Raw genomic sequence first — 72,089 nt, forward strand, 5'->3', positions numbered from 1 at the left:
ACTCTTGCTGCCTGTTCTCTCCACCGAAAGCCATACTCTCTGAAACTTTCATTGTGTTTCTTCTCAAACTTTGTCAAAGATAGTCGATCTGGGATGATTTCCAGATTGTATTGGAAATGGTATACGAATGCTTGTGTCAGGTCATCCCAGGTGTACCATCTCCCATGGTCCTGGCGTGTATACCACTCCAAAGCTGATCCGCTTAAACTTTGACTGAAATAAGCCATCAATAATTCGTCATTTCCCCCAGCTCCTCGCATTTTGCTGCAGAAACCCCTTAAGTGGGCTACTGGGTCGCCGTGCCCGTTGTATAGGTCAAATTTAGGCATCTTGAAACCAACTGGTAATTGTACATTTGGGAATAAGCACAAATCCTTGTATGCTACACTGACTTGCCCGCCTAATCCTCGCATGTCTCTGAACGATTGTTCTAGACTTTTGACCTTCCTGAACATCTCTTCTTGTTCAGCATTTTTGGCTGGCTTGTCAATTTCGGTTGGGAGATCAAAACGAGGAGCAGTTGAATGGATTTCGGAGGCTTTGAGGGTGGGCTCCGGGGGTAATATTGGTTGTCCTGGGCCTGGAATGTAGGCTCACTAGGAGATTTGTGGAATGTAGCCGGGGGAGGTGCTACGAAAACAGGAGTCACAGGTGGAGGAAAGTATGGAACTGGTTTCGGAGGTGGAGACTGCGGTGTCTGAGAGGTGGTGCCTCGGTAGTGCTGGTAAATGGGGAAATTTGGGGATAATTCAGTGGTAATATTATCCTGAGTTTGGGTCATTGATGGAGCAGGGTTAGTTGGGTAAGACGGGGGTAACTGTCCTGTAGACCAGGCTTGGTACATCTCAGCCATTTGCTGCTTGAGTTTAAACATCTCTTCTTTCATTTTCCCGACATCCATCTCCTCTAGCTCCATACCTGTGTCAACATCTGGGATAGACATACTTTCGGGTATTGGTCCTTTTGATCTCGTGTGATAATGATAATATGCCAGTATACTCTTTAGAGAAACTAACTGCTTGAATTCTGGAAATGAACAAACTTGTTAGTCTTGAGAGTTTAACACATATATAATTACACGTTGAGATGCAATGCTCCTAGACAAATATCCCCTTTCTATTATGCATTTGCTCGACTGCTTGTGTCGTCCCAGCTTTCTTAAAATTTTTATTGTTACTCACTTTTACTTTATTTGTTATATTCCTTATTGTGGTGGTCGAATCGTATCATGTCCCCGTATGAATCAGACCTTGCGTAGTTCGGACATGAGGCAAACACTTTTATTCATTATACAAAGATGAACATACATTACATTTGAAAACTTTGTAAGAAAATGGCTTGAAACACACACACTTAAATCAAAATAAAAGATACAAATCTTAACATCTCACAACGTGCCCCACTTTCCACTTGTGTTGTAAATTAATAGATTATTTGCTCAATGTGGGGCTTGACCTGGATGACCTCCCAGCGTACGGTACATCCTTTCCAACTCCATTGCTAGATGACGGGCAAAAATGGGTGCATGCTCTGTAAACCTTTCATAATCCATTCCTTGGCAGTTTACGTAACTTTGAGAGGTGTAGACCGCCAGGTCGTGGATTTGTGCCCTGAAAATCTTGGAGACGTTGGTCTTGGTCCTGCAATTGCTGCTGGCGAGTGGTGGCTATATCTCTGACACGGTTTTCACGATCTAGAGCTGACTCTAATAGAGCTCGGAGTCTGGCCTGCTCTAATCTTGCATGCGCTCTTTCCCTGTCGATGTCTGCTTGTTGATGTTCTCTGTTGCATCTTCTTGCCTCTTCTAGTTGTGCACGAAGCTGATCTTCTGATCGTATCCTGGTCTTTTTCCTTCTTGAATTGTGCCATGTCTTCTTCGGATTGCCTTACTTGGCGTTCCTTATTAGATCTGGCCTCTTCGTTTAATTGTTGGATCCTTTCTTTTGCTTTGCTCAACGCCCTTTCGTTTTCCGCAAGAATGGAATCATAATCTTGCATTCTTTCAAAAAGATTGGCGATGGTTTTTTGATCCTTCCAGCTCCTCTTTGGTGTCTCAGAAACTCTTTTCATTTTTTGGAATCGAGCATGAAGATTTTCATTCTCACAAGCTAGACTCTTCTTCTCGCCTTCGGCTTCTTGTGCTTGCAAATCTTTCTCCAAACTGAGGCTTCTCAGATTTTCTTTTAGGGCATGGATAGTTGCTTTGTACCCTTTTTCCTTTTCTCCCCAGATCAACCGCTCTTGGATTTTATCATTGAAGTTTTGAACATGGGGTCTTTTTGTTGGCCTTCTTAGCTCAGGCTCTGGTACATCATCCACGCGAGACCGTTTTTCAAACCACCTTGCATATCCAGGATTTATCTCACCCTTTGTAGTGTCTGGGACTTGAGTATCACTTTTCAAGTATCGACATCCATTCCACATCTGCTTGAAGTAGAGCCTCGGGAATAGTGGCTTCTGGGTGTAATTCGATTACTTGCATACTCAAATCTTCATCATCAGGAACTACTTGATATCTCCCTAGTTGTCTTAGGACTCTTAGTGGCGCATACGGCTGGATGCTTCTCAATCCCAATAGTAGCAGATAACTATTTGAGGTTGACATGTGTATCACTTCCCTCATCGGGAGCCATCCCAAAGTCCATTCAATCTGATTTGCCGTTAAAGCCTTTAGATGAGATACCCATGCTTCTATCCCTTCTGGAGCCTGATAATTTTTTATTCTTTCCTCATAACTCTCGATGCAATTATCATTGTTTGACCCATACTGTATGATCTTGGGCTGTTGTTGGAGATGTTCAATCACCCACATTTGCAACAAAATTTTGCATCCTTCGAAGACTTTTGCTCCTGATTTACATAAAGTCAAAGCCCGATAAATGTCTGAGAGAATGATGGGGACAAGGGTGTGATTTTCTTTGGTGGTGAGGATTTGCACAACTTTCGCGGTGCGAATATCAATTGTTCGCTCTTTGTTTGGGAAGATCATGATTCCTAGAAAAGCCACCATGAAGGCAAAGCGACGGTGAATCTGCCAAGTGTCTTTGTTTTGCTTGTTAGTAAGGCCTTTCTCATGAATTTCGAACCCATCTGACTTTCCGAACCTTGAATACAAAAAGTTGAAGGAACAACATCCATTGATGACATTGCTTTTCCTGATTTGACTGCTGATGTTCAGAAGACCGAAGAATCGATGTACCGAAGGAGCCTTTGTGAATATCAGGCTTTGATTTCTTAGACTTCCGTCAAAACCAGCATATCCAGCTATCTCCTCTAATGTAGGAGTAAGCTCGAAGTCAGAGAAACGAAAGACATTGTGAACAGGGTCCCAAAAAGTTACTAACGCCGCAATCAGATCATCACGGGGTTTAACTTTCATAATATCCGTGAGATTTCCCAAATGCTTGACGACCCATTTTTGACCATCTTCGCCTAAATCATACCACCACATTTGAAGCTGAAATAGAAACTCTTCTGTATTCGTGGATGGGGGGTTTTGCGTGGTGCTCATTTTGTATCTGAAATTTAATTTAATAAAGTCAAGACTCATTTTGAAAATATACACTAAAAATCATTTTCAAAAATTTTTATTTATTAAATACCTTTATTTCAAGATTTAAAACTATTTTTTGGAAAATTTTAAAACAACCCATTTTATTCTTCGGTTCTCACCATGATTTCATTTAAGCTGGTCAACAAGCATGTTCGAGGCAAATGAATGCACAAGTAGCAAGTAGGATGCATCAGGATGGTCTTTTTGTTTCGGGTTCACCTGTCCTAGACAGACCCAACCCTTGTGTTGAGTCTCCAAGGCCAAATGTACATGATGCAAATAGACGTTCCTACTAGGGATCCGGTACATGGCTGAGTTATTCTAGGTGAAAAACCTGAGGTTGATTGTTCTAAACCTGGCTTACCCAAACGGACAGTTTGAGCCGAAGCGGGGGCAACGTACCGGGAGCACGAAAGTCTACCCGGCCTAGTTACTTGTCCCAACTTCGTCTTATTTGGTATGACTTTAACAGAAAGGTGGGCCACGCGCACGTGTGCACCATAAATTTAGAAGACTCAGAAAGAAGGGGGTTTCGTAGCAGTTGTATATATTCATAATTCAAATAATATTAAAGCGGTAAAAGTGTCATTTAGCACATTGGGCATATATCATGTAAAAAAAATCAGATAATAAATAAAGCCAACTATAACAATTATTTTAAGCTCGAATTCTTTAAACCCTGAACCAGAGATTCTGGGTTTTTTATCCCCAGCAGAGTCGCCAGAGCTGTCGCACCTCCTTTTTACCGCGCCCACGGGGCGCGTGGGGAGTTTTCTCCAATTGAAGGACAGTCGAAACGGGATTTATTTAATTATTTCAGAGTCGCCACTGGGAATTTTAAGGCGTCCCAAGTCACCGGTTTTAATCCCTGAATCGAGGAGAATATGACTCTGTTTATTATTCTGCGAACCAGAAATCCTGAGTAAGGAATTCTGTTAATCCGGAAGAAGGTGTTAGGCATTTCCGAATTCCGTGGTTCTAGCACGGTCGCTCAACTATTTTTATTATTGGCTTAATTATCTTGATTTTTACTAAATACGTTTTTATTGCATGATTTTACTACCGCTTTTACTTATTGTTTACAATTATATAAACGAATTACGCGTACGTATATTCGTATTATATACCTTTCATAATTACGGGGATCATGTCACGCATACGTGTACACAATATAATTGATCATATTATATCCTTTATTACAAATTCATATGTTCGTGATTTAAAATAGAATTAAGAACGTCACCACCCTTATATTTAAACAGTGAACTGCACATCCCGGGTTATATGAAATTATTTTTTACATCCTCGAAGAAATCCCTTTTATTAAATATTCGCTCGATATTGCGCGTACGCATAATTCGAATTGCTTTTATCAATATAATCAGGTTACGCGAACGTATCCCTAATTACGCCAAATATTCTTAATGGTATTATGGGTTTTCCACGAATTGTTTATTATATCTACATATTTTATATGAAATTCCTGAGAAATTCACATTTAAGGGATGCCTTTAAATTCTTTTAAAAGAATTCACAATTTATTAAATGTTGCCCGTCGATTATAATTTCCGAGTATAAATTATATTCATCCCAACTATTCAAATTCAAAGAAAAGAATAAAAATATGATTTTTAGCAAATACAACATATATATATGCCAAAGAATGAATTGTATATGAAACTAACAAAAATGATTTATGAAGGGAAGAAGTATTTTTGAACAATTTTTCATTATTTATTTAGTGCAAATTCTATTTCTAATTACCATTGATATAAAGTGTTGCAATTTGTGCTTGTACATCTCATCTTATTCTCATATACTTGCTTTTAATCTAATAGGCCTAATTATTTTGTTAATTCTGCTTATGGTTGAACGTAAGGTATATATATAATCTAACCGATTTGATTCTCAATTTATGTGAATCATTGCTAAACACTAACATTCGCATTGTAAAATTCCCAGGCCATTTATTATTAAGAGAGAGAACAAATCTACATAATTGACTTAATAAGATGATATTGCATACAACATTATTCGTCATATTTTGACGTTTGCAAACATAGCGGAATATACTAATGCCACTTTCGACTATTGATGTTAACCATAATCACTATTACGCCATATATGGATAAAATGCAACCAATCATCATCTAGCCTTAATCCACAACCAAATAATCGAAATACACTAACCACGCATTTTCTTGATATTCCCAGAATACTTTATACCTCCTAACAATGTCGTAAAACTTAATTAATAGCCAACTTCATGCCATATTCCCTATCTTGACAATTCAATCATAACTATACTTTAATGAAATTCTGGAATAGATAATATTATTACAACACTTATATGAATTTCAAAAGAGAATGATCAGCTGATAATTAACATGTCAAGCATACTACTATATTAAACAACATGAAACAAAACTGAAATTTATAATAACAAACTTAGATAAATGGAAAAATAGAATTGCAATTCAAGCTTCATTGATTTGTCATGCTGAATCTCTTTCCAACATAGAATTTAAAAGATAAGTACCTGGAAATGAAGGTAGAAGAAGTAAATTTCAGCAGTTGCAGCAATAACAAAATACTGGCAGAATATCAGTACTTCCACAGATTTGAGCAATAATAAGACCCGAGGAACCCAGATGCACAGTAACAGTATTTTTAAAGAAACTTCAGATTTTAACTGAACAATGGAATCAAATAAATCCGAACAGATTCAACGAAAGAACAATATTTCAGATTTCAGTTTCTTTTCTGTTTCAAATTCCTATTTCTGATTTTTTCGGTTTCTGCTGTTGTATCTGTGTCAGATTGTGTGTGTGTGTGTGAATGTTCTCTTTTGGTTTCTTTTCTGTTTCTTCTTCCTCTTCAGATTTTCATTTCTGATTTTCTGCTTGATTCTCTTTCTTTTTATCTCACTCTAGGTGTATTTTTTCTTAAAATCTCTCTCAAAATCTGATCTAAATCTCCTTAAATCTCTCTGAAAACTGATCTCTAAAATCTCTGTCTGAAAACTGATTTCTCTCTCCAAATTCCCTCTTAAAATCTGATCTAAATCTCCTTAAATCTCTCTGAAAACTGATCTCTAAAATCTCTGTCTGAAAACTGATTTCTCTCTCCAAATTCCCTCTTAAAATCTGATCCCTTTTCAAATTTTCAGTCCCTGTACTTATACAGGTCTGTCCTATTTCCTTTTAGTGCTTCTTGGACCCCCTTCTTCTTTTAAGATCAGAAAGTTCCATTAAAAACTGCTTTTGAATACTTTAATGATCTTATCCTGATTTTAAGCAGCCCCATTATCCCTTGTTCCCCATTATTATCTTAAACTATAGCCACTAACATTTCATTATAATACACTAGCACTAACACACTGTTTTTACTGTTTCATTCCCAGAAATGCCCCTGACCTACTGTTTTTTACTGTCTTTATACGAAAAAATCAGAACAGATTCTACAATCTGTTCTCACAGCTATAACCAATCCTATGATTTGAGACAATATATCACATTTATTCACAAGAATTGAATTTAAACAGAGGATTCTCAATTGAATACTGAACCTGAATAAAACACACTAACATTACACAGAACATGCAGGATTATTTCAACTGAAATTCAAAACTGAACTAAAAAGCAAACAAATACAGGAGCATTGTCAATATACTGACAATGCCCTGGAACCAACTGGTTTAAAATTCAACATACACGCAACATTCTTTTGACAGACTTATTGAAATATAATCGAGGATGATTTAATCTGATGAGTATTAATCAAACTGATTATCTTCAACAATTGTCAACAAACAGTCTATAGAAACAGATTATTTCAATCAGTATTATCACAAACGGGAATTCATAATGTAACTAATCGACGAATTTAATCGAGTCGATTACACACATTGTGAACAAACATAACCAACAGAAACAATTCATTTATTTGATCAGACATACGGGTATGAGACAAAAATGACAGAATTAATCAAACAAAAATATGAAAAATTAACAGGTTACTAAAACAAACAAAAATACACGTAGAATACACAAAAGAAATAGAAAAATACCTCTGAATCCTTCAAATTTATTCAGACTAGAATTCCACTTGACTTTTTTTTGAAATCAAACAGACCTTAGTCGAAGTATTTTCAACTGAAAATACTTTGACTAAGGTCGATTAAACCTCAATCCTTCATTTGTATTGAAAAAGATTCCAAGATTGGAAATTTAGGGTTTCAGATCTTGGATTTTAAATCCGAACATTTCCGGGTAGATTCGAAGGGAAACAAAGACGACACAAGGGTGAGGGAAGCCTAGAGGTGATTTGGTGTTAACTAGGGGCTGTTTGGTTTAGATCTGAGTTTGGCTCGAATCTTCAAATGAAGATTCGAGAACCTTCAGGGAGATTCGAGCCAAGCGGATAACATATTCGGATAGAGGGTGTTCAGGGGGTTCTGGGGTGTTAAGGTGGTGACCGGCGGCGTTGATGCCGCCGGGTTTCAGGCGGTGGGGAATAAGGGCGGCTAGGGTTAGGGGTTTGGTTTCGGAAGGGATGATGAACAGTAGAGAGGAGGGGGGTGTTCAGTTAGGGGCTGGGGTAGGGGTTTGGGCCTTATATAGGGGTGGGGTGGATTGATCTCATCCGTTGGATCAATTAAGATGCACGGTTGAGATCAATCCACTTAACCAAACGTTGTCGTTTGGTTGAAATTCGGGGTCAGGCTGGATCGGGTCAAAAGGTCGGGTAAAGGGTTACGGGTAAGGGGGTGAGATCTCCGCCGTTGGATTGATTCAATCCAACGGTCTTTGATGAAGCGTGACCAAACGCTGTCGTTTTGGCTCGTGTAAATTGGACCGGACCTGGGCTGTTTGGATTGGGCTGTGGGGGGGGGGTAACTTGATTTGGGCCTGGATTCAAATTGGTTTGATTATATATATATATATATATATATATATATATATATATATATATATATATATATTTTTATTCCATTTTCTAATTCAAATTCCTAATTTTAATTATAAAATAATTTTAACCTCACAAAAATATTAATTACTTTATAACAATTATTTAACACATAGATAAAACATTAATCACGCAGTGAAATATTAAAACTAGAACAGACACATATTTTTGTGATTTTATTTTTTGAATCAATTATTAAATGCATAATTAAATCCTAGATATGCATGCAACATATATTTTTATTTTTATTTTGTTTAATTATAACAAAGCAAACATTTACGGACAACACCAATAATAAACGCAACACAATTTCTAAAATTGCACACTAAAAGAAATTAATTTTATTTTTGATTTATTTTGGAGTAGTTTTCGTGAGGCAAAACTCACGTGCTCACACGCCACAAAATCTTTAAATACGATTACTAATAAATATCAGTAATGACTAATGACAATTAAATAGCTTGGAAAGTCTAGGGGATTTTCATTATCTTTTTTTCTTCAATATAATGTGTTGGAACAACTTTTCTCACCAATGTTGCTTGGTTAAAAATTTTAAACCTCCAAAACAACAATTTAGTTGAAATTCCAAAAGTGTGGCTTACTTTTTCAACTAATTTTTGTGATCTGCGTTAAATTACTAAGGCTTACAGTATTTAAGTAGCATATAGACGACCTCTTAACAAAGATAATGGAAGAGTTACAACTTCGGTGGAATTCCAATACCAAACTCAATTATTGCACAAATTAAAATGAAAGTGAATAACATCATGCGGCAAGTTGATAAGCTGTCTACAAAGATAAAATATTATAGTTAACAAACTTACAAAATCAATGTTCATATGCTTATAAATAAAACTAAAATTTATTCTATCTCAATTAAATTCACAAAAGAATATTTTGTATACTCACTTATTATAATTGCGCGAAGAGCGAATAAATTTTACTAGTTTTTGAAATATTTTTGGATAAACCCAAAACTACGAAAACTTTATGCACGTGCTATCCACGTGAGGTAACAGAAATACTACGAGTAGTATATATTAAGATCGATTTTGCTTATGGTGCTTGCATGAAACCACGTCCGGTTATCATAATTAAAATGATAAATTTATGAGAAAATATATATTAGATATTAATTTATCTTGATTAAGAGATTAAATTCAAAATTGCATGTCATATATTGATTTTTTTTATTTAGAAAAAAAAATTAGGGGTAGGCAAAGGGAAAATGGTGGAGTACATTACAAGACGGGGAATCAAATCCTCACTAATAAGGTGAAAAATTCAGGTAACTAACCAACCGAGCTACTAATATTTTCATGTTATTGATTGGTCTAGGATAAGTACCATATGTGTAAAGGTTAAAATTAACACTACTAACATGTAATTCTGAGGATGTTTTTTCATATCGAAAAAATAATCTTAATTTCAAAAGAAAAAATATGCGCCACGTTAAATAGGTATAATTAACTTTGCAATTATGGTGCGCTTCTTTTCCCGGATACAAATCTATATCTATTTATCTATTTATCTATCTATCCATATTTATTTATATTTACTAGTATCTATAAACGTGCGTTACATGTTAATAATGACATATGATGGTTTAAATATTTATTTATATAAAGGAACAATAAAATTTAATTAATGAGAGAAATTTTATATATAATACTACAACAATCATCTAAATACCGAAAAATATTATTACATTAGCATAATACGTGAATTCAAAAGGAAAGGACATCATCGGAACTTACATAAATGATCAATTTTAGTCATGTTAAGTAGATAATTACGTATTGTAGTTTAAAGGTATCTAATGTGATGGCATCTTACCGAACACTTCTTTATAGACGATATTTTTTTTGTATATGTTTCCTTATAATACTTTGGTTATTTCTGTCATAATCAGAACTCATGTTGTCGATATTGATATCTCTGTTGAAAGTGCAACATATAGTTATTCGCATAAGAAAATATATTATGGTAAATATAGTCCAATATTTAGGATGTTTGCCCTTGTGCTTTATTTATTATAACTACAAAATATAAACATACTGAAAATTATTTTTACACAAATTTAGAAGGATATTCTTTAGTTTCGGAAGACGAAAGTTAAATTCGGGGATAAACACATACTTAGGAGCACATTGATTAGTATCATAAGTTTTGCATGTATGACGTTATTGTCAAAACTTCTATATACCATATGTGTACTATTACATAAGCTATTCAGCGGATCTAAGTTTGCAGTAGCATGACTGACATATTTTTCTTCAAAATCAACCTATATGCAATGAAAGATCAATTTTAATTTAGCCTATATATATATATGGTCACAGTAACATACTTAAGAAATAATGAACTTGACAACAAACATGTACGTTAGAAGACCATTTGGTATTAAAGTATTTAAATATTCTTCTTGGTAATAACTGTTGGTATCATCTTCTGGTGAGTCAAAACTAAAAAGTATTTTATTTTTACCATAAAACTTAGCAATCAACATTTTATTTAGTTGATCAACAAATTCATTCCTACTATCTAAGATAGCTCTTTAATTTCAATCATGTAATTCTCCTAAATTGCTTTTTAATCTAATAATGAAAATATTCTCCTTATTAAATGCACTACTATTACCATTGGGGTTGGTAACCAAGTGTTCTCGAAGAACCAAATCATCTTTTATTGGATGTTCTTCTTCGTTTCCGACACGAAGCAAGAAGTCACTAAATGTTAAATCTGTTCTTACTTTTATATTTCTTATCATTTGAATATTTTTCATTTGAGGTCATAATATAATTAAGGCAAGCTAGCTTTTACGGTTTCTGATTTCGTCAATTTTTCGTACTTGACAGAAATCACCTCCCTAAAATCTTTTTTTAACTTGAAAAATAATTTTACTCATATGAAGATTTTAAAAAATAATCTAATTGGATTCTCTTGCTAAATAATTAATTAAATTTTTTGATTATTTGGTTTAACATAAAGTATAATTTATTTTCTATTGATTTACATTCTTAATAATAGTTCATCTCATATTTGAATATTTAACCGTAATTATAATTTTATCCACCATAAATTTATTTTTAAAGAGTAAAAAGATCAATTTGACATTCCACTTTTAGATCTTTATTTTTGCAAATCATTAGTAGTATTGACTCTTACCAATCTTTTTTTTCTCTCACACATTTATATTCTTAAAAATTTTCTTAGTTGTTCTTTAATAATTGGATATATTTTTCTACATTACACGAAAAATTAATAATAAAAAATATTATTTGAGTAGAAAGCAGTTCAGATATAATATAATAATATATTATTGCAGGAATTTTTTTTCTCAATTTCAACGCTCTATACAATCCTTTTAGTATTTCTTTTATTTTTCTTGGTATTGAATATTATAGAGTGGTAATGTATTACCACCACTATGGAGGATTCTTATGAAAATTTATTTTTGTTAAACCTTCCTTCATATTTTTAATAAGAATCCAATAGATAAGATTGTATTAATTTTAAAATCTTAAATATTGAAAAAATTAACATAGAAGTTATTGTAGTTCAAAAAAATAAGTTATTACAACTATGTCATTTCCGTGTGAGTTCTTCTGTTTAATATTTTAGGGTTATTTTGTTCTATTCAATATTATATTTGTGCTTTTATAATAATATAAGCTCTCCTGTTTCTAAATGAATTTAGACAATATAATACGTTTTCAAATTAAATTAGCAATAGAATTTTTAAGAAGTATATCGTAAAAGTAATAGGATTACATGTCTAAAAATATATCCATATCCCGAAAGTAATTATACTAATAGAAAATCTAACATGTTCCTAAATTTATTAGGTTTACATGCTAACATGTAGTATTATATATCTATGCCCGAACATAATTACACTAATGGGATTTCTAAAGGTAATCATGTAGGATTCCTAATGTGTAGTATTATGTCCTAATACTAATAGGATTACAAGGCTAATGTCTAGAATTCTGGTTATGTCCTTTTATTATGAATTATTATACTTTAGATGATTGTTGTATATATATATATATATATATATATATATATATATATATATATATATATAAATTTATCTCATTAATTAAATTTTATTGTTCATTCATATAAATAAATATTTAAACTATCACGTGTCATTATAAAAGTTGGAATTCCAAAAGTTAAAAGTTAAATTATTGAAATAGCATAAATTATTGAAATAACCTTATAAATAATTGCAATGTACCTTATTTAATTATATTAAAATAAAAGAAAGTGACTTTTGGACATTTACGAAACGTCCTGTTAAGGGGATTCTTGGACTTTTCATAATAGTGTGCTGACATTGCATAGTGTAAATTTGATTCTTTTATATATGAATTTTAGTAGCAACATACATTGATTTTTTTAAATAAAAAGAATAAAACCTAATTCATAAAGGTAATCATGAAGGATTCCGAACGTATAGTATTATGTCCTAACACTAATAGGATTACAAAGCTAATGTCTAGAATTCCGATTATATCCTTTTATTGTAAGTTATTATGCTTAATATTAAAAGGATATTTTTGTAATACAACATTTTATTCATGCTTTTATAATAATATAGATATATACTATAGTAAAAGCACGAAGTCCCTTAACGCAATATCATTTATCTTTTTTATCTTATAAAAAAATGGATAAAGCGTAACTTAAATTAACTTTCTAATATTTAGCATTTCAAATCCAACAACAACCACAAGGACAATTACGAAGTTAGGCAATATAACAAATCCTTTAAAGCTCCAAATGTACACGAAGTTAGAAAGTCACAAAACCTGAGGCCACAAAACCTTGCCATCATTGATACGACTACGAAAGTGTACTTGTTTAATAATAATAATAATAATAATAATAATAATAATAATAATAATAATTATTATTATTATTATTATTATTATTATTATTATTGATGATGATGATTTGTTTAGGAGCATACCCCAAAATACTAGACACGAAATAACAATACATGAAGCAATCTGATTGCTCACTCAAAATATAGTTGATGTGAAGTAATTTAACAATTATATTATCTAAAAAAATACATTCACATTTTTGAATTAATTTAAAACATAAAATAAAACTAAATAGATCCACTTCACTTATCACAATGAATTATATTTGTTCGATACACTGTTGTCAATATAAATATTGAATAGTGAAAAAAAAATTCAATTGACAACAATAAAACATATTTAAAAAAAGGACTTGTGTTAGATTGACACTACAAATCTAATCCAAATAAAACAGATACAAAAAAGTATAGATGAGAGAATAAATTAAGTGGAAAATAAAATTACAATTTATTTAGATTTATTTAATCCATAATGGATTCAATCAAGTTAAGTGAGATAAGCAAACTTGATTTCTTTTTTAGTTTTATTAGAGTTCCAATGAAAAACGGAAAATCACCCAATTGAAGGAAATGCCCGAATTTTATATTTCGAGGATCAATAAAATAAAAGGTTTTGTCGTTATAGAACACGGAATTCAATGGAAGCAATGAAAAAAAAAATACAAATAGAAAAGGAAAGGGAGAAAAGAATATTCAAAGCAAACGTGATCGTACAAAGAACAATCATATTATATTTTTACTGCATGCAAATTTAAACAAAAAAAAAATATTATTCGAAGTTAGGATATGTTATGAACCAAATATATGAATAAAATATATAACTACATGATTGATTGCGCCAACACGAGATAAAAATTGATATACCTAAAATACGTTATGAAGTTGAAAGAAATCAGAATGATCTCAATTTCAATCGACAAAAAAATATTATTTATAATGACAAAAGAAATAAGCTTACTCTAACCGAACTAAAAAAAATTAAAAAGAAAAAAGAAAAAAAGAAATTCATTTACAGGATTGTTTTAACTTCTTATAGAGGTTCACACGACGATCATTATCCTTATTTATCTAAGATCGCAAGTTATCAGATTCTTTGGCTTCGAGGCTGAATCGAGACAGTGAAAACAGAAATGTAATACAATTTTTTTTTCTTATTTATACAGGGTACATGCGGAGCGCGCATACACTAAAGCTAGTAAACCTAAATATATTAGTATGAAGCTTCAAAGTATAAACATACAAAGCCAAAGCACTCATCGTTTTTTCAAAACATGAATTGTTTTCTTTATTCTTAACTTATAATTCAAATATATTTTCGAATAATTGTTATGTAATTCTTATCCTCCTCTCTCTCAAGGACATTGAAATTACTCAAGCCCTCTCCTCCTTTAAACTTTTCAAATTGTCCAGGCCCTGATGGCTTATACCCCTATTTTTTTAAAGATTACTCGTTGAAAGTGGGTTCTAATGTTACTATTTTTTGTCACAAAGTCTTTGAAGATAACACCATCCCTCCTGAAATAAATCAAACTTATTTGTGCCTTATACTCAAAATAAAAAAAATTGTTGTTCGATTGCTCAATTTCGACTGATCAGCCTTTGCAACACTACTATATGTTAATTACAAAAATTTTAGTCAATCAGCTAAAGCCTCTATTACATAAAATTATAGGATCTGTTCAGTCCAGTTTTCAACAAGGAAAGCGTGCCTCGGACAACACAATCATCTCCGAGAAATTTTCACCCATTTTTGCAAATACGGGGTAAACAAAGCCACATGCTCCTAAAACTAGATCTAGAAAAAACCTTTGACAGATTAGAGTGGTCCTTCATTCGTCGTACACTCCACTTTTTTAATATCCCACCCTCAATAATTACTCTAATCATATCCTGCATCACGACCACCTCAACTTCAATACTAATTAATGGCATAAAGACAATTTTTTCCCAACCGTCTCAAGGTATTCGCCAAGGCGATCCCCTCTCCCCTTACATTATTATTATATGTATGAAAATGCTCCCGTGTAGCATCTCCATGTCGGTAGACTGTCTTATCTGAAAGCCTATTAAAATTTCACGAAGTGGACCTGTACTCTCGTATCTTTTCTTTGTTGGCATTCTCCTGTCTAAAGCGACTAACAAAAATTGTCATGCCATAATTGACACGCTTACTCACTTTAACACACTCTCAAGATTGAAAATAAATTTTCAAGTCATAGGTTTTCTTCTTAAAGAATAGTACAGACGGTGATAAGACCTATGTTCGTTAAGCAACCACAAAAATCTGACTTTTAATTTTTCATATACAATTTCAAAGCTCGCCTTGCATGCCGGAGGACTAAGTTTATATCCAAGCAGGGAGAACAACTCAAATGAAATTCATGCTTAGTAGACTTCCTAATCACGTAATGCAATACATTTTTATTCATAAATCCATATTAAATAAAATAGAGCAATATCAACGAAACTTTCTTTGGGGCAACCTTCGCAAAAAAAAAAAAACTCCATCTAATCTAATGGAAAAAAAATAACCCCCCCCCCTCCCCAAACGTTGGAGGATTATGCATACAAATAATGTCTCTTAAAAATGATGTTTTACTTGCTTGTCTCTCCTGGCAGCTATTCCATACACCATCCGCACTTCGGACAACAATAATACTTTACAAATACCTTTGTATACATTCGTCTGCTGCAACTTTCTTCCACACCTGGAAGAACATTCTCCAAGGCTGGTCGCACTGCTAATTAGGCTTACAATGGCGCATAGGCAAGGGTCAACATATTAAATTATGGACCGATGCTTGGGTTGGAGCTACAACCACCATGCGCTCAACCATATCTGCACCCTTGCCAGAAGAAGACCTCAACCTCCCAATTTCATCATACCGTACTTACTCAGGTTGAAATTGGCAAAAATTTCCTTTTGAAATACCTTAATGTATCAAGGCCCTTAAGCAAAATCCCCACTTCCCTATATACACAAGGAATATTGATAGTGCATTCTGGGTTTTGACCAACAATGGTTTGTTCACGGTATAATCCATGTACACTTCTCTCCTTAATCACGCGCCATCAACTAATGCATATCAACCTTAATACAAATGGATTTGGAAGCTCCACATAACCACAAAAATTAGGTCCTTCCTTTGACTCTTACAGATAACCGTCTACCTTCTCGCCACTATCTCCACCACATAGATTTACTATCGGAGGCAATTTGTTTATATTGTCAAGACCCTAATGAAACACTCAATCACATATTCCTGACTTGTTCTAGCGTTTAAACCTATTAGAAAACTCTAGGTTTACTATCTATCCCTAATAGGTTGAATCGATTTCCCACTCCATCTTAATGGCTTCATTTACTTTTCAAGAGAAGAAAAAAGCATATGCCCCACTACCTCCACTTACACAAATTCTTTTCGTTCGGTTTATGGAATATTTGGGTTACACGGAATATAATACAAACTCTTTTAAACACAGAAAAATAATGTCTCTATACAACATATAATCAATCAAGCAATATAATTTACTTATTGTGCGACAAAGTCTCTTGCTAAAACTCCTACAATATAAATTGCTATCAAATAGATTCCTCCAAAACCAAATTATTATAAATTAAATATTGATAGAGCAGTCTTTTGTCAAAGTGAGAATTCTGGCATCGTAGGGTTCATTCGTGATGCTCACAAAAATTGGATTACGGGGTTTGCTGGTAATATAACATCAAAAAATAGCATGGATGTAGAATTACATGCGCTTTTTCATGAATTATAATTAGCAATTAATTTTAACTTAGTTCCCTTTTGTACTGATCCTTTGGATCAACACTCCACAATAGATGTTAGTAACAATTTTACTAGTAGCAACACCATCCTCTCTGTATGAATGCATCTTTATAATTAATACAATAATTTTTTCCTACCAAAAAAAAAAAGAAGAGAATTTATTGGAGTGCTCTTGTGTTGAGTCATGTTTGAAGCTTTTGGAAAAGATTTGGAGCTAAATTGAAGAGCAAAAATTGAGAATGAAAAGAATTGTATATTTAAAAGCGATAGAACCAAATAGGGATGGAATTGATGTAATGTATAATGTAGATGTAGAACTACCTTAGATGCTCCCTATATGTAACTCTTTTACTGTTTAATGCAATATTTGTTTTTCATAACAAGAAGAAGATATATTTCATATAAAATATTTATGAGAAAATTTGGAAAAAATAAGCAAAGGGACAAACAACATGAGAATGTCTTAAAACTGATGAGTATGATCAAACAATTAGAAAATTAAATTGTCCAAGATAAATGCTAGGACATAATAATTTAAAGAAATGTTGAAATTTAAAATAAAAGCTTCTGGTGAATTTATTGAAAAAACTTATGGTTAAATTTTGTGAAAGCTAATTTTTTTCATTATTTGAAAATACAAAGTGACGCAAAACGGAAAAACCTAAATAATTTTTTTAATTTGATATTGGTGAAATTGATATGGCGTTAATACTTAAGATATTGATGAATTAATAAGAAACGTATAAGAGCATTTCAACTTTTCAAGTGAGATAATGACGTCCCCAGTACCTGGGCTAGAGAGGCTGTTTCCAAATAGAAACCCGACATCCTTCTCTCCAATATCCCACTTAGTCCCCAGTACTTGGGCTAGAGAGGCTGTTTCCAAATAGAAACCCGACATCCTTCCCTCCAAGAACTTCCCACCTTGCTCTTGGGAAGACTCGAACTCACAACCTCTTAGTTGAAGTGGAGATTGTTTACCATCAGAGCAACCCCTCTTGTCAAGTTTAAGGAACCATTTTAACAATTTATGTCTAATAAAGTATGCCTATAATTGTTTCATATTTTTTCAGAAAAGAGCATTTGCGGATTTTGGAGGGAACTAGAGCACACTTTAACGCCTCCGTTAGTAAAAGGAAGACATTCCTAGACAGCTGAAAGTACCTTATTACCCTTCTAATCTAGATTAGCCTTCTCATTTAATGTTGTAAAATTACGTTAATACCCCTGTTATGATTTCATCCAGCCTTTGATTTTCCCCGATGAATGTGATATTTTCGTCAGACCAAAATATCATGAAAGGACGAAACTGTCACTTTATGTTGAAATATTGGTGGCATTCATGTAATTCCATGAAACTACAAACCTTATTTCATATAACTCCACAATAAAAATACTGAAGTTTCTAGACTCGCCGAATTTCAAATAAATCATTCGCTCTGTTATTTCTTCTCCCTCCATATAACCAGAGCTTCTCTTTTCTTCTCTCGTTCGGCCTTTCTTCCCTTCGCATTTGCCTTTCGTTCTTCGATTTGTGAACCCTCTTTTCGTTCTTTGCTTTACTTTCCAGCTATTCAATTGATTTTTTTGTTTCAATAATTCTGTATTTTTCCTGCTTATTTATTGTTAAAGAGTATCTGAAACCCTCAACCGACTTCTTGCGCCGCCGCAAACAGCTTATATTTCACCTAATTTATCGGAGTTTAGACCTAATTGGCGGATTCTCGGATCCAAAGTTTACGAGGCCGACTTAAATTTGTGAGTTTTTTCCCCCTCTGTTTCTACAATTTGTACATTATTATTGTATTCATTCGACTTCAGAAACCCTAATTTGGAGTTGGAACCGAAGTGTATGATTGGCTGGTAATCTTTTTGGGGTTTCTGATTTTATTCGAGGAATGTTCTAAATTTTTAGATATTTTAAGTTTGGTTTGAAGGCTGTTGGGTTATTCTTAGCTTTGAAAACCCTAATTTTGTTGCACCTTAGGTATATTTGATGGAAATGTGCTTACTAAGTTTTGTGTCATGTTTTTAATTTGGGTGTTTGCACAGTTATATTGAAAAGCCCTAATTTTTTTCCGGACCATGAATTTTTGCGGTGAAGGTGTTAACCACTTGAAGTCATTCCCCTTTTTATTAGGTTTCTTATGATTTTGAAAAGACATACTTGCTCTTTTATTTATTTTGATAATGATTATGAGTTGAGTTGAGCTAAATGAAAGGAATGAGGATTCATATCGCCTGTCCGAACTTGTTTGGTACTGAGGCATAGTTGTTGTTGTTGTATGGTTTGTTGCCTCTTCGTTGTTACTAACTTGCATGTGATTGTCTTTTCTTGTCTAGATTAGTGAAGGAATTATTGACGCAGCCATGGTTGAAGAGAGAAATGGAAATGGACCACCTTCAAATGGGAGTGTGGCAGGTGGAAATGCTTATACAATTGACTTGAATACTTTCAGTAGCCGACTGAAGGCCCTATATTCACACTGGCGCGAACATAAAGATGACTTTTGGGGTTCTTCTGATGTACTTGCTATAGCTACACCGCCACCTTCGGAGGACTTGAGATACTTGAAGTCCTCAGCTGTCAATATTTGGTTGCTAGGGTACGAGTTCCCTGAGACAATTATGGTTTTTGGAGACAAGGAGATACATTTTTTGTGTAGCCAGAAGAAGGCATCGTTGCTCAATGTTGTGAAATCCGCTGCTAAAGAGGCTGTGAATGTGGAGGTTGTCATGCACGTGAAGGGGAAAGGTGAAGATGGGACTGCTCAAATGGAAAGTGTGCTCCGGGCTATCCGTATGCAGTCAAAGTCAGATGGTCGTGATACCTCAGTCATTGGATATATTGCAAAAGAGGCGCCTGAAGGAAAACTCTTGGAGATGTGGACCGATAAGATGAGAAATTCAAGCCTTCCTCTTAGTGATATCACAAATGGGCTGGCTAACCTCTTTGCCGTGAAGGACCAGAGTGAGATAATAAACGTGAAGAAAGCTGCATATTTGACTGCTTCTGCAATGAAGAACTATGTTGTTCCAAAGCTTGAGAAAATTATTGATGAGGAGAAGAAAGTAACTCATTCCTTATTAATGGATGATACAGAAAAGGCTATTCTGGAACCTGCTAAAATTAAGGTGAAGCTGAAAGCTGAGAATGTTGACATATGTTACCCTCCGATCTTCCAGAGTGGTGGGAATTTCGATCTTAGACCTAGTGCTACAAGCAATGATGACCATTTGTACTATGATTCTGCCAGCGTGATCATATGTGCAGTTGGATCGCGGTACAACAGCTACTGTTCAAATGTTGCCAGATCATTTCTTATTGATTCAACTTTGAAGCAGACCAAGGCTTATGAGGTTCTTCTTAAAGCTCATGAGGCAGCAATTGGTGCATTGAAGGCGGGAAACAAGCTTAGTGCCGTGTATCAAGCAGCTCTTGCAGTAGTTGAGAGCAATGCTCCAGAATTGATTAACAACCTAACAAAATCTGCTGGGACTGGGATTGGTCTCGAGTTCCGGGAGTCGGGGCTGATCCTTAATGCTAAGAATGATAAGGTGCTGAGGGAGGGAATGATTTTCAATGTATCACTAGGTTTCCAGAATTTGCAAACTGAGACCAGCAAAGAAAAGAGTAGGAATTTTTCACTTTTGTTGGCAGATACAGTTATTGTCACAAACGATGGCCGTGAGGTGGTTACTCAGCTGAGCTCCAAAGCCTTGAAGGACGTAGCCTATTCATTCAATGAAGAGGAGGAAGAGGAGGAGGAGGAGGGGGTTAAGGTGAAAACTGAGTCAAATAGGAAGGAGGCATTGTATTCAAAGGCAACACTTAGATCAAACAACCAAGAAGAGCTCCGGAGGCAGCACCAGGCAGAACTTGCCCGTCAGAAGAATGAAGAAACTGCGCGTCGTCTTGCTGGTGGAGGGGCTTTATCTGGGAACAATAGGAGTGCTGCTAGGACCTCAACTGACCTTGTTGCCTATAAGAGCATTAATGACCTACCACCTCCTAGGGAGATGATTATTCAGGTTGACCAGAAGAATGAAGCCATTCTTCTACCTATATATGGTACTATGGTTCCTTTCCATGTGGCTACTGTTAAGACTGTGTCGAGCCAGCAGGATACCAACCGCAACTGCTACATCCGTATCATTTTCAATGTTCCTGGTGCCCCTTTTACACCTGTTGATGCAAATGCTTTGAAGAATCAGGGTGCCATTTACCTGAAGGAAGTTTCTTTTCGTTCTAAGGATCCAAGGCACATAAGTGAAGTAGTTCAGATGATTAAAACTCTAAGACGGAATGTTATGGCCAGGGAGTCTGAGAGAGCCGAAAGGGCAACTTTGGTGACTCAGGAAAAACTTGTACTTGCAGGGAATAAATTCAAGCCAGTTAGGCTCTCCGACTTATGGATTCGCCCCTCTTTTGGTGGTCGTGCAAGAAAGCTTCCAGGTACATTGGAAGCTCATGTCAATGGTTTCCGGTACTCAACCTCAAGACCAGATGAGCGGGTTGACATCATGTTTGGCAACATCAAGCATGCGTTTTTTCAGCCAGCAGAGAAGGAAATGATTACCCTTCTTCACGTCCATCTACATAACCACATAATGGTAGGAAACAAGAAAACCAAGGATGTGCAGTTCTATGTTGAGGTAATGGATGTGGTCCAGACACTTGGAGGTGGAAAGCGGTCTGCGTATGACCCAGATGAGATTGAGGAAGAACAGAGAGAAAGAGATCGAAAGAACAAAATCAACATGGACTTCCAAAATTTTGTGAACCGGGTGAATGATATGTGGAGCCAGCCCCAGTTTAAAGGACTCGACCTGGAGTTTGATCAACCTCTGAGAGAACTTGGGTTCCATGGAGTCCCCTATAAATCGTCAGCATTCATTGTGCCAACCTCAAGCTGTCTGGTTGAGCTGATAGAGACCCCATTTCTTGTGATAACCCTAAGTGAAATTGAGATTGTGAACTTGGAGAGAGTTGGGTTTGGGCAGAAGAATTTTGATATGGCAATTGTCTTCAAGGACTTCAAGCGTGATGTCATGCGCATAGATTCCATCCCGACCTCTGCACTTGATGGCATCAAGGAATGGCTTGACACAACTGACATCAAATATTATGAGAGTAAGATGAATCTGAATTGGCGTGAAGTATTGAAGACCATAACTAGTGACCCTCAAAAATTTATAGATGAAGGTGGCTGGGAATTTTTAAATATAGATGCTTCTGACTCAGAATCTGGATATTCAGAGGAATCAGATCAAGGTTATGAACCTTCAGATGCCGAACCTGAGTCGGATTCAGATGACGATGACTCTGATAGTGAATCTCTTGTAGATTCTGAGGAAGAAGAGGAAGAGGATGATGAGGAAGACTCAGAGGATGAAAAAGGCAAAACATGGGAGGAGTTGGAGAAGGAGGCAAGCAATGCAGATAGGGAGAAGGGGAATGAATCAGATAGTGAGGACGAGAGGAGGAGAAAGAAGAACTTTGGGAAGTCACGAGCTGGTCCAACTTCTGCTGCTCCTAAGCGAACGAAGTTCAGGTAGTTTTGATGGAAGAGCTTTCCAATTTGGAGCCTTAGATTGCTGAAGCGATTTGTTTTAGAACAATTATATAGCATATTTAGAGTAGAATCTATTTAGAATGTTGGTTCGTTTCCCTTTTCTTTATTTGTTTTTGCGCTTCAAGAGGACGGTAGTTTAGTTTTTTCTTGTAAATTTGTAGCCTTAGTGTATCGCAAGTACTTCTAAACTGTTTCTTCGCACTCCACTTTGGGTGCTTGGAGCATGATTTTGTCAACTGGTCCAACATTTCTGATTACGCTTATGTAGCTAGATAGCATGTGTTGTCTGGAGGTATATGGTGGTGTGCGTGAGCAAACATCTCATCTTAATGCCAATGGCAAACTGTTCCTTTGTGGTCAGGAGTTTTTGTTTAGGTTCTAACTTGATTTCACTTCTAACTTGATTTTCCAATTTGTTATACGTCTAAAAGAGAGCGACTGCCAAATTGAGGCGTGATCATGACCAAATAGTTAAGTATGCATCGAATAAACAAGAATATTAAGAGTGTAAAAATATTTTAATTAACAATTAAAAGAATATAAATAAAAATATGACTTTTAAAAAAGAAATAAGCCAAAAAGAAAGAAGACACACGGTTTCGTACACTCAATTTTAGCCTATATTATTTTTTCTTACCCAATTTAGCCTATTTTGTATAAACGTTGAAACTTCTTTACACCTATTAACAATGTATAAAGAACTGTGTTAGAAACTGATATGAGAGTGTCATGTTTATCTTACAAATTTAAATATTATTGGTTGAATTAAATTAAAAAATTTAAATCCATTGTTGTGATTGATAAAAGCTTGAAAAATCATAAATAGCTTTATGATTTGTTGAAGTTTTTGACAAATTGATGATTAAGGTTGGTTGGGATATTACTTGAAAGTTGTGATTAAAATTTTAAAGTTATTATTACGTGAAGATTTCAGCTATTCGACGATATCCGAATTTTTATATATAATATTATGCAATATTATAATAAGTTATGTATAATAAGTATTATATAATGAATGTATAAATACTGTTAAAAGAAAATAATTGAAAACATGCAATGAACTCAATAAAGCATATCATCATTAGCTCCAAAGCGCGACTATTAAGTGTCCCGAGGTAGAAACTGTTTACGTAAATGGTAAGTGAACTTGTTGGATTGGAGAATGAAAAGCCACAAACACTCTCTTTTACCAATAAATTAAGTTGTTATTTATTCTCATCCGTTGCTCAAACTCTCTCTATTCCAAACTGCAGTCTCTTTGCTCAAACTCTTATTTCTATTTGTTGGAGAAACAGGTCTTTTTTTTGGATGATTTGGCCTATTTCATTAGTGTATAAAACATGATTTAATGTTTAAAAATTTGTGCTTGTCAACATACTGTTTGTTTTTGCTTCTTTTTGTTTTTGTTTTTCTACCCTATTAAACCATGCATGAGGTTGCTATAGATTCTGTTTTCCTAATTGATGCTATGCTCGTGTATGCTTATCTTCTTTTTTAAAGTCAAATAACCTGAATGCTAGTATAACTTTATGTCGTACTCTGAATGCATTTCTTTTTTTGCATGGAGGTTCAAGTTTGGTGGTAAGTTGTAATTAGTGTCTTCCTTGCCCATATTCACTTACCACCTAGTATGATATTTTCGTTTTTCTTTTTGGTTGAGTGTTTTGTTTTTGTGGGGTTGAGTTTCTTACCGTGCCGTTTTAGATTAAGCTGAATTTATTTTTAGGTTTGTTGTAGTAAGTAGGCCTATTTTAACATCAGGATTCTCACATCTGAGGTTTGTTTTAGGTTTGTTGTAGTAAGACAAGAGGGGTTGTTCTGATGGTAAGCAACCTCCACTTCCAACCAAGAGGTTGTGAGTTCGAGTCACCCCAAGAGCAAGGTGGGGAGTTCTTGGAGGGAAGGTGCCGAGGGTCTATTTGGAAACAGTCTCTCTACCCCAAGGTAGGGGTAAGGTCTACGTACACACTACCCTCCCCAGACCCCACTAGTGAGATTATACTGGGTTGTTGTTGTTGTTGTTGTTGTGATTCTCACATCTGATTCTTAGCTAGAGTTTTATCTCTTTTGTTGTTGGTCTACATATATTATACTGAATTGGTTCTAGTCTGGAGCTTTGAAAATGCCAAGAAAATGTAAATACTATACATGATGTTTTACGGTGAATGCTGTATTTCTTCAACTGCATGTTTGTTTCTGCTGTTTTATCCTTTGCTCTGAACTTGTCCTTTGTCGTAGGTTATTTGATTCAACAAGAAAAATGGGTGGAAGTTCAGTTAATGATGATTCGGAATTTACAAAAAAATGAAGCTCGGACACTAGTTCTGTTGGGCCGCACCGGTAACGGAAAGAGTGCTACAGGCAATAGCATTCTTGGGGGAAAAGTGTTCACATCAAAGTATAGCTCTTCTGGTGTTACAACTACTTGTGAACTTAATAGTACACAATTTGATGATGGACTGACTATTGGTGTGATCGATACCCCTGGTATAGTCAACTACTTTCCTATATACAAGGTTCTTGATTAGCAATTTTATATGTTTGCAATATCTGGTTCCTGAAGTTGTGCATTGTTCCAGTTTTTTTGGACAAAGTTAGAGTTGTCATTTAGGGAGTAAGTTGTTTTAATTATTCTATTAGCATAGCATTAAGTGGTAAACATTTTACACTATAGGTTTGACCATACTATACATGTAAACATTAATAGAAATTCGGTAAAAAGCGACCACAAAAAGCGACCAAAAAGCGACCAAACATGCCAGGTCGCAATATTGCTGGTCCCTTTATTTTAGGGACCAAAGTTGGTCGCTAATTAGCGACCAATTTTGATCTCTAAGGTAAAATGACTAAATATTCTGATTTTGACTTTAGTGACCAACTTTGGTCGCTATATTAATTTAATAATACAAATTTGACGACCAAAGTTGGTCTCTATATATGAAATACGTTGTTTTTAATTTATCATTAATCATTAGAAAGCGACCAACTTTGGTCTCTAATCCAAATATTATATTTTAAAATCTGGACAATAGAGACCAAAGTTGGTCGCTAAATTCAAGAATTTAATTTTTTTTAAAGATAAGCGACCAACATTGGTCGCTATATTTCCAGAAATTGTATTTTTTTTAATAGAAATATGGGCAGGTAGCGACCAAGGTTGGTCGCTATTGCCCAGAAAATTATTTTTTTTTATAGTGAAATGCGACCAAATAGAGACCAAAGTTGGTCGCTTTTCTTGGTATATTTTTGGCAGAAACTGCCTGTTTTGGCAGCTACACCACCTGCCAGCTTACCAAACATCCTAAACAGGCATTTTATGCCAGCAACAACAACAACAACAATTAAAAGCAACAATCAATAGAACTAACACATTAAGCTAACAAAACTAAGTTAACGCTTATTACAAGCCCATTCGAACTAAAAAGAACTAACACAATAGAACTAAATTTTTTTGTCTAGTTCAAAGTATATAAAGTACTCAAGGAGTGTTCTTTCAGCATCCTCGTCCGAAAGTTGGATTGCCTCGCCCGATTCATTAGGTGGTTGACTGCGTATGAATTCCCCCACGTCAGCTGCATGTGAAGCGAACCTATATGAAAAATTATATATATTGAATTAGTATTTCAAAATTTATATAAAAGTAAATCAAAATACTTGATGAAAAGTAAAAAACTTACATGTATATAGTCGAGGCTCGACCCTCCTTTCTGAATCAGTCTCTTTCTTCTTCTTTATAATACGAGTTTCATTGAATAGCTCATCTTGCTTCATTGGCATCATAAAGCTGTCTGGTGGCTTTGGTGATTATCCTCGTGGTACTATTACTCGGGATGAACTTGGATACAGAGAATAACTTGGATACAGTACCTGACAGGGTGTGTCTTTGATCAATTGTTGATCTCTATAGCTACAATGATAATGAGAAGGCAACGACATGTGTTTCAAAATAGTGATGGTATAGGTAGGATTTAACATTTCCTAAGTAGATAAAAGAGGTTATAGAGGAATTCTCTACTTCACTTTCCAAGAGGAAAAGAAGTTTGATTGATAGTGACAACGTTGATGAAGACGAAATGTTTTCCGTTGGTCATGGCAGTTCCCATAGAATGGGGATCATATGACTCTATGATGACAAAGATTATAGGAAGTTTTGTTCTAAACTTTCTTCCAAGTCTGATCCGTACAAGCTTAATATGATATTGGTGATATTTTTTCGGATTCAGACAATGATTTGACCGACAAAAGTATGGAAATGCTCTTAAAAAGAATTAAAGGTAAAATGTTTTTCTTGGTAGAGAAGGATGCTGAAAAGTTTTTACCTTTAATTCTTTTTAAGAGCATTTCCATACTTTTGTCGGTCAAATCATTGTTTGAATCCGAAGAAATATCACCAATATCACATTAAGCTTGTACGGATCAGACTTGAAAGAAAATTTAGAACAAAACTTCCTATAATCTCTGTCATCATAGAGTCTTATGATCCCTATTCTATGGGAACTGCCATGACCAACGAAATACATTCCGTTTTCATCAACCTTGTCACTCTCAATTAAACATCTTTTCCTCATGGAAAATGAAGTACAGAATTACTCTATAAGCTCTTCTTTTATCTACTTAGAAAATACTAATTCCTACCTACACCATCACTATTTGAAACACATGCCATTGCCTTCTCATCATCATTGTCGCTAATGAGAAGAACACTTTAAGGCACACTTTGCCAGGTATTGTGTCTTAGTTATTCTTGGTGGAAGTTCTATTGCATGTCTAATAACGTCATCAACCTCTTCTAATAATCCTCCAGCAATCTAAAATTCCAAAACATAAACTAAAAGTTCAATTCATATCCTAAACCTTCAATTCATATCCACAAAAGTTCAAGTCATATTCTAAAGGTTCAACTCATATCGTAAAAAGTTCAAGTCATATCGTGAAATTTCAATTTATATCGTACAAGTTCAATTCACAAGAACAAACCTAAAAACTAAAAGTTCATCAATTCTTATCCTACAAGTTTAAACATAAACTAAAAGTTCAATTTATATCCTAAAGGTTTAATTCATATCCACAAAAGTTCAAGTCATATCCTAAAAATTCTATTTATATCCTAAAAATTCAACTCATATCCTAAAAGTTTCAATTTATATCCTACAAGTTCAATTCACAAGAACAAAACCTAAAAACTAAAAGTTATATTCATATCCTACGAGTTTAAACATAAACTAAAAGTTCAAGTCATATCCTAAAGGTTCAATACATATGCTAAAGGTTCAATTTATTTCCTAAAAGTTCAACTCATATCCTAAAAGTTTCAATTCATATCCTAAAAAGTTCAAGTCATACATAAAAGCTTCAATTTATATCCTACAAGTTCAATTCACAAGAACAAAACCTAAAAACTAAAAGTTATATTCATATCTTACGAGTTTAAACATAAACTAAAACTTCAAGTCATATCCTAAAGGTTCAATACATATCCTAAAGGTTCAATTTATTTCCTAAAAGTTCAACTCATATCCTAAAAAGTTAAGTCATACATAAAAGCTTCAATTTATATCGTACAAGTTCAATTCACAAGAACAAAACCTAAAAACTAAAAGTTCATCAATTCTTATCCTACGAGTTTAAACATAAACTAAAAGTTCAATTTATATCCTAACGGTTCAATTCATATCCACAAAAGTTCAAGTCATATCCTAAAATTTCTATTTATATCCTAAAAATTCAACTCATATCCTAAAAGTTTCAATTCATATCCTAAAAATTCAATTCACAAGAACAAAACCTAAAAACTAAAAGTTATATTCATATCCTACGAGTTTAAACATAAACTAAAAGTTCAAGTCATATCCTAAAGGTTCAATACATATGCTAAAGGTTCAATTTATTTCCTAAAAGTTCAACTCATATCCTAAAAGTTTCAATTCATATCCTAAAAAGTTCAAGTCATACATAAAAGCTTCAATTTATATCCTACAAGTTCAATTCACAAGAACAAAACCTAAAAACTAAAAGTTATATTCATATCTTACGAGTTTAAACATAAACTAAAACTTCAAGTCATATCCTAAAGGTTCAATACATATCCTAAAGGTTCAATTTATTTCCTAAAAGTTCAACTCATATCCTAAAAGTTTCAACTCATATCCTAAAAAGTTCAAGTCATACATAAAAGCTTCAATTTATATCCTACAAGTTCAATTCACAAGAACAAAACCTAAAAACTAAAAGTTATATTCATATCTTACGAGTTTAAACATAAACTAAAACTTCAAGTCATATCCTAAAGGTTCAATACATATCCTAAAGGTTCAATTTATTTCCTAAAAGTTCAACTCATATCCTAAAAGTTTCAACTCATATCGTAAAAAGTTCAAGTCATACATAAAAGCTTCAATTTATATCGTACAAGTTCAATTCACAAGAACAAAACCTAAAAACTAAAAGTTCATCAATTCTTATCCTACGAGTTTAAACATAAACTAAAAGTTCAATTTATATCCTAACGGTTCAATTTATATCCACAAAAGTTCAAGTCATATCCTAAAATTTCTATTTATATCCTAAAAATTCAACTCATATCCTAAAAGTTTCAATTCATATCCTAAAAATTCAATTCACAAGAACAAAACCTAAAAACTAAAAGTTATATTCATATCCTACGAGTTTAAACATAAACTAAAAGTTCAAGTCATATCCTAAAGGTTCAATACATATGCTAAAGGTTCAATTTATTTCCTAAAAGTTCAACTCATATCCTAAAAGTTTCAATTCATATCCTAAAAAGTTCAAGTCATACATAAAAGCTTCAATTTATATCCTACAAGTTCAATTCACAAGAACAAAACCTAAAAACTAAAAGTTATATTCATATCTTACGAGTTTAAACATAAACTAAAACTTCAAGTCATATCCTAAAGGTTCAATACATATCCTAAAGGTTCAATTTATTTCCTAAAAGTTCAACTCATATCCTAAAAGTTTCAACTCATATCGTAAAAAGTTCAAGTCATACATAAAAGCTTCAATTTATATCGTACAAGTTCAATTCACAAGAACAAAACCTAAAAACTAAAAGTTCATCAATTCTTATCCTACGAGTTTAAACATAAACTAAAAGTTCAATTTATATCCTAAAGGTTCAATTCATATCCACAAAAGTTCAAGTCATATCCTAAAATTTCTATTTATATCCTAAAAATTCAACTCATATCCTAAAAGTTTCAATTCATATCCTAAAAATTCAATTCACAAGAACAAAACCTAAAAACTAAAAGTTATATTCATATCCTACGAGTTTAAACATAAACTAAAAGTTCAAGTCATATCCTAAAGGTTCAATACATATGCTAAAGGTTCAATTTATTTCCTAAAAGTTCAACTCATATCCTAAAAGTTTCAATTCATATCCTAAAAAGTTCAAGTCATACATAAAATCTTCAATTTATATCCTACAAGTTCAATTCACAAGAACAAAACCTAAAAACTAAAAGTTATATTCATATCTTACGAGTTTAAACATAAACTAAAACTTCAAGTCATATCCTAAAGGTTCAATACATATCCTAAAGGTTCAATTTATTTCCTAAAAGTTCAACTCATATCCTAAAAGTTTCAACTCATATCGTAAAAAGTTCAAGTCATACATAAAAGCTTCAATTTATATCGTACAAGTTCAATTCACAAGAACAAAACCTAAAAACTAAAAGTTCATCAATTCTTATCCTACGAGTTTAAACATAAACTAAAAGTTCAATTTATATCCTAACGGTTCAATTCATATCCACAAAAGTTCAAGTCATATCCTAAAATTTCTATTTATATCCTAAAAATTCAACTCATATCCTAAAAGTTTCAATTCATATCCTAAAAATTCAATTCACAAGAACAAAACCTAAAAACTAAAAGTTATATTCATATCCTACGAGTTTAAACATAAACTAAAAGTTCAAGTCATATCCTAAAGGTTCAATACATATGCTAAAGGTTCAATTTATTTCCTAAAAGTTCAACTCATATCCTAAAAGTTTCAATTCATATCCTAAAAAGTTCAAGTCATACATAAAAGCTTCAATTTATATCCTACAAGTTCAATTCACAAGAACAAAACCTAAAAACTAAAAGTTATATTCATATCTTACGAGTTTAAGCATAAACTAAAATTTCAAGTCATATCCTAAAGGTTCAATACATATCCTAAAGGTTCAATTTATTTCCCAAACGTTCAACTCATATCCTAAAAGTTTCAACTCATATCGTAAAAAGTTCAAGTCATACATAAAAGCTTCAATTTATATCGTACAAGTTCAATTCACAAGAACAAAATCTAAAAACTAAAAGTTCATCAATTCTTATCCTACGAGTTTAAACATAAACTAAAAGTTCAATTTATATCCTAAAGGTTCAATTCATATCCACAAAAGTTCAAGTCATATCCTAAAATTTCTATTTATATCCTAAAAATTCAACTCATATCCTAAAAGTTTCAATTTATATCCTACAAGTTCAATTCACAAGAACAAAACCTAAAAACTAAAAGTTATATTCATATCTTACGAGTTTAAACATAAACTAAAACTTCAAGTCATATCCTAAAGGTTCAATACATATCCTAAAGGTTCAATTTATTTCCTAAAAGTTCAACTCATATCCTAAAAGTTTCAACTCATATCGTAAAAAGTTCAAGTCATACATAAAAGCTTCAATTTATATCGTACAAGTTCAATTCACAAGAACAAAACCTAAAAACTAAAAGTTCATCAATTCTTATCCTACGAGTTTAAACATAAACTAAAAGTTCAATTTATATCCTAAAGGTTCAATTCATATCCACAAAAGTTCAAGTCATATCCTAAAATTTCTATTTATATCCTAAAAATTCAACTCATATCCTAAAAGTTTCAATTCATATCCTAAAAATTCAATTCACAAGAACAAAACCTAAAAACTAAAAGTTATATTCATATCCTACGAGTTTAAACATAAACTAAAAGTTCAAGTCATATCCTAAAGGTTCAATACATATGCTAAAGGTTCAATTTATTTCCTAAAAGTTCAACTCATATCCTAAAAGTTTCAATTCATATCCTAAAAAGTTCAAGTCATACATAAAAGCTTCAATTTATATCCTACAAGTTCAATTCACAAGAACAAAACCTAAAAACTAAAAGTTATATTCATATCTTACGAGTTTAAACATAAACTAAAACTTCAAGTCATATCCTAAAGGTTCAATACATATCCTAAAGGTTCAATTTATTTCCTAAAAGTTCAACTCATATCCTAAAAGTTTCAACTCATATCGTAAAAAGTTCAAGTCATACATAAAAGCTTCAATTTATATCGTACAAGTTCAATTCACAAGAACAAAACCTAAAAACTAAAAGTTCATCAATTCTTATCCTACGAGTTTAAACATAAACTAAAAGTTCAATTTATATCCTAAAGGTTCAATTTAAGCTATATATATATATATATATATATATATATATATATATATATACATAAGCTATATTCGATACAGTATTACCTAATACACTTATACTTAGTGCATAGTATAGCGTAAGTATATATAATATATATATATATATATATATAAGCTATATTCTATACAGTATGACCTAATACACTTATACTCAGTGCATAGTATAGCGTAAGTATATATATTATATACAAGTTATATTCGATATAATACTACCTAATACACTTATACTTAGTGCATAGTATAACGTAAGTATATATAGTATATATATAAGCTATATTCGATACAGTATTACCTAATACACTTATACTTAGTGCATAGTATAGCGTAAGTATATATATAAGCTATATTCGATATAATATTACCTAATACACTTATACTTAGTGCATAGTATAACGTAAGTATATATATTATATATGTAAGCTATATTCGATATAATATTACCTAATAGACTTATATATATATATATATATATATATATATATATATATATATATATATATATATATATATATAGAGAGAGAGAGAGAGAGAGAGAGAGAGAGAGAGAGAGAGAACGCACGATTCATAGTACTATTCATCCCTTGTATTACAAAAGTATTAACGACTTATATTTATATTATTTAGATAGTAAATACAAAAGTGATTTTTAATTTTGACCATTGTTGACCTGAACAGAGACCAACTTTGGTCGCTATTTATTCAAGAATTTAGTTTAGCGACCAAAGTTGGTCGCTATATTTAAATCAGATTTAATTATATTTCATATAATATTTAAATTAATAATATAATTATTAAAATTGTATAACTGGGCCCCATTTAAGCGACCAAAGTTGGTCGGTATCTGCCTACCCTTTAAGTAGCGACCAACGTTGGTCGCCATTTTTATATTATATATATTTATATTTTATAATTTTTTTAAAATAATAATATAATTATTAAAATTTTGTAGGTGGGTCCCACTTTAGCGACCAACATTGGTCACTAATCTCAGTAAATGTTTGACCAAGAAAGTCTGACCAGTCCAGTCAACATTTTGACTAATATAGCAACCAAGTAGCGACCAACCTTGGTCGCTATTTTGTTTCTTTTATTTATTTTATTATTTTCGCTAGTTTAGCGACCAACTTTGGTCGCTTTTTCCCACAGACCAATTTTGGTCGCTAAATTTTGGTCTCTTTTTTCCGGATTTCTAGTAGTGAAACGTAACAAATAAAACCAAACAAAAATAGTTAGCACAGATAGGAGTCTTTCTCCAGTATCCATTATATCCTTCATACTCTTACTAAAGTACACTTAAAACTCAACCAATGTTGAAAGTTTCGTGGACTACTGGCATACCTTGAATCTAGCCTGCAATCATTTTGCACCTTTCTTATCAAATTTCTAGTTAGAGAGAGAGCTAACTGCTGCCAAAATGCAGCAGTTTTTCTTATATATGATAGCACCCCTTTGCCCTCCTCGTTCAAGTAGTTAAAGAGTGAAAAGGCGCAGTGAAAGAAGGGAAAGATATCTTTCCAAGAGATTCTACCTATTAAGGCATTGCAGGGTTTATCTGGGGCTGAGGTTGAAATCTATGATATTACTTATCGCGAAGGTTGTTGGAATTGCAGGGTTGTTTGACTTTTCTGGTGAGCCTGAGGTTATTGGAAAAGAAATTGTTAAGTGCATGGATTTGGCCAAGGATGGGATCCATGCTGTTCTTTTAGTTTTGTCTGTGCGAACGCGGTTTTCAAGAGAAGAACTAGCTGCAGTGCAGAGCTTTCAGGAGTTCTTTGGGAACAAAATTAGTGATTACATGATTGTAGTTTTCACTGGAGGTGATGAGCTTGAAGATAGTGGTGAGACTTTGGACGGTTACTTAGGCCATGACTGCCCTGAGCCTTTAAAGGTAAGATTATGTGCAGACATTGTTTTGTCAAATATATTTGCACCCTAGCCTTCTGAATTATGATTCATTTTTGGCTATTTCCCTTATTTTGGCGAGTTCTTTATCTTTGAAGTTTAATGCCAAGCATTTTCACGCTGTGATTGTGCATATGGTTTCTAAGCCGAGGTTCTACCGGAAACAACCTCTCTGCCTTCTTAAAGGTAGGGGTAACGTATACGTACACGCTACTCTCCCAAACCCTACATGTGTGATTACACTATGTTGTTGATGTTGTTGTTGTTGACTGTGTTTATGATTGAGAAAAGTGTTGTTCTGAAGTATTGTTTGCATTACCTTTACAGGAAACTCTTAAGTTATGTGATAATAGGAAAGTGCTTTTTGACAACAAGACTAAAGATCCAACAAAGAAAGACGACCAATTGAAAGAACTTCTTTCGCTTGTGAATCTGGTTTTGGAGAAGAATGATGGTGTACCATATACAAATGAATTGTTCAAGGAATTACAGGTTTGTATTTAATATAGTTCGATTGGATTATATTCTTAACTATCCTTGTTAGTACTTTACACAAGGAAGGTGACTTTTAACCCATTTACTGAACATGAAATTTCATATATAATCAGGCCATGAAGATTAGTTCCTTGATTGGTGATGCTGAGAACGGGAAAAATGAGTCGACGGAACCAATTCCCAAGTATTATGAGGAGAAATTTACGCGACTAACTGAAGTGGTAAGTATCATTATATTGCTGAAAAACTTTTGCTTTTTTTCTATATGAAAACATCTGTTTGTCCATGGAAAATGAGTATTTGATATTTGTATCTGAATGTGTATCTCTAGCTTGTTTAGAGTAAGTTGATAATAGATTCCATATTTATCAGAAATGGCTTGATTTTCTCATGCTGTTGCAGATTGCTTCTTAGCTTTCATTAATTGCTGATATTATTTCCAACTCTCCCTGCTCCCAATATAGTTTTACTGATAATCTTTTACTTCAGAAATTCTTTAAAAATCTGTTGTTAGGTAAATCCTGATTAGATCCCGATTCACTACTAGAAATCCGGAAAATACCGATCAAAAAAACCGACCAACTTTGTCGGTTATGCCAATTACCGACCAAAATGCAACCAAATATGCTTGGACGGTATTTTGATGATCGTTTTAATATACCGACCAACATTGGTCGGTCAATTAAATTCAAAAAAAAATATTGCAAAAAAAAAAAACGACCAAAGTTGGTCGGTATTTTAATTATGTAATCAAAAGATTCACTATTTGGGAATCGAATAGTGAATCTTTAAAATGACCTGCCGAATTTACCGACCAAAGTTGGTTGATTTTTTTAATATTAATTTTTATTTATTTTAATTGCAAAAACCGACTAAAATTGGCCGATTTCTTGAAAAATAATTTTTGTGAGACTCAAAAATATTTTCCCGCATTTTTGCGCCAAAGGAAACTGACCAAAGTTGGTCGGTTTTTCTTGGTATATTAGAAACATCAAATTCAGCAATATTTTTGTAGCGGAGCGAGTGCAAGAATTAAGGTCTGTGTATTTGCATGTTTGATAGGTTACGACTATTAAAGACTACATCACGATATGCAGTTTTGTTTTTTTGTTTTTCCAGCGGCATTTTGTCTTAAAGACTTTAATACTAAGAAAGATCCTTCTGAAACATAATATTTTACTACCTCAATAAATGCTCGAGACGTTAAGACCGGGTTCCTAAAAGAAGAGGTTACTGGACAAGCGAAAGAGACGCCGAAAGAGCATATGCTTTTATTTGAAACAAAAGCATTGGCATTTTGTCGTTAAGATCATGATACTACAATTTACAAGTTAGAAGTCTTTCGAATTCTGTTACAATTTTTAGAGGCTTTTGGAAAAAACTGTTATGTAGTAAACATTAATTTGAAAGTTAAATATTTGCACTATCTTATTATACATAGAGGATAGCTTCATTTGATGAGTATTTTAATTCTCTTCTTAGTGGATTCCATCATGCCCCACTGTTGTAAGGGTACCATTCTTCTATTTCATAATATGTGATCAAGTCTACTCTTGTGTTTGTAATTCATTGTCCCGTTTAGTTTGGTGACTCAACCCAACTTACATGTTAGACAATGTATAGCCGCTCTCAAAATATTAACCGAAAAAATATTATTTTATTTATATGTATGTATATATTGTATGTTATATACAAAAGTTATATATATTGAATACCTTTTTCGGCTATCGAATGTATATAATTTTTGACGCAATCAAAAATTGATAGTACCCCAAACTGAATTGACTCATCAAACTATTGGGTCGAAATGGTATAACCTAACAGTGGGGGAAGTGCACAGTTAGCCACTAATAATACATATATTTACTTTTAAGTCACTATTTAAAATTTCTTTAGTCACTGCTTTAATAAACTTTAACTGCCCGGACGAAAATACCCTTCTGCTTATGTCCTTAACTTCAGGATAACATGTCCTTAACTTTTGAACTTGTAACTCTATGTTCAGGACTTCAGGACTACATGTCCTTGACTTTTGAACTTAACTTCAGGACTTCAGCACTACACGTCCTTAACTTTTGAACTTGTAACTGTAAGTTCAGGACCAAGTGTCCTTAACTTTTGAGCTTGTTGGTCTAAGTTCAGGACCTATTATCCTTAACTTTTGAGCTTCTTAGTCTAAGTTCAGGATCTATTGTCCTTAACTTTTGGGCTTCTTAGCCTAAGTTCAGGACCTATTGTCCTTAACTTTTGAGCTTGTTAGTCTAAGCTCATGACTTCATGACCTATTGTCCTTAACTTTTGAACTTGTAACTGTAAGTTCAGGACCTATTGTCCTTAACTTTTGAGCTTGTTAGTCTAAGTTAAGGACCAAGTGTCCTTAACTTTTGAACTTGTAATTCTAAGTTCAGGACCAAGGGTCCTTAACATTTGAACTTGAAACTCGAAGTTCAGGACCAAGTGTCCTTAACTTTTGAACTTGTAACTGTAAGTTAGGATCCATAACGTAGCAGAAAACAAAACGTCATTTGTATTTCTTAATTCAGTTTCTGACTGGTGTTATTTCATTGTTTAGTCAGCAACATTGCGTTCACAACCAAAATCTACAGTAGGAACTCCGGCCTATATCGCAAGTCTTATCAAGAAAAGAATATGATGGAAATGTAGGATATAATAACCTTAAAAATACAGCTTCAATTAATGAATTAATCTGTTGACCTAATCTTCAAGATTTATATGGAATGAATGTCACAAGAAATTAGGTTCTTTATGTAGAGAAAAAAAAAATGAAGAACTTGTAGGTTCTTTGTATAGCGGAAGACTGGAATGAAAAATCTACATTAAATGGATGTCACAGGAAATTTAAACGAAGAACTTATAGATCTTCATACAGCGAAAGACTGGAACGAAAACGAAGAACTTATAAGTTTTTCACAGTTCTTCTCCCTAACATGAAAAGAGATAGAAGAAAGGGTGACAAGTCTTTTCATATTAATTTTAATAGACTAGTGGCTACTATTGCTAAGCATTGAAAATAGTGGATAAAAAATAAATACCATTTTAAAAAGTGGCTTCTCCACACAATTTTTATCCTAATAGTTTAGAGAAATGTATTCACTTTCACCTCCTTTTTCTTTTTGAAAAGCAAAATGGGTTCGGTCATTTTGGAGGATTATGAGCCGTAAAAATAGCACGGTATAGCCAGTTTTCGGACAGGTCATTCAAAAATAGCCAGTGTTTACGAAGTCAATAAAAATAGCCATTATTTTGCTGCAACAGAGACTGATCCAGCATAATATACTGGAGTTCGGTGCACCTGTGTATGAACTGCAGCATATTATGCTGGACCGGTATACTTTGCTGACTCCAGTATAATGTACTGGAGACTGGAGCACCGGTGCTCCAAACTCCCGTATATTATACTGGACAATTATACTTGTTGGAACTCCAGTATATTATGCTGGAGTTCTAGTGTACTTATGCTGGAACTCCATCATATTATGCTGGAGTTCTGGCATACTTATCCTGGAACTCCGGTAGAATATGCTGGAGTTCAAGCATACTTATGCTGGAACTCCAGTATAATATACTGGCGTATTTTTTGGGTTTTGAATAGTGTTTTTGCTCAGATTTATCTTTACATGAAAAGTGGCTAAATTTTGATTACTTTTGAAATTGGACTATTTTTGAACGATCAGTTGTAAATCTGGCTATTTTTGAATTTCTCCCTTATGAGCCGTATTTGATCCATTTAGGCCCAATTTATTTTGAATCCAGCGAACTTTGGGCTCGTTCATTTGGCACTTCAGATGACGAAATTGTTTTAGGATTTTTAAAAAAAGGGACCCAGTCAAAGTTTCCTTGATGACTAAAGGAGCACCGTTCATCTACACGCTAAACCAATCCTTCCACAAGTATCAACTGCATGTTCCCCTGGATTTGCACAAAGTTAAAATAGTACTGACTAGCGAGTTTTCGAATTGGTCATTCAAAAATAATCAATATTTGCTAAGTCATTGAAAAATAGTCACTGTTTTACTGTAACAAAGACTGGTCCAGTATAATATACTAGATTTCGGTACACCTGTGTATAAACTTCCGGCATATTATGGTGTTCTAGTATACTTTGCTGGAACTCCAGTATAATATACGAGACTCTGCTGGAACTCCTTTATATTATACTGGAATTTCGGTATATTATGCAGGAGTATTTTTCGGACTTTGAACAGTGTTTTCATTCATATTTATATTTACATGAACAGTGGCTAAATTTCGATAACTTTTGAAAGTGTGGCCATTTTTGAATGACCACTTGTAAATCTGGCTATTTTTGAATTTCTCCCTTGCACAAATGATTTATATATTCTTTTTTCATTTGTCACCTTTTAAGTTTTGACCTTATTAAAAAAAGAACTATAAAAAAATAACTTTTTCGCCGGATTATATATGCAACAAAATCTCAAAATTTCTTATCTGATATTGGGCATAACTTAAAGTGAAATTCAAAAATAGTCAGATTTACACGTCGTAATTGAAAAATAGCCACTATTTAAAAAATAATCGAAATTTAGCGTCTCGTTCGGCTGCTTAAGGTTTCGAGCAGCTTCGTATTATGTGTTATGACTTGTATGTGTGATCGAGTTCGATTTTCGGATTATTCGGGATCAATTTGGAAGAAGAATTCTTGTTTAGAAGCTTAAGCGGTAAGAGTTGATCGGAGTTTGACTTTTGTACAGATGACTCCGAAATGGCGTTTTGATATTTTGAAGTTTTGAAAGGTTGAGAGGTTTGACCGGGAGTTGACTATATTGGGTCGGATTGCGATTTTGAGAGTTGGATTAGCTCCGTTGTGTCATCACGGACTTGCATGCAGAATTCGACGTCATTTCGGGTTGATTTGATATGTTTCGACACGAGTTTTGGAAGTTGGAAGATTTGGAAGTTTATAAGTTTGATTCGAGGTGCAATTCGTAGTATCGACATTGTTTGATGTGATTTGAGGCCTCGAGTAAGTCTGTGTTATATTATGGAACTTGATGGTATGCTTGGACGGGTTCCCAAGGGCCCCGTGTGTGTTTCGGACGAGCTTGAGATCATTTTCATGCTTTGGGCAAGTCTGGTTCTAGTGCTTCGCATCTGCGACATTTTAGAGCGCAAGTGCGGCTCCGCTTCTGCGTGAGTGTAATTGCTTCTACGATGATTAAGGCTTGGCAGGAATCTTTGCTTCTACGGAGTTTTGCACGCAGGTGCGATGGCCGCTTTTGCGGCGCAATGATCGCATATGCGAAGCTGTTCGCTTCTGCGGCTCGTTTGACCCTTCTGTGTTGTTGCAGGTGCGACTGTGTTTTCCACAGATGCGGATCCTGGCCTGGTAAGTTGGGTTCACAGATGCAAACTTTTCCTCGCAAATGCGAGGCTGCATATGCGGCGTCTCTGTTTGCAAATGCGCATAACCTGAGCAGAATCATATATTCGGGGGTTTGAGGGATTTTATTATTTTTAGAGTTGTAGACCTCGGTTTTGGACGATTTTGGAGGGGTTCTTCACGAATTTGATTTTGGGTAAGTATTCTCTATCCAAAATTGATTATATTTTATGATCTCATACTTATTTACATCATTAATTGGTGAATTGAATGGAAGAAAATAGGATTTTTATAAAAAAAAAATCAAAAATGTAAAATGAGGATTTGAAGGGCGATTTGATTTTAGAATTTGATAATCCGGAATTATTTTTTGTGAGTTTTATTTATGTTATGAAATTATTTTGGCTAGATTTGAGCCATTCGGATGTTGTTTCATACGAGAAGGTCATTTTTGAGTGTCGGTCTAGCTTCTTTGAGATAAGTACCTTGCCTAATGTCACGATCCAGATTTTCTGCCCTCGGGAGTCGTGATGGCACATACTAATGAAAGCTAGGCAAGCCAACCATTTGAACAAATTACCCTTTCCCCATTTTAATTCTTTAACAAATGTGAATCAACAGTTTATAAATAACGAAAATTAAATAAGCGGATGAAATAATTAAACCATTAAAATAATTCCAATACGATTTCTTAAACAAAAACTACCCAGAACTGGTGTCAAAATTTCACACACGGTCTAGGAATACTACAAACGAAGTCTGAAAGATAAATAATACACTCTTTCTGAAATACGTAAATGAAACAGGATGAAGGGATAGAGGGAGACGCTAGGGCCTGCGGACGCTTGCAGGACTACCTTAGATATTCGTATGGACTGAAGGCAGCCACCCAAAGCTAAGGTCCAAAAGCTGTTGTGCCGGGATCTGCACACAGTGCAGAGTGTAGTATCAGTACAACCGACCCCATGTGCTAGTAAGTGCCTAGCCTAACCTCGGCGAAGTAGTGACGAGGCTAGAACCAGACTACTAAGTAAACTTGTGCAGTTAAAGTATATACAACGGAAAGTAAATGCATGAATGTACAGTTAATAATGGGAGGGGGAAGCATGTTGTGGGGGAAACATCAATTAAGAATAGAAAGACAACAAGTAAATACGAGGAACACCATATCTCAATTATCATCAAGAACCAGAAATCAAACAAGTGCACGACATCACCCTTCGTGCTTTTACTCTCGTCCTCACCATGAGAATCAATATAAACTGCATGACATCACCCTTCGTGCTTTTACTCTCATCCTCACCATAAAATCAATATAATCGGCACAGAATTGTACATCATGCGACACGACATCACCCTTCGTGTTTTACACCCTTCCTCACAAAATCATACACGACATCACTCTTCGTGCTTTAACACTCTCCTACCAAAGCAATGTACGACATTACCCTTCGTTCTTTAACACTCTTCCTCACCTAAACAACAATCACAAGCAATAGGACAAGGAAATAAATGAAATTACAATAAAATCTCGGCAAGGGAACAATAGTTCAACAATCAAATCCCGGTAAGGGAACAATATCAAAAACATCAACATCCCGACAAGGGAGATAACATTAAAAGCAACAACATCCTGGCAAGGGAGACAATATAATAATTCTCTTCTCTTTTTCACTTTTACTTCACAACTCTCTCCACAACTTGAGCCAATGCTCTATAAGGTTCAATTGCCAATTATACTTCCACAATTCATTATGCAACTTGAGCCAATGCTCTTTAATACTCAAATACCACTATTTCTTCCACAAACTTTACTACAACAACAACAACAACCCAGTATAATCCCACTTAGTGGGGTCTGGGGAGGGTAGTATGTACGCAGACCTTACCCCTACCCTGGGGTAGAGAGACTGTTTCCAAATAGACCTCCGGCATCCTTCCCTCCAAGAACTTTTCACCTTGATCTTGGGGAGACTCGAACTCACAACCTCTTGGTTGGAAGTGGAGGTTGCTTACCATCAGAGCAACCCCTCTTGTCTAAAATAATAGAAATCATCACAAAAGGGCATGAACAATACAAACGGAGTCAAAATAATCATTATGTAAGACTCATGGACATGCTTGACACCAACGTATAGATACTCGTCACCATGCCTATACGGCGTACTCAACAAATAACACATAGAAAATAGGACACGACTCCGGATCCCTCAAGCTAAGATTAGACAAAACACTTACCTCGATGCTACGAACACAATTCAAGTCTCAACTATCGCTTTACCTCTTGATTCCACCACCAATCCACTCGTATCTAGCCATAAGTTACTTAACTATATCACTAAATGCTAAATGAATCAATTCTAATGCATAAAAATAGATATTATAAAGTCAAAACAATAGGTTCGAACTAAAACCCGATTACCCATGTCACACCTCCTTTTTCCTACACCCGAAAAGGTATAAGGGAGTTTTTTTCAATTTAAGTGACAATCGAAACGGGATTATTATTTGAAATTCAGAGTCGCCACTTGGGATAATTTATGGTGTCCCAAGTCACCGGTTTAAAATCCCTTGATTTTAAACCGAGGAAGGTTGACTCTTATTTATGGTCCGTGAACACAGAAGACCGGATAAGAAATTGTGTTAACCCGGGAGAAGGTGTTAGGCATTCCCGGGTTCTGTGGTTTTAGCACGGTCGTTCAACTATTATTATTGGCCTAGTTACCTGATTTATTGCACGTTTTAAACCTATTGGGCATTTTTAACTTTATAACCACTTTTATTTATTTAAGGAATTAATTCAAGGTAATTTAAAACACATCGTAAGCCACGCTACATGAAATGCACCCATGGTTCCCCACACATTCTATTTAACCTTGTTGGAAATTAGAATCGGGTCACCTGAAATGTATAATCGGGTTTCAGTAATTACAAATCACAACTATATCACGGGAACCATACCCGTAGCCACGATAATGATCTAATTAATGCGCCTAAAGCAAACTACGAAATTCAATATATATATATATATATATATATATATATATATATATATATATATATATATATATATATATATACATATATATTATTACTAACACATATATGTACAAATTCATGGCAGTGTCAAATTTCCATATTTTAAGGTATGCCACTCATCATTTTTCGCAAGGATGAATGCTGGTAAGAAGAGAGATACTGATGGAAAGGAATGTTAGCAAAGAAAATGCTCTTCCCAAATATCTGCTCGATAAAATATATGCTTTCCTTTACAAGTACAAAGGTAACGTGACATCCTCTCCCAATATACCAAGAAGATGAACCAACCGCTTTATTATTCAGGAAAATCCAATAACAGAAATGAACAAAATCACCCGCAACAGAACTTCTTAAGTAGCTGTAAATTTCTTCTATATTTATCTAAATACAGAGCCTCCAACAAATTGAAACTCGGCAACTCAAACGGAACCTCCAATCCAGACCTCAGAAACTTGCCGGAACCGTAACAAAACACAACAACAACAACAGTTGCTTGTGTGTGTCGTTGCTGGTTGTTTTTAGTGAAGTAGGGGTGTCCAAGGTTAGAGATGGTTGAAGCATTAGAGGAGAATATGGGGACCTTCTCTGTTGTGTGTTCAACGGCTGAGCTGTTGAAGAGAAGAAAAAGCAACGATGGGTGTTCTGCGGCGCTACTTCAGGTCTACGGCTGTAGATTTTGAGTGAATCCATGAGGAATTTCTGGAGCTGAGTGGAGTAAGGCGGGGTCTAGGTTTTAGGGATTCATTCACGGGGTATGAAGAAGAAGAAGATGTTGGGGGGAGGGAGGGTGGTTGATGAAAACGACGCTGATTCTTTTCTATTTTTGGGATCTTCCGTTTTGGCTGCTTTTTCCCAGATTTTTAGGCCAGCTCTTTTCCCTGTTCTTATCTTTCTTGGTGAGCTCTCCCGTCTATATATTAGTGTGTGTATATATTCATTTCTTTGTAAAGAAAGAGAATCTTCCAAGAAAAATTGTGGGGCCCCTTGGCAAAAAACGTGAGTGAGAATTAAAAAAATGGGATGCATGTGGAGTTTGTTATGGAGAGATAAGGTGATGGGGTCCACATTTCATTTGATTTTCTTTGCACTTTTTTGCTTTTCACGTTCCTCTCTTCTCTTGCCTCTTTTCCTTTTTCTTGTTTGTTTTTTTTTCATTTTTTATCCTTTTATATTTATATTTTTAATTCTAAAAATGAATTTAAATACTAGTTTTATGTAAAATAATAAGGAAAAATTTTAAAAAATTTAAATACTACTCAATATTTACTAAATATGTACAACTTAAAATCATACTAAGCCAAGTAAAAATATTTTTTTAACTTCTCTTTTTATCTTTTATAAAAATATCAATAAGCTAAAATAAAAGGAAATATTTTGTAGTTTTTAAAATTTTTAAGATTGAATAAGGCAAAAAGAAAAAAAAATTAAATAGCGTTTTTAGGCCTAAAACCAACACCTAAGCACTAAAATGTATAGAATTTCGGGGAGGGTCAAAAATTACATGTCTACAACTGCCCCTCTTTGACTAGAAATACGAAGAGTTTTCAGACAAAGAACGACTAGATAAGTTTTTTGACCCGACCCTTATTTAGGGAGACCAAAACTATGAGGAAGGAGAATGTGACCGAGCCCTGGTATCTCAGCTGCCTACATATCCTTGGCTATAAGGAAATCAGGCCACGTGTAGTTCAGACGTGAATGAGGTGATGGAGTATACTGAGGTGGAGAGTGGGTCGAGGTGCCGTTCTATCAAGGTTCTGGTCTGCGGTCTTGTTATTACATCAAAATCAAAAATTAAAAAGACTAACTAAGCCTACCAACTACGAGTTACAAGATTCTCATCTATAAGTTTTCTAAAGCTTGATCTTGAGTCTTGAATGATCCTTCATGCAGACTGTGGATTTGAACCTTGACACTTGCTAGTTGCAGGTGCTAGTTCATTCTTCTTCATCTTTTCGGATCAAAACCGGACCCCACACCATGCTTGTGACTTCAGTCATGCCTTGAGCAGCTCACATCTTTCATCAACTTCTGCATTTAGGTTCACTTCTTGCCTTTCTTTCTTTTTTTATTTATTATGGATTGTGACTAACTTCTATTGATCATCTCGAACTATTGACTCGCATTCTTGCCTCGAGCTTCTTTTGTTGCTGACTTGACTTGCATTCTGAGGTGAATTCCCCTATTCTCCAAGTAGGCGCCTGATTGCCGATACTCAAACTGTCTTCCTTCGAAACTTGGACTGCCTTCTCCTTGTTCTCCAGGTGGGCGCCTGATTGTCAATACTTGCACTGTTTTTCCTTGAACTGTTTTCCCTTTATTTTTTACGTGGGTGCCTGATTACTGAACTTGAACTGCCTTCCTTTGAACAATGCTACTTTTCCTTTGTTCTCCAGGTGGGCGCCTGATTACCAACATTTGAGTTGTCTTCCTTTCCTCTAAAACTTGAATTGTTTTCCAGGTGGGCGCTTGATTGCTGAACTTGAACCGTCTTCCTTTGAACACTGCTGCTTTCCCTTTGTTCTTCAGGTGGGTGCCCCATTTCCAATACTTGCACTGTTTTTCCTCGAAACTTGACTTGTTTTCCCTTTGTTCTCCAGGTGAGCTCCTGATAGATGTCTTCCTTTGAACATTGCTGTTTTCCCTTTATTCTCCAGGTGGGTGCCTGATTACAAACATTTGCACTGCTTCTCCTTGAGACTTGAACTATTTCCCTTTATTCTCCAGTGGGCGCCTGATTACTAATACTTGAATTGCTTTCCCTTTGTTCTCCAGGTGGGTGCCTGCTACTGACTTGAAACTTCAAATGAATTCTGAAATGAGTTCCCTTGTTCTCCAAGTGGGCGCTTGGTACTACAATAAAACAGACAAGACAAAAGAAACTTTTCTGCCCCAGTTTGTACTAGGAAGATTTGTGAGTTGTTAGCAAAACTATAAATCACCTACGATGTTGATGAAGGATGCAATGATGAGAGTAAAATTAATGACTCGACTTGGATGTGCGTCTCTTAAAAGTGATTGAGCTTGCGGAAAACTATAAACTAAGCTTGACTAAAGTAAAGACTGACCCTATTATCCAGGCGTGGTCCCTGATTTCAAGAAAACTAAACATTGATAACTTAAGAAAACTAAAAATTAACCCCTCTTTTTTTCAAATTTAGACTTCCCCTTTTTAAAAAAAAATTATTATACTAGGAGAAAATTCATCGGACTAGGTTTTCTATCTTAGGAGAAAGATTGATCAGACAAAGATTTTGATCCTATGAGATAGTTCACCAGACTAGGTCGTTTTTTCTTTCTTTCTTTTTTGGTATCTTAGGAGAAAGATTCATCAGACTAAGATTTCTATCCTAGGAGAAAGTTCATCAGACTAGGTCCATTTTTTGGTCTCTTAGGAGAAAGATTCATCAGACTAAGATTTCTATCTTAGGAGAAAGTTCATCAGAATAGGTCTTCTATCTTAGGAGAAAGATTCATCAGACTAAGATTTTGATCCTAGGATAAAATTCATTAGACTAAGTCTTTTTTTTTGTTATCTTAGGAGAAAGATTCATCAGACTAAGATTTCTATCCTAGGAGAAAGTTCATCAGACTAGGTTTTCTATCTTAGGAGAAAGATTCATCAGACTAAGATTTTGATGCTAGGAGAAAGTTCATCAGACTATGTATTTTTTTTGTTATCTTAGGAGAAAAATTCATCAGACTAAGATTTTTATTGGGAGAAAAATCCATCAGACTAGGACTTTTTATCCTAGGGGGGAAAATGTGAAGATCAATGGCAAAATTTTATGCACAATAGCAAGACAAATAAAGGCAATGATTTGAGAAACTTCCTTTTGTCGGCTCTTCTCTTCTTTTCTTTTTCTTCTCTTTTTGTTTTTTTCCTTTTTTTCTTTTCTTTTGAACCACTTTTCTTGCACTGCTTTGTTCCTGTTTCATACAAAGAAAAATTTGTCAGTTTTGAAAATGGTGGTCGGTTTGTGGCCTTGAGTCTTCGGCAGCTTGGCTTCTGCTCAATCAGCTTGAGTCGATTTTAAGAGGCTTTTACTCTGTATCAACCCTAATTGTTTCACACCCAATACTATTTGTTTTTGTGGCTCAATTAGCCTTATTCCAATTGGATATCTTTGCTTAGATGACCTTTTCTGATATCTTGAATGACTTCCTGCTTTTTGAGCAATTTGTCTGTCAGAGAGAATCACCAATCATCTTAGCTTGCACCAAGTAGGCTGACAAGAGTATTTTGGGGAAGCCTTTGCATGAATCTTCAAGACATGTTGACAGTAACAACTAAGTGTGCTGGCCAAATTTACTTTGTGCAACTGAAAAGCTGGTAGCAGATTTTAAAATCTTTTCTCGCTTCTTTTGACAAGGACTGACTCATAGTAAAAAACAGAATGATGCAAAGAAACAAGTATTAACAAGAAATGCCCATGTCGGAAGGACAGAAGGAAGAGTTCTTTTTTCTTTTTTTTTTCTTTTCCTTTTTTTTTCCAATAACTAGCCTTAATAATTATGACATGTATTTTGGACTTAACGGTCGATCTACCAAACTAATCCACTCTTCCCTTTTACTATTCTTATGACCTTTTGAAGTTGGGCTTGTTCGTGCCGATCCATTGCATCAGCTTCACGACTCACTTTCAACTAGTGGCGCCCCGAGGGATTTTCACCAAAAGTCTCTCTCATTTGTTTATCTCTGCTTACCATCGCCTTACAGTGCCCGTGAAGGTTTTCACTAGCTAGACTCTCTCATTTTTTCTTTCTCACTTTTTTCTGTTGCTTTCTTGAGCAACTTAACAGTGTTCTATGCTGCATGACAACCGTTGCTTATTGCATGTTTCTCTTGGCATTATTGAAGGCATATCGGGATGTATTTATTTGGAAGGATTTTGGATAGGGTTGGAAAGAAAGGACATCATGAAGGCTCAAATTAGACTAAAAGTAAAGGGATTGTTGACTTACAATTATTGGAATCGACTCTTTCAAAAGTGAAATAAAATCTCTGTCCTAGTTTCAGCTATTGGGGATTGTTTTGGGATTATTTATTTATTTATTTGAATTCTTATTTAGTTGGACCAAACCGTGAGGCTGCCTACGTATCCTTTTTTTTAAGGAATCAGATCGAACGTAGTTCAAACATCTGTCCTAAACTATTTTTCATCTTTCTTTCTGTTTTTTTTTCTTTTTCTCTTTTTTCTTTTTCTTTTTTCTCTCTCTTTTTTTGTTTGCCCCAACGTCTATTTTTGAGGGCATGGACCTTTAACAATTCTTTTCTTCTACTTTTTTTTTCACTTAGAACTTTCTAAAAGCTTCCCCAGTTTGTACTCTTGGGGCATGGAGTTTTATTGTTATTTCATTTTTTTTACTTTTGACTCTAAACTTGATTCCAAAAGACGGTGGTCAAAGAAAATAACACAGGCTCAAAGGGGTGACAGAGGGTATAAAGTGTTTGGGTAGCAGAAAAAGGGCCTCCTAGCCTCAAGAATGCCAATCATGGTATCCTTTTGTGATCACAACATTGGTGAACATATTTATTGGTGTGCTGTGGTCACAAGACACTTTCCATCCCTTAATGTCAAACTTTCCCACAAACTTCAATTGATTAAACATCCTCAAGTCCGATCTTCACAATGATTTGAAGGTGAATTTTACATGACCTTAATTTCAAAGTATTTCAACTCTTTATTCATCCTCAAAAGTGTTTTTTTAGTTATCCAATTCCAGATTAAATCAGTTTCTAAGATCTGGCCCAACTTTTTCCATGCATGTCATGTTTTTAGAACTAGCGGGAAAAGAACTGAGCATGGAATGACATAGAAGGAAAAACTCTATTTTATTGAGTAAACAACAAGACAAACAACCTAAAATCCGAGTTATAGACCTAAAATAACTCGGCAAATGAAAATAGCTACAAAACATGCATACAAGACTCACACTAACGAAATAGAGAGATAGAAGGGTTTGACTCAATAAAACAAATAAAATCTGGATTACAACCCTGAAATAACCTAGATAATAGAAAAAACATCAAAACAAACTACCAAGATTCCTTCTTAGTGATGAGAGAAAGACTTTTCAATTGTTAAGGTTGACATTTAACCACAAATATGCTCATCAGAATCACCATGGTCTTCTCTGATTTCAGTCGGCAAGTTCCCGAGAGGATTCTCATACTCCATGTCACTAGGTATCATCCCCATAAAGTGTGCATCATAATGTACAGGTAAAGGATTCTGCGTGATATTCTGGGTGTTACTGTCTTGGATCACAATCAATTTTTTCTGGATCATCCTTTCTATTTCTCTTTTCAAATCCTGACAACTTTCAATATCGTGCCCCTGGGCATTGGAATGGTATTCAAACCTTTTAGAAGGGTCAAAACTTCTTGCATGTGGGTCCACATGATTTGGAGGAATGGGTGCAATCATGTCGTAATGCTTTAACTTCTCAAACAAGCTTGCAGAAGAATCTCCTATTGGTATAAAATTAGCTTTCAACCTTTGTTCCGCTCTATATCCCTGGCTTGGATGTGGCTTATAGGGTACTTGAAAATTTTGTGGAGGCTGGAGGAGATTTTGCGATGCTTGTGCTCGCCTTCTAGGGTGTTTTGGTGGCTGGCGAACATACTGAGGTGAAGCAACAGAGTATTGAGGGTTCTGAGGTGGCTAATAGTACTTAGGGGAGTCATGGAAAACCTGAGAAGGCTGCTCATACCTTCGAGATGTTCTCCTGGGACCTCTTCTCGACCCTGATGTCATCATGATTTCTTCAAACTTCTCATTCGTGTTACCAAAATTATCGGAGTCAATCTGGAAAGCCTGAGTTGCGGCTTTGAGAACTGCTTGACTTATAATCCTGCCCGTCTTAAGGCCATTCTCTACTATTTCTCCCATTTTGATTGCTTTCGAGAAGGATTTTCCAACTACGGACATCATGTTTTGGAAGTAATCTGGCTCTTGAACCTTAAAGAAGACAGTGATTAGCTCGTGGTCATCCATGGGTGGCTTAACTCTAGCTGCTTGTTCTCTCCATTTAATAGCATATTCCCTGAAACTTTTAGTTGGTTTCTGCTTCGGGTTTGAAAGGGAATTGTGGTCTGGGGCAATGTCAATGTTGTATTGGAACTGTTTGACAAAGGCTCGGGCCATGTCATCCCAGACATACCAGTGAGAGGTGTTTTGATCCATAAACCATTCGGAGGCCACACCCGTAAGGCTTTCCCCAAAATAAGCCATAAGTAATTCTTCCTTTCCTCCCACACTTCTTTGTTGATTGCAATACTTTTTCAGGTGGGCCATGGGATTTCCATGTCCATCATACTTTTCAAATTTGGGGATCTTGAAACCCAGTGGCAAACGAACATCGGGGAACATACATAGATCCGTGAAGGCAATACTCTTCTGGCCTGCCAACCCTTACATGTTTTTTAATTGTTGTTCTTAGCTTTTCAGTCTTTGGGTCATTTCTTCTTGTGCCATCTTTCGGGTAGGCTTCTCAATGTTTGCAGGAAGCTCAAATAGGTACGAGTGGTACTCAGAAGAGTGGTACTGCTCTTGCTGGATAGCAAATTGTGACTCATGACGAGGTTGTCCTTGGCCATTGGCCCATGCTTGACACATTTTGGTCATTTGTTGTTTCAGTATTCTATTTTTCTCAACCACAGTAGACTTTTGTTGAACCCTCTGACCTTGAGTCTCTTGAGCATTTGTAACAACTTTGATGTCAGTTGTCATTGATATTTTTTTCTTGAATCTTGTGTGGCCAGCTTACCAAAAACCAACCACCTTAAACTTTCTTCATAATTCAAAACAAAAGATACGTTAGAATGGACTCAGTCAGTCCTTATTATTATCATCATTTTTTTTCTTTTTCTTTTTTATTTTTTTAATGGTGATCGAACCTGATGTGGGTTGCCTACGTATCATGTGGGAACATGAATCAGATCTTGCGTAGTTCGGGAAGATCAAGAATAAAGGGAATAAACTAAATCTTCTTTTTTGGTTTTTGAATTTAAATTTTTTTCTTTTAAATTTTCGAAAGAAAGACTTATAAGAAGAAAGAGAATATTTTTGGATTTTAATTTTGATTTTTTTTTTCAGAATTTTTGAAAAGAAAGGCTTCTAAAGAAGAATGATTTTTTTTTTGGAATTTCGAAAGAAAAACTTCTAAAGAAGAAAGAAAATATTTTTGAATTTTTGGACTTTTATTTTGAATTTATGAAAGAAATACTTCTAAAGAAAAAAGAAATTATTTTTGAATATTGAATTTTCTTTTCAATTTTTGAAAGAAGAACGAAAATATTTTTGGATTGTGAGAAGAAATTAAAAGAAAATATTTTTGTATTTTATAAAAAATTGGGGTCTAAAAGCAAGTAATGAAAAATATTTTTGGATTTTTTGAAAATTGTGGGCCGGAACCGATTAGGTTTGCCTACGTATCTCACATCCGGTGAGAATCAGACCAACGTAGTTAGCAGTTTTGACAGAATAGAGGAAACATGACTTTTGAAAATATTGACTTACTTTCTTTTTCTTCTTTTTTTCAAAATTTGGCAGAGTTTCGAAAATTTTTAAATACCTACTACTCGCTCTTTTTTTTTCTCATTTCCTTTTTTCTTTTTCTTTTTTCATTTTCTTTCCCTATTCTAGAAGTCAGTCAACATGCAAGCTGAAACAGACATATATGCAAGTAGCACATAAGATGCATCAGGATGGTCCTTTAATTTGGGTACACCTGTCCTAGACGGACCCAACCCCTGTGTTGAGTCCCCAAAATCAAATGCACGTGATGCAAACAAAACGTTCCTACTAGGGATCCAGCATGAGGCTATGTTATTCTAGGTTTAAAACCTGGGTGTATTATTCTAGACCTACCTTACCCGATTGGACAGCTCGAGCCGAAGGGGGCAGCGTACCGGGAATACAGAAGCTTCACCGGCTTTGCAACTTATCCGAACCTCGTTCTAAAATTGGGATATGACTCTAACAAAAAAGAAGTCACACGAAGTGCACACTTCCCAGATGATTTAGAAGACTCAGAGAGAGGAGGGTTTCGTAACAATTTATATACAATTCCAACAATATCAAAGCGGTAAAAAACGACATTTAGAACATTAGGCTCAAACACGTAAAAATCAGATAATAAATAAAAACCAACTATAACAGTTATTCTAAGCTCGAATTCTGAACCCTGAACCAAAAGTTTTGGTTTTTATACAGTTCTATAAAAACCAAAAGTTCTGCGGTATAAGAAGGTTTTTTCCAATTTAAGTGACAATCGAAACAGGATTATTATTTGAAATTTAGAGTCGCCACTTGGGATAATTTATGGTGTCCCAAGTCACCGGTTTAAAATCCTTCGATTTTAAACCGAGGAAGTTGACTCTTATTTATGGTCCGCGAACACAGAATACCGGGTAAGGAATTTTGTTAACCCGGAAGAAGGTGTTAGGCATTCCCAGTTTTCGTGGTTTTACCACGGTCGCTCAGCTATTATTATTGGCCTAATTACCTGATTTATTACTCGTTGTAAACCTATTGGGCATTTTTAACTTTATAACCACTTTTATTCATTTAAGGAATTAATTCAAGGTTATTTAAAATACATCGTAAGTCACGCTACATGAAATGCACTCGTGGTTCCCGACACATTCTATTTAACCTTGTTGAAAATTAGAATCGGGTCACATAAAATATACACCCGAGTTTCATTAATTACAAATCATAACTACGTCACGGGAACCATACCCATAGCCATGATAATTATCTAATTAACGCACCTAAAGCAAACAACGAAATTCAATAATATATATATATATATATATATATATATATATATATATATATATATATATATATAGAGGGAGAGAGAGAGAAAGCGTCTATATTATTACTAGCACATATATGTACAAAATCATGGCAGTGACAAATTTACATCTTTTAAGGTATGCCACTCATCATTTTTTGCAAGGATGAATGTTGGTAAGAAGAGAGAGAAACATACTGATGGAAAGGAATGTTAGCAAAGAAAATTCTCTTCCCAAATATCTACGAGATGAAATATATGCTTTTCTTTACAAGTACAAAGGTAACGTGACATCCTTTCCCAATATACCAAGAAGATGAACCAACCGCTTTATTATTCAGGAAAATCCAGCAACAGAAACGAACCAAATCACCTGCAACAGAATTTCTCAAGTAGTTGTAAATTTCTTCTATATTTGTCTAAATACAGAGCCTCCAACGAATTGAAACTCGGCAACTCAAACGGAACCTCTGATCCAGACCTCAGAAACTCGCCGAAACCGTGACAAAACTCAACAATAACAACAGTTACTTGTGTGTGTTGCTGCTGGTTGTTTTTAATGAAGCAGGGGTGTCCAAGGTTAGAGATGGTTGAAGAATTAGAGGAGAATATGGGGGCCTTCTCTGTTGTGTGTTCAGCGGCTGAGGTGTTGAAGAGAAGAAAAGGCAACGATGAGTGTTCTGCGGCGCTACTTCAGGTCTACGGCTGTAGATTTTGGAGTGAATCCATGAGGAATTTCTGGAGCTGAGTGAAGTAAGGCGGGGTCGTTGGGTTTTAGGGGTTTGTTCGCAAGGTATGATGAAGATGAAAACGACGCTGATTCTTTTCTGTTTTTGGGATCTTCCGTTTTGGCTGTTTTTTCCAGATTTTTAGGCTAGCTCTTTTCTCTGTTCTTATCTTTCTTTGTGAGCTCTCCCGTCTATATATCAGTGTGTGTGTATATATTCATTTCTCTGGAAAGAAAGAGAATCTTCCAAGAGAAATTGTGGGGGGCCCTTGGCAAAAAAAGTGAGTGGGAATTAAAAAAATGGGATGCATGTGGAGTTTGTTATGGAGAGATAAGGTGATGGGGTCCACATTTCATTTGATTTTCGTTGCACTTTTTTGATTTTCACGTTCCTCTCTTCTTTTGCCTCTTTTCCTTTTTCTTGTTTGTTTTTTTTTTCATTTTTCATCCTTTTATATTTTATATTTTTAATTCTAAAAATGAATCTAAATACTAGTTTTATCTAAAATAATAAGGAATAATTAAAAAAAATTTAAATACTACTCAATATTTACTAAATATGTACAACTTAAAATCACACTAAGCCAAGTAAAAATATTTTTTTTAACTTCTCTTTTTATCTTTTATAAAAATATCAATAAGCTAAAATAAAAGGAAATATTTTGTAGTTTTATTAATTTTTAAGATTGAATAAGGCAAAAAGCAAAAAAAAAATTAAAATAGTGTTATTAGGCCTAAAACCAACATCTATGCACTAAAAAGTATAAAATTTCGGGGAAGGTCAAAAATTACATGTCTACAGCTGCCCCTCTTTGACTGGAAATACGAAGAGTTTTCAGACAAAGAACGACTTGACAAGTTTTTTGACCCGACCCTTATTTAGGGAGACCAAAACTATGAGGAAGGAGAATGTGACCGAGCCCTGGTATCTCAGCTGCCTACATATCCTTGGCTATAAAGGAATCAGGCCACGTGTAGTTCAGACATGAATGAGGTGATGGAGTATACTGAGCTGGAGAGTGGGTCGAGGTGCCGTTCTGTCGAGGTTCCGGTCCGTGGTCCTGTTATTACATCAAAATCAAAAATGAAAAAGACTAACTAAGCCTACCAGCTACGAGTTACAAGATTCCCATCTATAAGTCTTCTGAAGCTTGATCTTGAGTCTTGAATGGTCATTCATGCAGACTTTCGATTTGAACCTTGACGCTTGCTAGTTGCAGGTACTAGTTCATTCTTCTTCATCTTTTCGGATCAAAATCGGACACCACACCATACTTGTGACTTCAGTCATGTCTTGAGCAGCTCACATCTTTCATCAACTTCTGCATTTGGGTTCACTTCTTGCCTTTCTTTCTTTTTTTATTTATATGGATTGTGACTAAATTCTATTGATCATCTCGAACTATTGACTCGCATTCTTGCCGCGAGCTTCTTTTGTTGCTGACTTGACTTGCATTCTGAGGTGAATTCCCCTATTCTCCAAGTAGGCGCCTGATTGCCGATACTCAAACTGTCTTCCTTCAAAACTTGGACTACCTTCTCCTTGTTCTCCAGGTGGGCGCCTAATTGTCAATACTTACACTGTTTTTCCTTGAACTGTTTCCCTTAATTTTTTAGGTGGCCGCCTGATTGCTGACTTGAACCGCCTTCCTTTGAACAATGCTACTTTTCCTTTGTTCTCCAGGTGGGCGCCTGATTACCAACATTTGAGTTGTCTTCCTTTCCTCTGAAACTTGAATTATTTTCCCTTTGTTTTCCAGGTGGGTGCTTGATTGCTGAACTTGAACCGTCTTCCTTTGAACACTACTGCTTTCCCTTTGTTCTTCTGGTGGGTGCTTGATTTCCAATACTTGCACTGCTTTTCCTCGAAACTTGACTTGTTTTCCCTTTGTTCTCCAGGTGAGCTCCTGATAGATGTCTTCGTTTGAACATTGTTGCGTTCCCTTTGTTCTCCAAGTGGGTGTCTGATTACCAACATTTGCACTGCTTCTCCTTGAGATTTGAACTATTTCCCTTTGTTCTCCAGGTGGGCGCCTGATTACTAATACTTGAATTGCTTTCCCTTTGTTCTCCAGGTGGGCGTCTGCTACTGACTTAAAACTTCAAATGAATCTAAAATGAATTCTGAAATGAGTTCCCTTGTTCTCCAGGTGGGCGCCTGCTACTACAATAAAACAGACAAGACAAAAGAAACTTTTCTGCCCCAGTTTGTACTAGGAAGATTTGTGAGTTGTTAGCAAAACTATAAATCACTTACGCAGCTGATGAAGGATGCAATGATGAGAGTAAAATTAATGACTCGACTTGGATGTGCGTCTCCTAAAAGTGATTGAGCTTGCGGAAAACTATAAACTAAGCTTGACTAAAGTAAAGACTGACCCTATTATCCAGGCGGGCCCCCTGATTTCAAGAAAACTAAACATTGATAACTTAAGAAAACTAACAATTAACTCCTATTTTTTTCAAATTCAGACTTCCCCTTTTTTTAAAAAAAATTATTATACTAGGAGAAAATTCATCGGACTAGGTTTTCTATCTTAGGAGAAAGATTCATCAGACAAAGATTTTGATCCTAGGAGATAGTTCACCAGACTAGGTCGTTTTTTCTTTCTTTCTTTTTTGGTATCTTAGGAGAAAGATTCATCAGACTAAGATTTCTATCCTAGGAGAAAGTTCATCAGACTAGGTCTTCTATCATAGGAGAAAGATTCATCAGACTAAGCTTTTGATCCTAGGAGAAAATTCATCAGACTAAGTCATTTTTTTGTTATCTTAGGAGAAAGATTCATCAGACTAAGATTTCTATCCTAGGAGAAAGTTCCTCAGACTAGGTTTCCTATCTTAGGAGAAAGATTCATTAGACTAAGATTTTGATCCTAGAAGAAAGTTCATCAGACTATGTCCTATTTTTGTTATCTTTGGAGAAAAATTCATCAGACTAAGATTTTTATTGGGAGAAAAATCCATTAGACTAGGAATTTTTATCCTAGGGGGAAAAATGTGAAGATCAATGGCAAGATTTTATGCACAATAGCAAGACAAATAAAGACAATGATTTGAGAAACTTCCTTTTGTCGGCTCTTCTCTTCTTTTCTTTTTTTTTTTGTTTTTTTTTTGTTTTTTTTTTGTTTTTTTTTGAACCACTTTCCTTGCATTGCTTTGTTCCTGTTTCATAGAAATAAAAAATTGTCAGTTTTGAAAATGGTGGTCGGTTTGTGGACTTGAGTCTTAGGCAGCTTGGCTTCTGTTCAATTAGCTTGAGTCGGTTTCAAGAGGCTTTTGCTCTGTATCAACCCTAATTATTTCACACCCAGTACCATTTGTTTTGTGGCTCAATCAGCCTTATTCCAACTGGATATCTTTGCTTAGATGACCTTTTCTGATATCTTGAATGACTTCCTGCTTTTTGAGCAATTTGTCTGTCAGAGAGAATCACCAATTATCTTTGCTTGCACCAAGTAGGCTGACAAGAGTATTTTGGGGAAGCCTTTGCATGAATCTTCAAGGCATGTTGACAGTAACAACTAAGTGTGCTGGCCAAATTTTCTTTGTGCAACTGAAAACCTGGTAGCAGATTTTGAAATCTTTTCTCGCTTCTTTTGACAAGGACTGACTCAGAGTGAAGGACAGAATGATGTCAAAAAACAAGTATTAACAAGAAATGCCCATGTCGGAAGGACAAAAGGAAGAGTTCTTTTTCCTTTTTTTTTTCTTTTCCTTTTTTTTCAATAACTAGCCTTAATGATTATGACATGCATTTTGGACTTAATGGCCGATCTACCAAACTAATCCAATCTTCCCTTTTACTATTCTTATGACCTTTTGAAGTTGGGCTTGTTCGTGCCGATCCTTTGCATTAGCTTCACGATTCACTTTCGACTAGTGGTGCCCCGAGGGATTTTCACCAAAAAGTCTCTCTCATTTGTTCATCTCTGCTTACCATCGCCTTACAGTGCCCGTGAAGGTTTTCACTAGCAAGACTCTCATTTTTTCTTTCTCACTTTTTTCTATTGCTTTCTTGAGCAACTTAACAGTGTTCTATGCTGCATGACAACCGTTGCTCATTGCATGTTTCTTTTGGCATTATTGAAGGCATATCGGGAGGTCTTTATTTGGAAGGATTTTGGATAGAGTTGGAAAGAAATGACGTCATGAAGGCTCAAAATAGATTAAAAGTAAAGGGTTGTTGACTTACAACTATTGGAATCGACTCTTTCAAAAGTGAAATAAAATCTCTGTCCCAGTTTCAGCTATTGGGGATTTTTTGTGATTATTTATTTATTTATTTGAATTCTTATTTAGTTGGACCGAACCGTGAGGCTGCCTACGTATCCTTTTTTTAAGGAATCAGGTCGAACGTAGTTCAAACATCTGACCTAAACTATTTTTCATCTTTCTTTCTATTTTTTTTCTTTTTTGTTTTTTTTTTGTTTTTTCTCTCTCTTTTTTTGTTTGCCTCAGCTTCTATTTTTGAGGGCATGGACCTTTGACAATTCTTTTCTTTTTTTTTTTTTCACTTAGAACTTTCTAAAAGCTGCCCTAGTTTGTACTCTTGGGGCATGGACTTTTATTTTTATTTCATTTTTTTTTATTTTTTTTGACTTTTGACTCTAAACTTGATTCCAAAAGAGGGTGGTCAAAGAAAATAACACAGGCTCAAAGGGGTGACAAAGGGTATAAAGTGTTTGGGTAGCAGAAAAAGGGCCTCCTAGCCTCGGGAATGTCAATCATGGTATCCTTTTGTGATCACAGTATTGGTGAACATGTTTATTGGTGTGTCGTGGTCACAAGACACTTTCCATCCCTTAATGTCAAACTTTTCCACAAACTTTAATTGATTAAACATCCTCAAGTCCGATCTTCATAATGAGTTGAAGGTTTATTTTACATGACCTTAATTCTAAAGAATTTCAACTCTTTATTCATCCTCAAAAGTATTTTTTTTCAGTTATCCAATTCCAGGTTAAATCAGTTTCTAAGATCTGGCCAAAATTTCTGCATGCATTTCATGTCATTAGAACTAGCGGGAAAAGAACTGAGCATAGAATGACATAGAAGGAAAAACTCTATTTTATTGAGTAAACAACAAGATAAACAACCTAAAATCCGAGTTATAGACCTAAAATAACTCGGCAAATGAAAATAGCTACAAAACATGCAGACAAGATTCACACGAACGAAATAAAGAGATAGAAGGGTTTGACTCAATAAAACAAATAAAATCTGGATCACAACCCTGAAATAACCCAGATAATAGAAAAAACATCAAAACAAACTACCAAGATTCCTTCTTAGTGATGAGAGAAAGACTTTTCAATTGTTAAGGTTGACATTTAGCCACAAATTTTTCTCATCAGAATCACCATGGTCTTCTCTGATTTTAGTCGGCAAGTTCCCGAGAGGATTCTCATACTCCATGTCATTAGGCATAATCCCCACAAAGTGTGCATCATAATGTACAGGTAAAGGATTCTGCGTGATATTCTGGGTGTTACTGTCTTGGATCACAATCAATTTTTTCTGGATCATCCTTTCTATTTCTCTTTTCAAATCCCGACAACTTTCAATATCGTGCCCTTGGGCATTGGAATGGTATTTGAACCTTTTAGAAGGGTAAAAACTTCTTGCACGTGGGTCCACATGATTTGGAGGAATGGGTGCAATCATGTCGTAATGCTTTAACTTCTCAAACAAGCTTGCATAAGACTCTCCTATTGGTATAAAATTATCTTTCAACCTTTGTTCCGCTCTATATCCCTGGCTTGGATGTGGCTTATAGGGTACTTGAAAATTTTGTGGAGGCTGGAGGAGATTTTGCGGTGCTTGTGCTCGCCTTCTAGGGTGTTTTCATACTGAGGTGAAGCAACAGAGTATTGAGGGTTCTGAGGTGGCTAATAGTACTTAGGGGAGTCATGGAAAACTTGAGAAGGCTGCTCATACCTTCGAGATGTTCTCCTGGGACCTCTTCTCGACCCTGATGTCATCATGATTTCTTCAACCTTCTCATTCGTGTTACCAAAATTATCGGAGTCAATATGGAAAGCCTGAGTTGCGGCTTTGAGAACTGCTTGACTTATAATCATGCCCGTCTTAAGGCCATTCTCTACCATTTCTCCCATTTTGATTGCTTCCGAGAAGGATTTTCCAACTGCGGACATCATGTTTTGGAAGTAATCTGGCTCTTGAACCTGAAGGAAGACAGTGATTAGTACGTGGTCATCCATGGGTGGCTTAACTCTAGCTGCTTGTTCTCTCCATTTAATGGCATAGTCTCTGAAACTTTCAGTTGGTTTCTGCTTCAGGTTTGAAAGGGAATTTCGGTTTAGGGCAATGTCGATGTTGTATTGGAACTGTTTGATCCATAAACCATTCGGAGGCCACACCCGTAAGTCTTTCCCCAAAATAAGCCATCAGTAATTCTTCCTTTCCTCCCACACTTCTTAGTTGATTGCAATACTTTTTCAGGTGGGCTATGGGGTCTCCATGTCCATCATACTTTTCAAATTTGGGGATCTTGAAACCTTGTGGCAAACGAACATCGGGGAACATACATAGATCCTTGAAGGCAATACTCTTTTGGCCTGCCAAGACTTGTATGTTTTTCAATTGTTTTTCTCAGCTTTTCAGTCTTTGGGTCATTTCTTCTTGTGCCATCTTCCGGGTAGGCTTCTCAATGTTTGCAGGAAGATCAAATAGGTACGAGTGGTACTCAGGAGAGTGGTACTGCTCTTGCTGGGTAGCAAATTGTGACTCATAACAAGGATGTCCTTGGCCATTGGCCCATACTTGACACATTTTGGTCATTTGTTGTTTTAGTATTCTATTTTTCTCAACCACAGTAGACTCTTGTTGAACCCTCTGACCCTGAGTCTCTTAAGCATATGTAACAACTTCGATGTCAATTGTCATTGACATTTTTTTCTTGGATCTTTTGTTGCCAGCTTACCAAAAACCAACCACCTTAAACTTTATTTACAATTCAAAATAAAAGACACGTTAGAATGGACTCAGTCAGTCCTTATTATTATCATCATTTGTTTCATTTTTTTTCTTTTCATTTTTTTATTTTTTTTAATGGTGATCGAACCTGATGTGGGTTGTCTACGTATCATGTAGGAACATGAATCAGATCTTGCGTAGTTCGGGAAGATCAAGAATAAAGGGAATAAACTAAATCTTCTTTTTTGGATTTTGAATTTGAATATTTTTTCTTTTAAATTTTCGAAAGAAAGACTTATAAAGAAGAAAGAGAATATTTTTGGATTTTAGTTTTGATTTTTTTTTTCCAGAATTTTTGAAAAGAAAGGCTTCTAAAGAAGAATGATTTTTTTTTGAATTTTGACTTTTTGTTTTTGGAATTTCGAAAGAAAAACTTCTAAAGAAGAAAGAAAATATTTTTGAATTTTTGGACTTTTATTTGAATTTATGAAAGAAATACTTCTAAAGAAAAAAGAAATTATTTTTGAATATTGAATTTTCTTTTCAATTTTTGAAAGAAAAACGAAAATATTTTTGGATTGTGAGAAGAAATTAAAAGAAAATATTTTTGTATTTTATAAAAAATTGGGGTCTAAATGCAAGTAATGAAAAATATTTTTGGATTTTTTGAAAATTGTGGACCGGAACCGATGAGGTTTGCCTACGTATCTCACATCCGGTGAGAATCAGACCCACGTAGTTAGCAGTTTTGACGGAATAGAGGAAACATGACTTTTGAAAATATTGACTTACTTTCTTTTTCTTCTTTTTTTTCAAAATTTGGCAGAGTTTCGAAAATTTTCAAATACCTATTACTCGCTCTTGTTTTTTTTCTCATTTCCTTTTTTCTTTTTCTTTTTTCTTTTTCTTTCCCTATTCTAGAAGCCAGTCAACATGCAAGCTGAAACAGACAGATATGCAAGTAGCACATAAGATGCACCAGGATAGTCCTTCAATTTGGGTACACCTGTCCTAGACGGACCCAACTCCTGTGTTGAGTCCCCAAAATCAAATGCACGTGATGCAAACAAAACGTTGTTTTTTTCGAGACCTCAGAAACGGAACCTCCGATCCAGACCTCAGAAACTCACCGAAACTGTGACAAAACTCAACAACAACAACAGCTGCTTGTGTGTATCGCTGCTGGTTGTTTTTAATGAAGCAGGGGTGTCCAAGGTTAGAGATGGTTGAAGCATTAGATGATAAGATGGGGGCCTTCTCTGTTGTGTGTTCAACGGCTGAGGTGTTGAAGAGAAGAAAAGGCAACGATGGGTGTTCTGCGATGCTAATTCAGGTCTACGGCTGTAGATTTTGGAGTGAATCCATGAGGAATTTCTGGTGCTGAGTGAAGTAAGGTGGGGTCGTTGGGTTTTAGGGGTTAATTCGTAGGGTATGATGAAGCACAAGACGTTGGGGGGGGGGAGGGTCGATGAAAACGGCGTTGATTCTTTTCTGTTTTTGGGATCTTCCGTTTTGGCTGCTTTTTTCAAGATTTTTAGGCTAGCACTTTTCCATGTTCTTATCTTTCTTTGTGAGCTCTCCCTTCTATATATCAGTGTGTGTGTATATATTCATTTCTTTGGAAAGAAAGAGAATCTTCCAAGAAAAATCGTGGGTCCCCCTTGGCAAAAAACTGTAAAGCCCCAGAAAAAAAAATTTGCTTAGTAATTTAAGATTTCGTGGTGCCAAAGTAGGCCAAATATTTTATCTTGCGTGCAAATGAGGATTAAGGATATTATGGATATCAATTGGATATGTTAAGAAGTGTATAAGTCATATTAGAGGTGAATTGAGGTCTAAGGAGAGGCCTAAGTCTAAGCCAAGTTAGAAAAGTTTCATATTAAGACGAAATCTGTAAATGAGTGAGCACAAGACCCCACTTTGAACGATCATATCTCCAGTTATATACGGAGTTGTGTGATGCATAACCTATCAAATTAAAGCCCTTTGGGTCTAGGTTCCAACGCAATAAACTGTTCGTCATTTGGAGGTATATACGGAAATTTATGACCATTTTACTGGGCAGGTGTCTCTAGCACAAACATTAGCGCGAAGTCGCGCATTATGCTGAGTATTCAGCCTCCCGCGCGCGAACATAGAGCGAGCTCGCACGCCTGGAAGGTTTTTAAATATCCTAAAGAGCGGAAATAAGAGAATTTAAGTCATTTCTCAAGCTTAGGGCTTCCTCTACACCCCCAACTCGACCAAGGCATCCAATTGCACATCTAAGGTGAGTTTTTAAGTGTGTTTTCATGGTGATTTCACTTCTCAATCACTAGTTACAACATGATTTTGATTGGGTTTCTTCAAAATCTCAAGAACACCCCAAATTTGACTTTCAAGATTTGGTCTACAAGAGGTAATCCTACACCTTAGACTTACATATATGGAGTTATTATGGAAATATGAGTATGGATTAAGTATTGTAACTCATGGGATGGGGATTGGAAGTCATAGGTGCCTAACCTAGGTTGTGTTGGTATTGTAGAGATTGTGAGGTGGGTTATTGGGGTATGATTCTTGGGGTAATAGTATTATGTATACATGCATGTACAAATTAGGTTTGTGGGAAGATTGATGAATATAAATAAGTAAAGACTGGGTTGGGGAAAGAAGAAAATCTTGTAAAAGGAATTTAAAATCAAGATGCTCAACTAGTGTTTGATAAAATGTTCAAATGAGCTGAAACCATGAATACCTTCCTAATTTGTGTTAATTTTGTTATGTCTCAAGTAGATTGGGATTGCTAGAATTTTCGAAACGTCGTAGTAACTTAAGGAAAGCTCAAACGAGATATGTATGGCTAACTTTGACCTTTGTAAAGTCACTTTTTTTGGTGTACGAATATTTGGTATGTGATATCTACGTGGATTATTTGTGGAATTCTTGTGATTGGTATGATTTGATTGTTCGCGGTTAAGTCTCCCGATATAATGGTGTACATAATTGGCAATAAACCAAATGTGTGATTGTGAATGTGTTATGTGGTAAGAGTTGAGAAACAAATGATGGAAGGAAATCGTAAATGATGCAGTTGGAACAACTGTGGTAATAACATATATGGCTTGTATTGGCAATTATCGCGGTGACATAAAATGCATATGAGTTGTTGAATATGATGGAAATAGTATTGATGGCTATAGAAATTCTTTGAGAATTGTTGTTGTTGTTCTTTGTGAATTGTTGTTGTTGTTGTTGTGTTGTTTGTGAATTGTGATTGTTCGGTGGGATCGGGTTGCGCGCTGCAACACAAAGTAATAAGGGTGGCCGAGGTAATAAGGGTGGCCGAGGTAATAAGGGTGGAAAAGTGATCGAAATCACTATTGAAATGAAAATATGAGAAAGTTGTGAAATCATTGATGTGAAAATGTTGAAGGGGAAATGGAGAGATTGTAACTTGTTTGGCTTGATGGTTTTCTTTCATGTGTATTTGATTGTTGGTTCCATTACTACTTGTTACTTGTGTATGGTTTGAGTTTACTTAGGGCAAGTTTATTCATACATACTAGTACAATTCAAATGTGCCGACGTCCCTTTTGCCGGGGGCGCTACATTCGTATTATGATTGTAGGTGGATCCATAGCAGGTACTCCAGTCCACCGACCGTTGCTCCCCTTCACTTTCTGCCAGAAGCATTGGTGAGCCCTTTTCCTCCCCGGGCCTTGCGTGGCTCATGCCGCTTTTTATTTTGGAGTCTTGTTTTGGTTTTTGGTGTAAGGTATAGCCGGAGCCTTGTTACCGGCAAGTATTGTATCACTCTTTTGTATCCCTAAAGGCTCCGTAGACAGGAAATGTGGGTTATGTACTTATGTATTTCGGGCAGTATAACTTGTAAACCACGCTAAGTAACTATGTATGCTATGTAAATCTCGTAAGAATGTGTTTAAATTTATAAATGGCTATTTCACTTGGTTAATGGGAAATGGAAACGCGGGGTAACACGTGAAATGGGAAAGGCACCCAGGTCCGCTTGTATGGGTCTGCCCGGTCGAGCACCGGTCGCGCCCCTCGATTTTGGGGCGTGACAAACTTAGTATCAGAGCCTAAGGTTTTAAAAGGGTCCTAGGATGTCTCAGAGCCGTGTCTAGTAGAGTCCTTCTTATCAGTGTGTTGTCGACCACATCTATAAGTTTGAGGCTACATGGGCATTTAGGAAATTACCTTCTTCTTTGTTACTCTATATCGTGCGGTGAAGTGAAAAGTGGAAGTATTTACCTCTAACTCGTGCTCTGTTCCAAATTTTTAGTAATGGCACCTAAGAAGAGAGCTACACTCGGCCTCGGGGCCAATACCACCCCAAGTGTGGCTATGAATCATGTACCTGATGCCGTGGGTGAGAGTGACTCCCCGGTCTTGAATCTGCCTGGCCCATTTATTCCAGATCCAAGTATTCATGTTCCAGTTGCGGCAGAGGGTGCTACCATCCCTCCCGCTGATATTCCAGATCCTGATGCAGTTCCAGCTTTCGGTCCCGGGGTTTCTGATGGGGACCTTAGAGGAGCCATCCATATGTTGACCCAGTTAGTGGCCGCTCAGGCCCAGAGATCCCATGATGCCCCTACGTCCTCCAGCGGACAGGGAGATTCCGCCAGCTCCAGAGTCAACCAGTTTCTACGGTTGGCCCCTCCAGAGTTCACAGGCACAGACCCAGAGGCCAATCCGCAAGATTTCCTTGATGAAATGTATAAGACCCTTCGAGTGATGAAGGCTACCGAGACGGAGGGGGTTGAGTTGGCTTCATACAGGTTGAGGGGAGTAGCGTATTCATGGTTCGAGATGTGGGAGGATTCCCGTGGGGAGGAAAGACCTCCAGCTAGATGGGATGAGTTTGTAGATGCATTCATGGATCACTTCTTACCTGCCGAGACAATGGCGGCCCGTGCCACTCAGTTTGAGGTCCTCAAGCAGGGCAGTATGAGTTTTTAGGAGTACCACATGAAGTTTGTGAGATTGTCCAAGTATGCTCCCCAGTTAGTGTCGACCATGGGTGATCGAGTTCGGCGATTTGTTCAGGGTCTTAGTCCCTTGGTGGTGAATGAGGCTGCTACAACGGCCTTACACTCAGATATGAATTATGGGAAGATTGTGGGATTCGCTCAGGCCACAGAGGCTAGGAAGTTGAAAATACAGGCAGAAAGGGAGAGTAATAGCAGGGCCCGATCAGTGGGTCACTCAAGGAGACCAGTTCAGAGAAGGGGGCCATCAGGGTCATCCCAGTCATATGCTCAGTCCTCAGCGAGCGCACCGCCATCTGTGCATAGTTATCAGCAGAGTAGTCACTTGAGACCAGGTTCAGATAGCAGGAGACCCCATCAGTCGGGTCGTCCAGGAGGGGGATCACAGCAGAAGGGTGAGCTCTGTGCCCCAAGTATGGGAGATTCCATACAGAGGCTTGTTATTTGGATATCCCGGTGTGTTATAGATGCGGGGTGAGAGGTCATATCCAGCGGGACTGTCATGTGCCCAAACAGGGCACGGGTAGGGGATTTGCTCAACCATCCGGTTCTTCAGCTACTACATCATCCGCGCGCCCTCCAGTTCCAGCAGGGCGTGGTGCAATTAGGGGTGGAGCTCATGGTAGAAGTGGACCTAGCCGATTTTACGCTTTGAGTGGTCGCCAAAGTGCATAGGCTTTTCCAGATGTTGTCACAGGTATCTTGTTTGTTCAGGCCATTGATTGTTATGCTCTTATTGATCCGGGGTCCTCTTTGTCTTATGTCACCCCATTCATTGCTTCAAGTTTTGGGGTAGAACATGAACAGCTTTATGAGTCGTTCTCTGTATCAACTCCGGTTGGTGATTCTATCACAGCCGCGCGAGTTTATAGGAATTGTGTTGTCACGGTATGTGGTCGTGCTACCACGACCGATTTTATTGAGCTTGGAATGGTGGATTTTGATGTGATTATGGGAATGTACTGGCTTTATTCGTGCTTTGCTAAACTTGACTGCCGAACGAGAGTCATGAGGCTTGAGTTCCCTAATGAGCCGGTTATTGAGTGGAAGGGAAATGGTGTGGTGCCAAAAGGTAGGTTTATTTCCTACCTTAAGGCTTCAAAGATAATTAGGAAGGGATGTATCTACCATTTGGTCCGGGTGGCGGACACCACTTCAGAAGTGTCTGCCCCCGAGTCCGTGCCAGTCGTGAATGAGTTTCTTGAAGTGTTTCTGGACGAGCTTCCAAGGATCCCACCAGATAGGGAGATTGATTTTGGGATTGATGTATTGCCAGATACACAGCCAATATCTATTCCACCATACAGGATGGCGCCAACGGAGTTAAGGGAGTTAAAGGAGCAGCTGAAGGATTTATTAGAAAAGGGGTTCATACGGCCAAGTGTGTCGTCGCGGGGTGCTCCGGTTCTTTTTGTCAGGAAGAAGGATGGGTCGCTCCTGATGTGTATTGATTATTGGAAGCTTAACAAGGTCACCATCAAGAATAAATATCCTTTGCCTCGGATAGATGATTTGTTCGACCAATTGCAAGGTGCAAGGTTCTTCTCCAAAATTGATCTACGGTCCGGGTATCACCAATTGAAGATCAGAGAGCAGGATATTCCTAAGACAGCTTTCAGAACTCACTATGGTCACTTTGAATTCTTGGTCATGTCTTTTTGGGCTAACCAATGCCCCGGCAGCTTTCATGGATCTTATGAATCGGGTCTTCAAGCCGTTTCTAGACTCCTTTGTGATTGTTTTCATTGATGACATCCTTGTTTATTCGCGGAGCCGGGAGGATCATGCCGATCACCTCGGGGCAGTTCTGCAGACTCTTCATCAACACCAGTTGTATGCTAAATTTTCAAAATGTGAATTTTGGTTGGAGTCCGTTACCTTTCTAGGTCATATTGTTTCCAGTGAAGGGATTCAGGTGGATCCCCAGAAGATTGTAGCAGTGAGAGATTGGCCTAGGCCCATGACCCCGACGGAGATCCGTAGCTTCTTGGGTTTAGCGGGTTATTATCGGAGGTTTGTGGAGGGATTCTCTACCCTCGCCTCCCTTTGACTAAGCTGACGCAGAAAGCAGTTAAGTTCCAATGGTCCGACGCTTGTGAGAAAAGTTTTCAGGAATTGAAATCGAGATTGACCTTGGCACCGATGTTGACCTTACCGGAGGGCACGGAAGGATTTGTGGTTTATTGCGATGCCTCCAGGGTCGGTTTGGGTTGTGTGTTGATACAACAAGGGAAGGTTATATCATATGCTTCAAGGCAACTCAAGAATCACGAGAAGAATTATCTGACGCATGATTTGGAGCTTGTGGCAGTTGTATTTGCCTTGAAAATATGGCGGCATTATCTTTATGGGGTCCATGTGGATGTGTTTTTGGACCACAAGAGTCTCCAATATTTGTTCAAGCAGAAGGAGTTGAATTTAAGGCATCGGCGGTGGTTAGAGTTGATCAAGGATTACGATATGGATATTTTATACCATTCAGGGAAGGCGAATGTGGTGGTCGACGCTCTTAGTCGGAAGTCCATGGGTAGTTTGGCTTATTTAGGAGCGGATCAGAGGTCTTTGGCTCGGGAGGTTTATCAATTATCCAGTCTGGGGGTTTGTATTTCGACCTCAGACGAGGGGAAGGTTATGATGCGTAATGGAGCAGAATCGTCACTGGTAGCGGAAGTCAAGGAAAAGCAGTTCATTGATCCAGCATTGGCGTAGATGAAAGAGGCAGTTTTGAATAACAAGACTACGGCCTTTTCATTCGGTGGCGGGGATGGTGTATTACAATGTCAAGGTAGGCTATGTGTTCCAGATGTGGATAATCTTCGGGAGAGGGTAATGTCGGAGGCTCATAATTCCAGGTATTCGGTGCACGCTGGTTCTACAAAAATGTATCATGATCTCAAGGAAATTTATTGGTGGAACGGTATGAGTGTGGCGGACTTTGTGACTAGATGTCCGAACTGTCAGCAAGTGAAGGCCGAACATCAAAGACCTAGTGGATTAACTCAAAGCATAGAAATTCCAATGTGTAAATGGGAGATGATCAATATGGATTTTGTAGTGGGGCTGCCGCACACTCCGTGCAGGTTCGACTCAATTTGGGTGATCGTTGACCGACTCACAAAATCAGCGCACTTCTTGCCAGTTAAATCTTCCGACATAGCGGAACAATATGCTCAATTGTATATCAAAGAAATAGTTAGGTTGCATGGCACTCCAGTCTCAATCATTTCAGATCGAGGGGCTCAGTTCACGGCCAATTTTTGGAAGAAATTTCAGTAGGGCTTGGGCACTCAAGTAAATCTCAGCACAACATTCCATCCTCAAACTGACGGGCAAGCAGAGCGGACTATTCAGACGCTTGAGGACATGTTGCGATCTTGCACTCTTGATTTCAAAGGTAGTTGGGATGACCATTTGCCACTCATAGAATTTGCTTACAACAACAGCTTCCATGCTAGTATCCAGATGGCACCATTCGAGGCACTGTATGGTAGGAGATACAGGTCTCCCATTGGATGGTTCGAGGTTAGAGAAGCAGAATTGATAGGGCCGGACCTCGTGCATCAGACCTTGGAGAAAGTCAAAGTTATTAAGGATAGGTTGAAAACTGCTCAAAGTCGCCAAAAGTCTTATTCGGACATTCGTCGTAGAGATTTGGAGTTCAAAGAAGATGATTGGGTATTTTTGAAGGTTTCCCCCATGAAGGGAATCATGCGATTTGGGAAGAAAGGGAAATTAAGTCCGAGGTATGTCGGACCATACAGAATCATTCAGAGGATCGGTCAAGTGGCATACAAGCTTGAACTGCCACCCGAGATGGCATTGGTACATCCGGTCTTCCATGTATTTATGTTGAAGAAGTTAGTGGGAGATCCGTCCGTTATTGTGCCAATTTAAGCTATTGAGGTTAATGAAGAACTATCTTATGAAGAAATTCCAGTTGCCATTCTTGATAGGCAAGTCTGGAAATTGAGAACTAAGGAAATTGCCTCTGTAAAAGTGTTATGGCGGAACCAGCAGGTTGAGGAAGCCACTTGGGAAACCGAGGAAGAAATGAGAAAGAAGTACCCACATTTTTTTGAATAGTTATGTAATAGCTTTCATGCATTTGGTTCCTGTAAACTCTTATCTTTTGATTTGATCTATGTTAAACTATTCCATTTTGACTATATATATTGCCTATGCGGCCATAGTTGGTGTTGAACAAGTTATGTTATGTCTATGGAACATGTATATACTGTTAGGATATGTACCTAGGGCCCTCTGACAGGTGGATAGTCCTAGTTACAAAGGAAACTCTGGCGAAATTCTCGGAAATTTAAGGAGTTAGCCAAATTTGGGGCTGATGATATATTTCATAATATAAAAAAGCAGAAGTTACATAAGGATGGCTAATGGATGAAACTTGATCCTCATTCGAGGACGAATGATCTTAAACGGGGGAGAATGTAAAGCCCCAGAAAAAGAAAAAAAATTTGCTTAGTAATTTAAGATTTCGTGGTGCCAAGGTAGGCCAAATATTTTATCTTGCGTGCAAATGAGGATTAAGGATATTATGGATATCAATTGGATATGTTAAGAAGTGCATAAGTCATATTAGAGGTGAATTGGGGTCTAAGGAGAGGCCTAAGTCTAAGCCAAGTTAGAAAAGTTTCATATCAGACGAAATCGGTAAATGAGTGCGCACAAGACCTCACTTTGAACGATCATATCTCCAGTTCTATAAGGAGTTGTGTGATGCATAACCTATCACATTAGTCTAGTTTTCAACGCAATAAACCGTTCGTCATTTGGAGGTTTATACGGAAAGTTATGACCATTTTACTGGGCAGGTGTCTCTAGCGCGAACATTAGCGCGAAGTCGCGCATTATGCTGAGTGTTCTGCCTCCCGCGCGCGAACATAGCGCGAGCTCGTGCACCTGGAAGGTTTTTAAATATCCTAAAGACCGGAAATAAGAGAATTTGAGTCATTTCTCAAGCTTAGGGCTTCCTCTACACCCCCAACTCGACCAAGGCATCCAATTGCACACCTAAGGTGAGTTTTTAAGTGTGTTTTCATGGTGATTTCACTTCTCAATCACTAGTTACAACATGATTTTGATTGGGTTTCTTCAAAATCTCAAGAACACCCCAAATTTGTCTTTCAAGATTTGGTCTACAAGAGGTAATCCTACACCTTAGACTTACATATATGGAGTTATTATGGAAATATGAGTATGGATTAAGTATTGTAACTCATGGGATGGGGATTGGAAGTCATAGGTGCCTAACCTAGGTTGTGTTGGTATTGTAGAGATTGTGAGGTGGGTTATTGGGGTATGATTCTTGGGGTAATAGTATTATGTATACATGCATGTACAAATTAGATTTGTGGGAAGATTGATGAATATAAATAAGTAAAGACTGGGTTGGGGAAAGAAGAAAATCTTGTAAAAGGAATTTAAAATCAAGATGCTCAACTAGTGTTTGATAAAATGCTCAAATGAGCTAAAACCATGAATACCTTCCTAATTTGTGTTAATTTTGTTATGTCTCAAGTAGATTGGGATTGCTAGAATTTTCGAAACGTCGTAGTAACTTAAGGAAAGCTCAAACGAGATATGTATGGTTAACTTTGACCTTTGTAAAGTCACTTTTTTTGGTGTACGAATATTTGGTATGTGATATCTACATGGATTATTTGTGGAATTCTTGTGATTGGTATGATTTGATTGTTCGCGGTTAAGTCTCCCGATATAATGGTGTACGTAATTGGCAATAAACCAAATGTGTGATTGTGAATGTGTTATATGGTAAGAGTTGAGAAACAAATGATGGAAGGAAATCATAAATGATGCAGTTGGAACAACTGTGGTAATAACATATATGGCTTGTATTGGCAATTATCGCGGTGACATAAAATGCATATGAGTTGTTGAATATGATGGAAATAGTATTGATGACTATAGAAATTCTTTGAGAATTGTTGTTGTTGTTGTTGTTGTTGTTGTTGTTGTGTTGTTTGTGAATTGTGATTGTTCGGTGGGACCGGGTTGCGCGCCGCAACACGAAGTAATAAGGTGTGGGTTGTGGTGATAAGGGTGGCCGAGGTAATAAGGGTGGAAAAGTGATCGAAATCACTATTGAAATGAAAATATAAGAAAGTTGTAAAATCATTGATGTGAAAATGTTGAAGGGGAAATGGAGAGATTGTAACTTGTTTGGCTTGATGGTTTTCTTTCATGTGTATTTGATTGTTGGTTCCATTAATACTTGTTACTTGTGTATGGTTTGAGTTTACTTAGGGCAAGTTTGTTCATACATACCAGTACAATTCAAATGTGCTGACGTCCCTTTTGCCGGGGGCACTACATTCGTGGTATGATTGTAGGTGGATCCATAACAGGTACTCCGGTCCACCGACCGTAGCTCCCCTTCACTTTCCGCCAGAAGCATTGGTGAGCCCTTTTCCTCCCGGCACCTTGCGTGGCTCATGCCGCTTTTTATATCTGAGTCTTGTTTTGGTTTTTGGTGTAAGGTATAGCTGGAGCCTTGTTACCGGCAAGTATTGTATCACTCTT

The 72,089-nt window shown here is 35.9% G+C and overlaps 2 protein-coding genes and 1 pseudogene across 2 annotated transcripts; 2 read left to right on the forward strand and 1 right to left on the reverse strand.

Annotated features, from left to right (window-relative positions):
- Positions 1–18,640: 18,640 nt before the first annotated feature.
- On the forward strand, positions 18,641–23,045 carry LOC104212046 (FACT complex subunit SPT16-like). Its single transcript, XM_009761226.2, has 2 exons — positions 18,641–18,964; positions 19,550–23,045. Exon 2 carries the CDS (start codon positions 19,577–19,579, stop codon positions 22,763–22,765), a length of 3,189 nt encoding a protein of 1,062 aa, XP_009759528.1. The 5' UTR covers positions 18,641–18,964; positions 19,550–19,576; the 3' UTR covers positions 22,766–23,045.
- Positions 23,046–25,042: 1,997 nt separating this feature from the next.
- Positions 25,043–35,077, forward strand: LOC104248757 (immune-associated nucleotide-binding protein 9-like; annotated as a pseudogene).
- Positions 35,078–49,162: 14,085 nt separating this feature from the next.
- On the reverse strand, positions 49,163–50,440 carry LOC138872025 (uncharacterized). Its single transcript, XM_070149971.1, has 2 exons — positions 49,763–50,440; positions 49,163–49,681 (listed from the first exon to the last, which is right to left on the reverse strand). The coding sequence occupies exons 1-2, from the start codon at positions 50,438–50,440 to the stop codon at positions 49,163–49,165; spliced, it is 1,197 nt and encodes a 398-aa protein (XP_070006072.1).
- Positions 50,441–72,089: the final 21,649 nt, after the last annotated feature.

Source organism: Nicotiana sylvestris, chromosome 6 (assembly GCF_000393655.2).
Source record: "Nicotiana sylvestris chromosome 6, ASM39365v2, whole genome shotgun sequence".
In the NCBI taxonomy this organism is placed as follows: Eukaryota; Viridiplantae; Streptophyta; class Magnoliopsida; order Solanales; family Solanaceae; genus Nicotiana; species Nicotiana sylvestris.

Excerpts from the sequence above, each read along its gene's own strand:
- LOC138872025 (XM_070149971.1), bottom strand. The coding sequence starts at position 50,440 with ATGTTCCCCGATGTTCGTTTGCCACTGGGTTTCAAGATCCCCAAATTT. Across the intron at positions 49,682-49,762 it reads GGTATGAGCAGCCTTCTCAG|CCACCAAAACACCCTAGAAG; the intron begins GTTTTCCATGAC and ends TATGTTCGCCAG.
- LOC104212046 (XM_009761226.2), top strand. The coding sequence starts at position 19,577 with ATGGTTGAAGAGAGAAATGGAAATGGACCACCTTCAAATGGGAGTGTG.